The following is a 72089-nucleotide window of genomic DNA, read 5'->3' as shown; positions in this document are numbered from 1 at the left end:
TGCTTTTATAATGGGTGAAAACAATGTTTCTGGCCTTCCACTTTGGATCTTAGTTTTTCCTTTAGAAAACTGTGTATGGTCATGGGGTTTTTCCCTCAAAACTTTTCAAGGATCTTTCAGGATACCAAAATGTCACTAGTCAGTAGAAGAATTGCAGCCCAAGGTTTTCTAAAGTAGAGACTGTGCTATGTGACCATGTTTTAAATATGCTTTTGTATGCTTAGTATATCGGATTAGAAGACGCTGTTAACTGGCTTTCTGTTAGGTTCTGTGCTACCTACTCATAGACCCCCCCCCCCCAAGAAAAAAAGCCAGTCAGAGCACTGATGCCACCATATTTGGAGCCAAAGTCATCTAGCTAGAATTTATACTCTTTCTAAACCAGACAGCCGCTGCAATATAATGTTTTTTTTCTGTTACCAGGGTCCAACGCCTGCGGTTCAGTCACGCTCAGTGATGATACCTGTGCACTGCCTGTACTGAACAAGCTCTGCCTAACTACCAGCTCCCCCAGTCTGTGCAGGTTGGCCGAGAGACAAGCAGTCTCCAGTTGCTTTTGAAGCAATTAGCTCCAGGTACTTTGGTCTTCCCCCATTCCTTCTTTGTCCCAAAATTTTATTCATTTTTCTTATTCTAGACTCTGTTTCCTCTAGATTCTGCTACTTTTTCCTCCTAGGCAGCTGTGGGCAAATCTCATTTTTATAAGCCCAGAGACACAATTCTGAGATTCACCTGTCTTTTTTTCGTGTCCTTACCTTGAAGCTGCTTTCTGACAGTGGGAACCTGACATTTACTATTGTGAAAATGCCTCAGACAAAGTACCCATTAGAGAGACTCCTCATCACATTAAGCAGAAATGTCTCTATTGTCACCATCAACACCTAAAAATTTGCTTTTTCTAAGTATTTCCCAGCATTTACTTTATTTTGGCAATCATTACTGCCAAAACACAAATATCAGTCTTTCTCCTTTCAGGAGCACTGCAGTGTACCAGACAAGTCCAGTTTGGTAGATCTTGAGTCTTGTTTCCAGCCATGGTGTTTTACCCAGGATCAGATGCCCATAATACTTTCCAGCTTTCCACATTTCATAATTCTAAAGCACCCATCTCCCCTCTCCAAAAACATAACCTAACTATTTCTATTTTGTGACACTTCAGTCAGAGCACTCGCGTGGAGGTCGTTTCCACCCTTACCTCAAACATTATGCAGAAATCTGATGAAACATGGAAGAAAGAAAGGGTAAAAAAAGCCAGCCCAATTAGTGTAGCAGCCTGTGAAGGGTGTTTCAGCTGGGCCCTCTGCACCGCCTGCTGGCCAGGGTGCAGATGTGTGAGCGGTGAATGCCACGCAGAGGAGTTGGGTCCTGACTATATTCAAAGTCCTTCTCTGAGATTTTTCTGCTTCCTTTTTCTCTTTCTCCCCTTTCACCATGTGAAATGCGCGGTGGGCTGTATATGCAAACACTGACAGATGGTGACAGTCGGCTCCAGCTCAGGCAGATTAGAAAGAGAATTCAGTGTTCAAGGGACCAATTACCACTCTGTCCCCTCGGGGAAGAGCATATCAGATGTTTACTGGGGGTTAATAATAAATGAATTGAAAAAAAAATTGCTCTTCGAACACCATATTCTGTGTATTCATGTCAGCAGGTTGTAATTAGCTAATTAAATGCTTGGACTGACAGAATGGCCCCAGTGGGGGTTGCAACATTACAGGCCGCTCCTGAAATATGAGCAGGAAACATCTTGGAATATGTAGGCAGGAGAGCAGTTAACACCTCACATTTAATGGGACACTTCTTCCTGTAAAGGTTACTGGGAGAGCTGGGAGGAGGACTTGGACAAGTCGTGCGTCTGCAGAGTTCACTGCCAAAAAAATTAGGGACATGGTGTGAATGAGGGGGCATGTAAGATAAGGAAACAAGCAGCGATAGGCTCTCAGCTGGTATGCAACTACAGAGAGAAAAGGCTGAAGCTTTCGAAATGAATATACAATTCAAAACAAATATATGGCTGGCTGATAACTCCCAGCTCCTCCTTAAATGGGTAGAGAGCTTTGGGGTGGTGAGTGAGCTACCAGAAGATGCAATCTACTATAAATATGGGTGTCCAACCACATATGATTAGTTTGAATCATCAAAAACCAAAGCCACACTTAAGGAACATGAAAGGCCCACCTTTAACCTCTTGAAGCAGAGGAAATGAGAGTGCACATTCAACCTCTTGGCTGCCATTCGGATATTAGCTCATGCAGTACACCCCTGCCCTCACGGCTGGCCTCCAGTGATGAGAGCATTTTGTACCACCGGCACGTCACCGCTGCTTGTTTTCATTCCTGGCTCCTCAGTAGTGATGGGGTTGGGTTTATGAACAGCAAGGCACCTGGCACACTCTGCAAATAGGGGAGGAAAATTCGTGCCAAATTACCACAAGAATAATAATACATCTGTCTGGACGTATCGAAAGAGGCGTTTGCAGGACCGGCAGTCAAAATGACAGTGTATCGGGCTTTTTGAAGCGCTAAATTTCTTTGGTCCCACTTTCTAGACATACTGCTTTGGAGGTTGAAAAAAAAGCTCACAAGGAAGTGGCCCGGAAGTGAGCAAGCTGTCCCAGTAGGGGTCTGAGCTCATCAACGTCAGCCACTTTTTAATCACGTGAAATGACCTGTAACATTGTGCGCTTGGACCTGCAGCCCCCCAGCATGTTGTAGAGACTTAAGACAGCACTCATTCACTCCACAGTCCTGGGTGGGGTGGAGGGACTTGAGGATATCTGAGTTTTCTCCCTTCCCTTCTTCCCTTCCCAGCCTCGTCCCGCTCCCAGCGCAGTTTAGCTGGATGTGAGGAGCTACCCAAACTCTTTAAGTGAAGCATGATTTTTTGGAAATGAAAGGCAGGGCAGATGAAAGGGGTGAGAAACATTTAAAAGATCCCTTCAAAATGTAGAACATGAAATATCTGTGGAACATGAGAAATCAAAGGGAAACATGCCGCTTTGCACCTTGCATTCATTAGAGCAGTTGCTGCATAAGCAACTCCAGGGTTCACAAGGCAGCTCAGGCGAAAACCAATTTGAGACCATGTTCCAAGGCAGACTGAGGATCCAGCTCATCCAGGCCGGGTGTTCAGTGCTGCTGGTGTGCACAAGACCCAGGAAGACCACGTTCTGCCAGACCCCATGTATGCGAGGGCTGCAGATAGAGGCGTCACCAGAATCGCACAGTCAGGAATGCTCTGATGAGCTCAGGAGGTCTAACCAAACTTTTCCTCTGCTGCAGCTGTGATATTTTCCTCATGCCCCTGCTAGTACTCTGTGCTGTCTGCTGTAAACATGCCCACCCAAAGAGCCTGAGAGAGGATGGCTGTGATACATTTCTGCCAGACTGAGATGTATATTTCCCTTCCGAAAGCTTATCTTCCCTTTCTCCTCTTCCTGAACTGTAGAGCAAAATCACTGCTGTCCCACATGAGTACATCTGAAATGTTCCTCTCCCTTGCCCTCTCACTATTCCAGGACAGACTGTTCAGCCCTAGGGACAGCGCAGTAGGACAGCTGTAAGGACATCCAGTTTTATTTCTCTCCTGTCTCTGCATGTGAAGGAATAAGGTAGATTACTTTCCTTGTGACTCATTTTTAAAGCCTTTCCTTCTGATGACCCAGCTTCCCAAAACTGCACATACAACTTTTAAGGGCTTTCTAGCACTGGCTTGCTGGGCAGATTACGAAAATAGCCTTTTTCATAGTATTTTGGCCTTCTGGGCCAAATTTTTAGGCCAGCTAGCTCTTTTTTAGGCCAGCTAGCTTGTGGGTGACAGAATGGGCACAGCTTAATCAGGCAGTGGGAAAAGCCAGCAAGTCTGGTAAAATGAAGGCTGCATACGGGACGTTTCTCTTCTATGCCAAATAGAGCTTGGTTCAAAGGACAACCTTATCAGTAGTGCACAGAAGCATCTCTAGGAAGCGTGCCTTGTCTAGTCCAGATGTTGGCATGTCATAGTCTTCACAGGCTCCTTCTGCCATTACGCTAAACCAGGGGAAAAGTAGCTGCCCAGGCCCTCCTCTGAGCCTGCCCTAACCCTTGAGGGTGCTCAGCACTTCCTCCAGCTGTGCAAGCCTAGCAGGAGGCTCTGGTCTCCTGTAAACCTAACGAGCCTGGAAAAATGTGACGTCACTGCACTCCCCTTGGTGAGCATTTTACAAATTATTTGTGAGAGTGACTCACATGAGAGACTCAACTTTCAGGTTACAATTCCCTATGTATCCACAGCTGAAACTCAGATTCATGGTCAGAATAGGCCTTTGTGCTTTTAACTGTAGGACTTTCAGTTGAATTTTCAAGATTAAATCCTGTAGGATCTCTACTGCAAGGACAAATGGTGAACGGCAAATAGACAGAGACACCCTCCATCAGGCTGGAAGGAGGAGCAGCGCTCCAGCAGTTCTGGCCCTGCTGCTGCAGAGCAGGTTCTCCTGGACAGCAAAAGGGGCTGCAGTCCACTGGGATGGCCTTGGGGAACGCCCATGTTCTAGGGCATGTAACCAGTGGCCACCGTGCTGCTTCTGAGCACCCTCACTGTATCACTGCATTCAGCCCTGCTGTGATACCTTTTGGGGAGGGATGTTGTTTTTTCACTTCTTCAGATCTAGATTTCTTTTCCTGTACAATAAGTAGAACCGTTCTTATGTACCTATGGGCTGCAGGCCACAGTTTATGCACGCTTTGCAAAGCATTTCTGGACTCTCTGACCCCAGGCCTGCAAGTGCTTACGCAGTGCTTAGTTGTACACCCTTTGTAATAGGGCGGCTGATGCTTAAAGTTAAGCATGCCATTAAAAGTTTTGCTAGATCTTGACCACATAGCTCAACACTTTGCAAGAATAATTTGTAGGTGTAGCTATATGTTGGCATCGTTAAGATTACAGACAATAACATTTTTTTGGTGGAAATACGCAGCAGAGAATGTTCTGTTGATTATATGCGCTAATCTTAGCTTGCAACACATGAGAAGAGAAGAATAGTATACAGCATCATCTGCAGGAGAGGAAGGCCTAGTGAATCCTCAGATTCCTGGCTACTGCGTTGTGATTAGCTAGTAAAATCTTATTCAATAATATTCAAGAGCTGAGTCATGCAACAACATCAGTTATGCTTGTAATTGTCATATCAGATAACCACATATATTTATTATTTACCAACACATGGTTTATTGGTGTTCATTACAAGCTGTTAATGAGGTGTCTCTTTTAATGGCAGCCATGGAGCTAATAAGCAGGAAGTAGAAGGATCCTGCCTTTTGCCAACGGATTTGATTTCTTTCCTGGCTTTTCAGCAACCACATATCCCATCCGCAAACGACAAGCAGCAGGAAAGTGAGGTCTGCTTCAAACATGTCTGCTATTGTCCCACTTTCTACAGGGTGGAGGGAAAAGAAGTTGCATGGAGGACAGTAGTTGAGGAGAAGGTGAAGTGAGGAGGTATAACCCATGGACCTAGAGAATAACAATCCTTTCCTTAGCAGACAGATTTTCATCTGGCAGTTTTTAATCCTGCATGGAGTCAATTTACCCTCCTGGGAACCCATGCAATACACTGACTGTCACTCCCAGCCACGGGCCTTTGTGAGGTACCACGGAAAGCTGAAAGCGCAACCCTCCTTTGCAGGCAGTGCTCAGCTGCTTTGCATTTTGCAGAATGGTTTAAGAGAAACATGTGTCTCTCCCACCACCATCACCCCACACAGGCACACAACTGTGTGGGGCACAGGTTCTAGCTGCCAGATGATTGGGGAGGATTTGAGGAAGTTCGTCTCCCTGCCTTTGCCTTGCTGTGGAGCTGGCTGACAGAAGGGGCTAAATCCCCTGTTGTGGCCCCCCTCACAGGCCAGGACAATGCAAGGGGAGGTGTCAGCAGGGCATCTTTGGTACTTAGGGGTGTCACTAGTTGGACTCTCTTCTTCTTTTTCAGTACAAACTGGAGCTTAAGGCTTTAAGCAAACAAAAATCCCTAGGAAAAAAAGGACCTGGCCACCTGGGGCTCTGGGCAGAGAGTGCAGGGCACTCCCCAGGGCACCTGCTCCCCAAACTCTTCTCCCTCCTCTCTAGAGTCCAGCAATGCCAGATTTACCGAGCTCCTGCTCAGGCTCTTCTCCCCAGCAGGCACCTCCTGCAGCCAGTGGGGACTACTGCGCTTATGACAGACAATTTGCAGGATGAGGCCATGCGTTGTGCTCACCATTCTCCCCATTTGCCTTGTTCAATGAGGCTCCGCAGGCAGCGGGCAGCTTTACTGGGCTGGCCCCATCCCTCTTTCAGAGAGATAGCTCGACAGATGCAAGGCAGGCACGGAAAGTGGAGGCTCCCATTATTTTGGCCTTGGGCTCTTTACAAGCAGTGGCCTTCTTGAGAGTCACCCGGCGTTTGGCCAGATCCCTGATGGCTTTGCACATTCCTTTTCTTTCTCTGAATGAATGGTCTAATCTGGCTGGAGGGCATTGCAAGGCCCAATAGCCAGTCAGCTGCACCTGCTCATCAAGGCTTGAAACACCTGCCATGGTCGGAGCTTAGCATTTAAGTGCTGCTATTTGAAGACAAATCTTGTCTTTTGTCTCTGCTGTAGCCTCCTCCCAAATCTGCTCCTTCCCCCCCCCCCCCCACAAAAAAGGAAAAAAGGCTGCACTGAGTATTTTCTGGATAGAGCTTACTTTTCCTCTCATTTTCCAGAGAAACAGCCCTTGCCTTCCCTGTTAGGTGAACTGATGAGAAAGATTATTCACACAGGCAAAGGGAAGCACAAGCACTTTTGTTTTGACTGCAGTTATTTAAAAGGCCTGTGCAGATTTTAAAACACTGAAGTGTTCAATAGTTGCACTCTAAAGCACTGCAGTATCGTTCTGGTATTGGCAATCGATGTTATGCAGTAAACTGACGCTTTTAATGAGAACAGATGTTCTTCTTCCACTCAGCCTCCTACCTACATTTGACCTTTTAATTTTTCCAGGTTGTTTTTTTGTAACAATAAACAAATAATATTGAGTCAGTAGCTGCTGGGAGACTTAGTTAATAGATAATTGAAAGGGGTTGTATAATTTGTGCTAGTAAATTAGGGCGGAAGGAAAACAGATCTTTTCCAGCCAATTTGATTTCTTTTTTACATGAGTTTATATCAAGTGACAAAGGTACTTGAGTGGTGTAAGGAAGCCTTGGTTTTGCAAGATATGTTGATTAAGAAACTAGAAAGATTTAAAATGTTGTAAGTGGACTGAACAGCAATCAGCTGATACATCTCCAAAGGTAACAGAAAGCAAAAGGTGTGTTTCTAGTGGCTGTTGAAGGATGAGTTCTTGAACCAAGCTCTTTAATACTTTTATCAGCGATCTGGAAGAAAAAAAAAGAAGCATGTTGTACACAAAGATTGGCGGAGAATCAGGATTACAGGGTGCAGGGGAGGTAAATACTGAAGAGAGCGCTTCGGAGCAGAGATATTGGCAGAGAGCTGCAAACCTGCATAAAGAACTGGGAAACATGTCTCCAGTGGCGCAGTCCCTCCACAGTAACGAGAAGAGTACCTGCCTGGCCCAAGCATCTACCCCAGAAAAGGAAATCTGGGAATGCAAGAGTCTTCAGTCTACCAATATATGACAAAATCTGGGGCAAGAAGTCAAAATTAGACCAATTCAGGCTGGAAATACAGTGAAATTTTGTAACACAGGATAATGAAGCACTGAAACTTCTCATTGAGGGCTGTGATGGATCATCTGCCAGTGGGGACTTTTAAATTAGATCAGGATTTCCTCAACTCTTTTCCCCTGAAAAAAGATATGCTTTACTTGATTCAAAGGATTTTAAAACCCTGTGTTACACGGAAGTTCAGGTAGGATGATCAGAGTGGTCCTGGCTTTACCACCTGGCTTTATAATGAGTTTGAGCAGAAAATGATTTTAACATAGGACAAGCCCATAACAACCTTGAGCTTATTTATGTCTTTCCTGTGTCAAAAATATTTGTGAGATAGTTAAGAAATACGAGGGAAGAAGTAGTTCATTCCTTTTGGAGCCATTTTTTGAACTATTATAACTATTTTCTACTACCATGTTAAAGAAATGCGGAGCAAATTTATGCCCAAAATAAGAACATGCTCCTTCACAAAATGATGGTCAGCCTGTGAAATCCTCTACTTTGGGGACCAGATAATCAAGTAGCCAGTCAATTTTTTTTATAAGAGATACTAACAAAAAGAAAAAGGAAGATATGCTGTATTTGTCTGCACAATAATATGAACCAATCTCTTGCTTTAGGGCGCAGATCAATTGCTAGAAGGCTTAAGAAGAAATTTTTCCAGCACGTAGCTGAGACAGAGTGAGATGTGCTCCATAAAAGCCTTGAGAGACAAGAGAAGCCCATTTCAGTTCTCTGAGAGCTGAGTCTAAGCCTGTCTCATGAAAGACATCAGGAGTTTGTGAGGAATTTCAATGAGCTGAATCCTCATACGGTTTTATGTTGTGGTGCCCTTGATTTCATTGTGATTAAGGTATTTTTGCAGCTAGAGGATGAGGAACTGCCCACCGGGAGCAAGGTTTGGGTTGGAGTTTCTGTTGTTGTCTTTGCCTGAAGCATTTAGCGGGAGGCTGCTGCTGGAGGTAGGATGTCAGATGTGATTTGATCTGGCACAGGTTTTACTGTTACAAATCCCCTTGGCTGTTGCCTCTCCAGAGGCTATACCAGCAAAAACATAAAACAAAATGAAGATCAGAGACAATTCCTCTTACATGTCTCTAGCAGTAAAGAAGGAATATCTTAATTAATTTTTGCCTGTGAGGTTAATCATGTGGGACCATTGTCCTTTCCAGCTGCCTGTGAATTTAAAACTCTCTCATAGAATATAATTCAAAGGAAAAGGAATTTCACATAAAGAATGTGTTGCTCTATCTAACGGTGCTTGTCTCTTTGTCCTCCACACGGTGTGACTCTTTCCACTTTAGCAATAACGACACTAGGATGGGTTGTGGAGATATTCACAAACTCGCAGAATAGCCCAAAGTGCTAGATTCACACCTCACTGACACCAACACAAATTTCCAGAGTAACTCAGGTGTAAATTGCAGTTGCAATGTAGTTATTACAGTGAGAGTCTCAGACTAGGCTAATTCTCAATTAACAATTAAAAAAAAAGTCTCAGCAGAAGCTTTGAAGCAGAGGATGTTATTCATGTAATGTACCAGATAGGGTTAATGGCAACAGTGCAGTGGGTGGAAGTAAAGCCACTGCAGGTGTGTTTCTTAATGAGGTGCTAATTGGACAGGTGCACATAAATAGGGACACAGAGGCCTCTCTGTCCTTGGACAGTAAAGAGGATTTTGTGCTGTGGAGTGCATTGCTGTAGCTGAAAGGAAGGTTTATTTGTTTTTATCTGTGACATTATCTTTGTGCAATCGTGAAAACACAAGGCTGTTGGCTCTAGTAACAGGGAAAGAGGTCTGTATCCTGGAGGAGCATGTCTGGTGAGGAAGACTTTGAGAGATCACATGGGAGGGTAGGAGATGAGACTAGAGCTTACAAGCCTACTAAGGAGTTGAGTTGGATGAGTTATTTGTGGGAGCCTGAAAAAATGGGAGCCTTAGAGATGGAGCTGCTTGGGTGGTGGAAGGTGCTTTGGGGATGTGCAGTGACTGCTTTGTTAAAAGGGGTAGCTCTGAACCTGCTAAATTAGCTGTTTTTTCTTGCCTGGAATGAGAAGGTGCTGATAATAAAAGAAATACAGGGGGAAAGAGGGTGTGCTTAGGAAATGCAAGAAGAGAGAACAGAAAGGGACATGTTTTCTGAAGTTTCCAAACAACTGATATCCTCTCTTCTCCGTACCCAGAAAAGATGAGCCTCTGTAATAACCCGCTTCGGCTATGTTACTCCTTGAAGTTCCCTCAGCTGTTAGTAAAGCTTCACTTCCGAACGTAGCGTAGATGGTTAAGGGCAAAAAAAAGATAAGTGAATATACTGTTACATAGCACTTGCAGTAATGGACTATAGAATAACAACAAGTATAAATAGTGTACAGTACAGCACAAAGCTTTTTTGCTCTTAGGTATTGAAGCAGTCTTTCTGCCATCCGTTCTTTCTCACTAGCGGCTTGCTAGTAGACTGTGGATGTTTTGTTTTTAAGCATAAAGAAGTGATTTGTAATTAGCTTTCCTCTGCCGTGCGCCCTCCCTGCCAAAACAAACTTGTCAATAAAAATCTGATGATTAGATGCAAAAAATATGTATGTTTAATTAAATGTGAAGCTGGTTTGTGAGAACAGAGCATACAGAGAAGCCACTAAAGGGTGTCACACAGAGTGTAAAGAACTGGAAGCAAATGTTGGAAGAAAAGGAACAGTGAGGATATTACAATTTCAGACCACAAACATTGTAGCAGTGAAGCAAATGGTAAAGCAAGCAGTTTCTGGATGCTTAAAAAAAATCTGCTAGTCAGATCATACTCACGCCTGAGAAAAAACTTCATAAAGCTTGGGAGAAATGTGCTTGTGATATATGCGTAAAGAAGCAAAGCTTGTGCCTGAATTCTCGTGTGACTCGGTGCATGCGCGTGTTATGAAAGGATTCCATTTTCTAGTCTTTATTAGTTTTAGTCTATAAACATGCATTCTTGTTAGACATTTCTCAAGGGATGGCAGTTATTGACAAGATATCTTCCTGAAGCTTATGACAGTTATCAAATAGAAATAGCTGACAGTTTGTGCAGTTTCCATTATCCTCTAATTGCTGAAGAAGCTCTAGGATGCAAGTGGAAGCCTGGCATTGGGAGCGCTTTAGCAGTTAATGTTTTTGCAACATGTTTCTGCTCTAAATTTGTAAGTGTAGAAACTATGCTCTATCATCAGAAGTGTTGATTCAATGGCTGCTTCAGTTTGGGGCCTTCTGTTAAACAGCAATCTGGAAGAATGTACATTCTCTGGGAAAAACATGTGCATCAACAGTGATTCAGTGTCATAAAAGCTGAGGTTCTGAATCATGTTCATTTGAGCTTGTTGGGTGTTTCATGTACTTTTCATCTCATGTACTAAAGACAGATGATGCTGACTGGGAAAAAAAGATTGCTTGTTTCCCTACAATCTTCAAATGTGCAAACAACAAGAGGCTGTATTTTGATCTTTGTGTGGAGGATACTGTTGTAGTGAAAGACTTGCATGCTGTCCAAAAGTTGCTCGACATGGTGTTTTATGAAGCTGAAATCAGCGCAACATGTAAACAATAAGCAGGATTATTAAGTTGATTTTCTTAGTTTGGGAGAATCATATCAAATATTTGAAAAGTGATGAAGCTTAAAATCCTGCTCAAAAATTAGAGAAATCATAAAGCAATCAACATCAAAAATTTCGTTTTGTACTTTCTGCTTACAGAAAGACATTATTTGCCAAAAAAAAAAAAAAAAAAAAAAGTAGCCAGTAAACTCATCTGCAGGTGGAGGGCCTTAGCAAAACCACAGTCAGTGATGTTGTTGTGTGAAAATAAGTTTCCCTAACGCTGAAGCAAACTTGTTCCCTAAGGAATGCAGGGGGAAGTATTGAGACATTTTATTTTTGGTCACATTGGCTACAAATGTACAAAGCAATTATTTGGAAATGTTGAATCCCTTCTAAAATATCAGAAATTGAAAACTGCTGAGTCTTACAAAATAGTGCAAGTATTTCAACAGCAAAAGTAGAGTTTAAGTTCTGCCTGGCAAAATCATATGGGGGAGGAGAAAAGGCACTAACATGGGAAAGAGAGGAACAACCTTTTCCTGAACACAGTAACTTTGTATTCCCTGTGCCTTCGTCTGTGAGTACTGAGCACATTTCAGGGACAGTAGAAGGACGGAGACCTCCCAAAAGCACTTTGGATGTTTGAGGGTGTTTCTCTTTAGCAAAGGCGTCACTGGCACCTGAAAAAATAGCCCAAAACTGATATTTTGGTGGTCACAGAGGTGCTGTTAAATTTAATCCTTCTGTTTCTCAAAGATTGCTTGAGTTGCAAACAGCATTTTTTTTTCTGAAAACATTTAGTTAACTTACTATTTTTTTTGAAATCAATCATCTAAGCTGATATAAAGATATGGGAAGATTTTCTTTTTATTTATTTTTAGGCTGAAAATCAGAGCTGAAGATCAGCAGCCTTCAAAATGCCTCTTGCTCAGTACAAACAATTACAGGAAGATACACAAAATAACCTCTGTATATGCATGAAAGTAGTTTTATTTAATAAATGATGATATACGTATAGTATATCAGAGATCGCTATCTCAACACCATTTTCCATTGCAGTAAAAAATTGTAATTTTTTTCTTTTCTAAAATAAAGTATTGATGAAAGATGAAAATAATGCAAATATCTCAATTTTAGCTGTCAGTTTTCACTAAAATTTCATTAAGAATTGCCACAATCCAAACTGGCGCTTTCTTAATCAGTAGCAAAATAAGCAACCTGTTAACAGAAAACAATCAAACTTCCTATTTCTTTCTTAGTCTATCATGCATAAAATCATGGACATAGGTGTCTGGAAGGACTCCCAAAAGGTCCCATAGTCCAGCTCCTGATAAGGGACAGGCTACGCTGAGATCATGTTTTTGCCCAACACTGCACTTGAACACTATCAAGGAGGATTTCAGTCTTATAAGCTCACCTACTCTGGTGACATAACCAATGATTGTTACTGAAGTGAATAGTCTGTAATACCTTTCTAAGTTTTCCTTCTGCATTACTTATATCACCTTTTTAACTACATAAAGTGGTTAATCTTGTCATAGCCTCAGAGGAGATGAGGAATAGCTGATCACATTCCTCATTAAAACATCCTTGTCTATGTTGGAAGATTCTCTATAGGCTATTTTAGTCTTCCTTCTGTCTAACGAAGTAGACCCAGCTCCACCAGTCTCTCCTTGTAAATTTTCATGACTTCTGAACTTTCAGTTTTTGGGCTATCTTCCAGTGTTTGTCTTTAGAGTCCAAAGCCAAGCTCCCTATCTCAGCTGAGACCTCAGAGGCACAGGCGCTTGAAATAAATACTTTCATTGCCTCTCACAGGAGAAGTAAGTTGGCCAGTCTAGGGTATGTTTTTGCATTTTCTGAAAAAAAATTATGGAAAGTAACACTGCAGTACTTACTCAGTTTGAGATGTGCTATAACCACTATGTATTTTTGGCAACACTACTGCTTACTTAGTCTGTGCACTGGAATTCTGTTCTTTTCTGCTGGACGTTTAGCTTTTGGCACTCCTCACTAATAAATACCACCCTTATTTCCATGCAAGATCTCCCTTAAAAGTAGTAAGCCAGCTTACCAATGGGTATAAATCAGCATAATATAACCAACTGATCCATTTGGATGAGGGCAGGCAAGACATTAAAGTAAGTTGCTTTTTCTGGAGCGCTCTGTGATTAGCATGCAGGTAGCTTTTTGCGAATCTCAGCTTTCTAAAGATGTGTAGAGATTCTGGCATCATTTTTAGGTAAATTTTTCTCAGTTCCAACACCAATTTTTAACAGACAGAACTGAGTTTTTAAACCGGGGATTAATATTGGATAAGTGCAAAAGGCATGTGCTTATTAAAGTCTGTTTCAGTCAATAGTGGTAGCACATTAAAAGTAGGTCTCTGGATAAACTCTGACCATTTGGAAAGATGTAGGTTCTCCTTTTCTAGAAAAAGAGAGCGTGGATCATTTTTTTGAAGCAGGCTTTTAAGAGTCAAAGGATTTATTATGAATTCAGGAAAAAAGATTCCATAATTGTGTTCAGGCGTAAACAGCCTGTGGCACGTCCTTCTCTCTGTCCTTTACAAGACCCGTTTTTCTCTTCATCTCTCAGCATTACAAAGAAAGGTGACCATCAGAAAAAATGACAAGAAAGACCATCATGGGGGATCTACTTTTTGATTATCTGCATCCAAACAAGAACAGGTTCTCACCTCCTCTTGCTCTCTGCAGTCAGGCATTTTTCATCCCGCTTTGTGTTGCCATCAGTAGTAATGACGCATCGGGACTTACCAAGAAATAAGAGCTGCCCTGCAGGAGGATGTGTATTGAGTCCTCGGCCTTTGGTGATAGTTCACGCTGCTTGTTAACGCCCAGTATTGCAGAGGCCATAAGCTGAGGAAAGCCTCTGCTGCCCCATAGTATTGGAGCGGGGTGCAAGCCCACCTGCTCCTCCTGGATCCCTGCTGATGTCCTGGAGCAAGAGCTGTCTGCACGGGAGGCATCACGCAGTGCTTTCCCAATAACCCGCAGCCTTCTTGCCAGTCCTTGCAGCATTGCTCTATGCTGCTTCACCCCCTTCAAAGCAAGCCCTACGCCAAAGCTAGCATAACCTGCCTGTTTTCATGCTGCTAACAATATCTCCTAATGCCGAGAAGCCACTTTTCTCTCTCCTACTGCACCACAGACATGGTATACTGTGGTAAAAGGCAAATTTAACTACAACAGCTTTTTTTCCTCCTGTGGGCCAGAGATTAAACCATGGCTGCCAGTGGTTTTACTGCATGTACTGCATTTGCCAGGCAAGAGAATATGCTGGGAGGCTGGGCCTGTGCTCCTCCTTCCTCTTCTCAAGCTTCCTGGATATCTATTTTCAGAATCGCATAAGGTGTGGCTTGCTCACTATTCCTGTGCATCCTTGTGCCACCTCTGTAATTCCTGTGGGAGTTTCTGTGGCTGCCTGGTCAAGTCCAGGCTTTCTTGCGGCAGTGATGGCACAGTATTTTGGGGTCAGGGAAGAAACACTGGTTGCAGTTTCAGCCTGTTTAGAAATCCCAGAGGCACCTCCTCAGGGCCACGAGCGCTCCGGTAGGGAAGAGTAGGAGACAGATCTTTGTGCGTTGGTATGAGCTAGGAGACTTGCACTGAGGTTGGATAATCAGATCTCCCTGGGACAAGCAAGCCTGATTTTATAGCAGTGCTGCTCTACATGAAAGCAAGAAGCCTGGCTTGTTGAGAAGGGAGAGCTGTCCTTGCTCATAGAAAGACAAGAGAGGGGAGGGGAATAATTTCACTGGTAAAGGATAAGCCTGGAAACTATGAGAAATGGAGTTTTCTCCTGGACTTTGATGCAGATTCCATGTCTGCAATAACACATGGTGTGGACAAACCGGTACCCGTCTGTGGGGTGAAGCAGCTGCTGCTGAGGATCTGACCTCTACAGTACATGTATTTTGCGGTTTTACTTCACTCTAGCCCTCGTCCAACCCCATTGACTGAATGTCCACCAATGGTCAGAGCAAATTAGGTTGTGCGCCTGCAACATGTCTTCTGGCTTAGTTTTGTACAAAAGGAAGCCAATTTGTGATCTCTGTGACCGCTCTAACGCACACTGACGCATGGTTAAGTAGGGAGTGGAGCCACTGATTCACATTAGCTTAAAAACATTCATGATTTTATGTTCCTAATATTTAGGAAACCCTGAGACAATCCCTGAGAGCTTTGTGAAAGTAACTTTCAGAGACTGGTAAAGACAATTAACATCATCTTAAGATATGAAACCAACAAAATCAAGATAGTTCTGCCCTGCTTCATTTCTTACTCATTTTTTCCCCTAAAGCCAAGTGTGCAGCCAAAGCAGGAATCTAATTTTGAGGGAAAGTTTTGAAAGCTGTCCTGCTACAAAGTGGTGAAAAGAGGCGCTTTTCTCTTTGCATTGTAAATTTTACATTTCAGACTCAGTGAACTGCACAACCCAAAACTTAGAAATGGATTCCAGTTTTTCTTTTAAAATACCAATCTCAGAAGAGCTTGACTGCTCTAGTAATTCTAGACTGGGGTCCTTACTTTTCCTGTCTGTGAAACAATTTTTGTAGTAAGTGCCTACTATGTCATCCTCTTGTTAACCATGCGCTGTCACAACAGTGCCTGCCCACTAAAGGAGACCTGAACTGCAAGGGAATGACGTAAGCAAGAAACAAAGGCTTTAAAGTCATTTCCAGTGGCAAGGACATGTAGATAACAATGCGTAAGTTGACAAGTAGTCAGATCAAAGGCTAAATGACATTGATTACCCATCAGGCGTCTTTCAAATTTCCTCACTCTGCTGTTCCCCTTTTCAGCTGTTCGTAAGGGCCCAGAGACCTTTCAGAGTAAGGCAGCCTTTGCCACTGCTGGGAAACCATCCTTGGTGAGGACCGAGCAGCCCATCAGCCCAATGGCTGCCCCCAAAACTTTGAGTTTCAGACATTGGAGCCAATATGATTTGCACCGTCAACGATAGGGGGTTCGTGCACAAACCAGGCCCCATTCAGGCTCTCTCCACCTCACTGTGCATGCCTTCCTCATCTGAGGAAAAGGGAGTGCAAATATTCAGGGTGATAACCATAAACTTCAGAGGCATTTCAGACGTTCGGGGCAGAAAATGAAAAATTAATGGAGGAAGGGAAGAATGCAAAGGCTCAGGCCAATGCATATTTATCATATTGCCTAAAGGATGAAGTGGCCTTTCACTAGGTCTTCAATACCCACCCATTGGCAAACGCCCTTTAAGAAAGCCTAAGAGTGACCAGCTACACAACATTCAGCAGTAAGTAAGTATAGGAATTTTGGACTCGGTCAGTGGAAAAACAGTGTGTCACACCTGGGAGAGAGGTAGACATGGGTGAGCCAAAATGAAATGCCAGTCTCTGGCAGCTTCAGTCAGAAAGTGGTTCAAAAACATCATTGAACTGGAAAAAGCAAATGGTAAAATCATGTGTTTTCTCAAGTTTCTTGTTTTTCAGCACTGCCAGCCTCTTCTTGCAAAATGAATCCTAAAATACAAACGTGGCTTGTAGTGTCCTCAAACACCAGTTTGAGGAACAGCAGTTCACCTGCTTCCTTCAGAAAGAGAGGTCAGCAGCCTCTTTTCTCTCAAGAAATTATTACTTATTTCCAGAAATAATGTAAATATTTCCTATGCTTATCCTCAAGAGTAAGGAAGAATATAGGCTCTGAATATATGTTACTGGTGAAGAGCTTCTGACAAACTCAATTCCTTGGGGAAAGACAACGGGTAGTATAAGATGTGGTGTTCATCTTCTCAAGAGATCAACTTGCACCCAAGTCAAATCAACGTTTAGCCAAACCAACGTTTAGGCAAATGTTGCCTAAAAGTGGAAAAGTTTTTACATGTGAAGTTATAAATAAATAATTTCAAAAGAGAATGCGCTTTGTTGCCTATCAAATTAAAGGAGTTTGGACTTTTTCACACTGTTAATTACTTGGCACAAGTGCGCTACAGTAGACTTCACAGATGTTGCAATAGAAACAGAGAAATCTTTCTTTGCTTTCTGCACAACTATAGTATAATATTGTATTTCTAATTTTAAACACTGTGTCCCACCAGCTTCAGACACAAACTAAGGCACTAGGATTCCTGCCTTCTTCATTCCTTCTTCATTCCTGCCTAAATCAGCATCAGACATCCTGTTCGGCTTAACGCGAACCATGGCATCACCACCAGCCCCCAGCCCAGTGCACCTTCAGGAGACTTTGGCAGCAAAGGCCTGATGGTATCCAAGGTGGGATGCTAAGAGAACAGCCAGGCTTTCTGTTCACCTATTGCTTTTTGGCTTAGGTGGTGCCAAACCCCTCACTGGGACCAGCTGCCCCAGCGCAAATCCTGCAGCACTGGGCAGCTAGAAAATGCTGACACTTGTCAAATTAGGGACCTCATCCTTTTCATAAATACTGCACAGTCACAGCTTTGTTATCACAGGTCTGTCAGGTATTAGCATAAAAGGGGAAATAGAATCTTTTCCCACTATCCTCTCGGGAAAGACTGGAAGCTGAATGTGCCAAGGGAGCAGGTAGGGACATGTCTATACTGTCATGTTTGACTACTCCCGGTTTGCCCCTTGAAATCCAGTCTGCAGGTCTCCGCATTACTCCCATGCTGATACACATCCGGTGTGCACCCACAGAGAAAATCCAGCCTGTAGCACAGGCCAGTGGCCCTAGACAGCATTTGGATGTAGCTGGTCCCACAACCATAGCAACTACAATGCCCAAGTATGAGGCAGGGCAGGGGCAGTGGTCATGGGGTGATGGGGGTGTACCAACACATGACAAAAAGGTCATACTTGCCCCAGAAACTCAAAGCCTAGGATGTAGCAGCTTCCAGAGGTAGATAGACAAGAGTCAAAGGTGGGCCAGGTTCCCCTCTGTCCCTCCCCACATCTGCCTCTGCCTAAGGTGGCTGAATAATGTTACAGCAAGAGGTTAGGGACCAGAGAAGGAACAGCTCCTCAGGGTCTTCAGCAGATCTCTACACAGCAATTTTTATAAAGAAATGTTTTAATGCTAAAAAGTAAACAAATAAGTCAGAAATATAGCTCATTTCCAGTGTTTCATAAGCTTAAATATTGTGAGTACGAGATTTACCAAACACATGTCTCAGCTTGGGTAGTGTTTTTCCTGATCTGCAAAGTGAAATATCTGGAATTTGGTACTATTCTAGTAAAAGCTAATTTTAAAAGATTATTTAAAACTAATTTCAAATCCTTTTGTTCCATTTAAACACACACATTTTTATATAGCGCTACTTTAAACAGAATATTGAGCAAAGCATCAGCAGGAGTTTTAGCCTGATTGCTATGTGTGTTTAAAAGAAAAATACACTTAAGTGCTGTGACATTCAGTTTTTTAGAAACCCAGTTTAATTATATTTTCCCTAATTAAGGATTTCATTATAGGAGATCACATGATTTAATTATATCAATACCCCAAAGACCTGATTGTGAACATAAAGTGTGGATTAAAAGGATGCTTCATCACTTAATTACCTGCTAGATTGGAACAGATCCATGTTGTAGGTCAAAAGGGACGTGAAATGCAGGCTTCTGCCTCCTTCTTTGTTGTATGCAAAGGGCTCTGTGCATGGGGAGAGGGAGGGAGGAAGTGCTCTCGTGTCTGCAATGGGAGTGTTAATTACCTGTGAGCAGTTTTTTAAGTCTATATTGAGTCTTTATTTGAAAATTTTGCAAAGTCTGAGGTGGCATTGAGATGCATATTGCAATCTGCAGCATAGTAAATGCCCTGCATATTTCTTGATCCCAATATACAATCTCTTGTCTTTCCAAGAAAAAATGTCAAGTAGCAGGAAAACTTAGGCTGTGTCTGGCTACGGGTTTAGCTCCCATCATGTGAGCAGATGGGTACCCAGCATTGCTGTGTGTGGCAGTAACTGGAGCTGTCTCGCTCTGTGTCCCTTCAGCACAAAGCCCAGGGGTAGCAACATTTCTGAAGTTTCCCTGTCTCTAAATATCTTGGGCTGCAGTGCAAAGCTGACTGCAGCACCAAATTCTAATCTGCTCACACCCCTGCTTAACACACGCCTCTGTTTCTCACCCTATAACCATCTCTCAGCCTCTATTCCCAGGAGGGAGCTCATGAAGCTTTGTTTGGCAGGGATCACTAAACACACGGAAGTGGATATTCTGCATTGTTTTCTATGGTCTACTTTTTTTATGCCATTGGAAATTCCTTCCCTCTCCACCTCCTTCCATGTCCTTTAGAAGCTCCCATGCTGTAAGCTAGAAATAGAAGTTTCATACTTGATGCTCCCAAATTACAGAGCATGTTTTCTCGATGCGAAATGGTCCTGTTGCTGAGGCTAAATGCAGTTTACGTTGCCTGTCACATATTACAGCACCCGACCTGGCAGCAGTGCTTGTGGCAGCATTGCTTGCAGTGGACTGAGCCTCTTGGAAAATCGCTAGAACATAGCTCCTCATAGCTTCTGCAGGGGTATCCGAGGGGTTGAAGGACACCTGCCTCAGATTAGGTTTTTCTCTTCCTACGTGCTGTAAAAAGGAAAGTTTCTCTAACATACGTATGTTAGAGAAATGGCAGCGCTGATGCAAAAAACATGGTAAGATGATCAGGCTAATATGTTACTGCCTGAGATTCTGGCTTCTTTCTTAAGTTCTTGGGTCTGCAGGGTGTGGAAATGAAGCACAGGGCAGGAATTAGACTTCAGCATGTAAGAAAAGCTATGTTTTGGGGAAAGGTAAGGTGAAATCATCTCAGGCAGGGTCTGGTTACCATTTCACATGGTATCTGTGAAATGAGGCTGTCTGGGGAAGAAGCCATGTTACTGGACAGTGGGTACCCCAGTCTCTTAGTCCTCGTATTTGAAGAGTAGGCAGGAATCACTAAGGCCCACAAAACTAACCAGGCATCTTTTCACCCTCTAGTTTCTTCAGAAGGTGGCTTGCTCCATGCAAGCAGTTACACTGTTCCCCTTCACAGCAGCAAAATTCAGACCCGAGTGGAAGCTGGAAGCTTTTGCTCCATACACTGCACACAGTGATTTTGAAAGAAACTGTCCCATAAGTTGCTGTTTGTCTTCTTATTTCATAGCATATGAAATCTCCTTATGCTGTACCTAAGAAACCTACAGTCTACCTTGGACAGAATGCCCATCTGGTGCTCTGGCCATTGGGTGAGCCACTTTTGAGCTGTTTCTTTTTCAACCTGGAAGGCAAGTCAATGAAGGAGCCGTGCAAGACAGAGCCAGTCCAAAGATCACTGCAGAATGGGCAAAACTTGCTGTCCCCAAGGGTGACAAACCAAGGCTGGGCCAGGCCTTGGCAGTCTTGGCCATACCTCCCAGGAGAGGGGAGAGCATGATCCCGGACTGGGGAGGGCTCCGAAGAGGCATGCCCACTGCTGGCAAGGTGAGCATGGAAAAGACAAAACAGAAGTAAGGTCAAGCAAGCCTCTTCTTCCCTAGCGGCAGCTGCGACAGCCAGCATCCTGTTTTTCTCAGTGTCAGGAAGGCCAGCAGGGCTTCCCAGGGGCAAGTTAGACTAAGGTCCGTGGCCACTGTGCTACTCCTAACACTACCTTGTCCAAAGAGCCAGCTTTGCCTGTACCTTGACCCTGCCCTGATGTAGAAAATAATTCCCAAAGGAAATACTGCACAGCCACCAGGAGTGCTGGACTGGAAAGGGAGGGCAAGGTGCTCAGTTTTCTAGGGAAAATGCCCCTGGGTACATAGGGGTGGATGTTCCCTTGAGCAAGAGGATAGTCACTTTGCTCTCTGGACGCTACCCAGTGGTTTAAGCATCCTGCATCCTCAGGCATCATCCTGCAAATCATTCTGCAATAGCGGAGTCCCTCTCTATCATAAGCCTAAGAAAGCAAATCCTGAGCCCAGTTTGGGTAGCAGGGCTAGGTAAGAATAAGGCTTCCTGGCTGCAAGGCAGATCTGTAGAAACCATTGCTAAAAGCTGAGCCTGATGCCTCCTAGGTCCTTTCTTCTGCTTTTCTAAAAGAACCAGGGAAGATGTAGAACTGGAAGGTGCAGGTGCCTCAGAGTCCCCTAGGACTCCTCTCAGTCAAGCCACCCCGGCACCTCCTCATGGGACTGAGCAAGGTCTGCACCCCACAGCAGAGGCTAGAGCCTCCCCAGGAGCGCGGCCACCCCGTCCCTCCTCCCCCCAGGAGTATGGCCACCCTGTGCCTCCTGCTCTGGCACAGTGCAGGCTGCGGAGGAGGCTCTGTGCATATGCACACTGGGGCAGCGTGCCTGAGTGATGTGAAGCAAGGGAACACAGTTGACTGTTAAATTAACATCTGCAAGTGGCACAGCGCTATGGGATGAAGATCCATTTCTTCTACTTTGATTTGATCTTATTTTTCTAAGCAGGGAAATGCCCCAGTGACAGAATCGCTGCAGATGGCATCACAAAGCCCCGGCTGGCACCAGCTGAGCTGGCACAGTAAGATTATCGTGTTCGAATTTGTGTCTGTCTTTTCTTTTTACCCTTCTTTACTGTGCTAATAGCATTTCTGTTACCATATAAGCTTCAGTCAGCTCTCTCGAAAAGAGCGAGGGGAACATAAAAAGTAAATTTCCTTATCACTGGCAAAGAATGGGTCACAGAGAAAGCCAAATGATGCTAGCCTTTTTTTTTTATGTTGTTCTTTCTTTTTCCTCCCTCTCTCTCTTCCAGTTTAAAGACAGCCTAGAATTGAAGTCCCAGGGTCTCCAGGGCAGTACTGCAGAGTAGTGCTGCTTAATGGGGCAGCTGGTGGAGAAAGCTGAGCACATGTTTCCTTTGCAGTTTTCATCTTCATACTTCACAGGGCCCAGAGACTGATTGATGGAATTCTTTTTCTTTTTCCTTTTTTTTTTTTTTAACATAGCTTTCTCGAGGCCTAGAGCCTGCCTCTCTCAGCCACATTGAACATATGTCCACATATTCCCTTGGGCAGTATTTAAATGTGTGCATCCATGTGGCTGTATTTGTTTAGTGTGTGCTCCCACTGATCTAATGGGACCTTTCCCATGACCCATTGCTTCCCTAAGTTTGCCACTTGCTGCTGTCAGGCGAGAGAGGCTTTAACTTAGATGGCTGTATCTGTAAATGAATGGGATTTTTTTCCCTTTCAGTCCTTTCGGCTGAAACCTCTTGCTGATGGATCATCTAATGCAGTTTAGCTGAGAACCCTTCCTCACTGCTGTTAAAAAACGCCAAACCTAAACAGACCCCATCTGTTACAATCCTATGTCAATTTATGTGAATGTAAAATTCATAGGGCTGCTCTCCACTTGTTAATAAACCGTCCTCTGAGAACAGCATTCATTCCTCTAAAATGCCCAGTAAGATGCACATTGCTTGCTACACTGGATCTCTAATCCAGGAACTTTAGCTCTAATGCTAAAGTTTTCCAAGAAGAGGAAAAAGCAGTGGATGCACAAAATGCTAACTTTCCTTCAGGGAGGCTCTATGAGATTCTGCGTGGTATTTAGCTTTCCCAAGGCAGGCAGCTCAGTGACACCAGAACCAGAATAAAACTGTCTCTAAAGACATATTTCTAGCACGATCCTCTTGAACAATACCAATACTGCTCAGAGGGTGGAATTAGAAGGAGATTATTTACACTTCCCATTACTGGAGCTTCATGCACAGGCCTGTTCACAACATACCCTTGTTCTGCCTGTCTTTTCCAGCTAAGGGCTTGAAGAATCCCACGTGATGCAGGTAAAGAAGTTCAGACGGGTGCAGAAACTGTGGCTGGCTTGATAGAGCTGACCAAGTCAAAAATGAATAAATCTTCTGCAGCCAGTATTTGCACATGCTTAAGACTATGACAGGAAATACTGCAATGTATACAACAAGTATATCCAGTGTAAATTAAAAAAACATAAAAATAGAGTTCCATTGTCCATTATCTCCTAGAGTTCTTGTCCAAGAGTGGAGATCCCCTATACTGCGCTGACGCGGTGAGATGGTCCCCACCCTAAAAAGCTTGAGTGAGACAGGGGAGGGACAGAGGGGGAAAGAGGTGAGACAAACTGCCTGCAGATGACCCATCCAGCTGCGCACAATGCCTATCCTCTGCTCTTCTGGCAAATGCCTGCAGCGTCACACCACACCGTCTCCCTCTAACCTTATACCACGCCAAACCCTGCTCACAGTGAGGTTTATGGCAAACCTTCCACTTTGTGTCATGGGCAAAGGGTTGGATTCGCTCTTCAAACACTCTCCACACGGGTCATGCTAGCAGCCAAGAACAACATATGGGAATCCGCTCTGGGAATCCAAATGTCAGCTGTGGACCTAGACTCAGCTATCTGTTTTAACTTGACATAGACCCAGGATGAAATCAGCTGAATAACAGAATGAATATACAAAATACAGAGTGTTTGTTAAACTTTACATTTTCTATCGAGTAAAGAACAGCTATGCTAGCAATATCAATAGGAGATGTGTCATGGACTGCAGACACAAAAGAACTCAGTCATCTTAAGACTGAACTGACTTTTTTGTGAGAGAATTATTAACTAAACAGGAGGACTGCAGCTCATATTCCCACACAAGGGACTGCTTTTCCAGGGCTGCCTTATAGCACTTCCCTCCTTCAATCTCTTCTCTTATCTCTCCATGCAACTTCATACAATGACAGCCTGACTTAAAAATGACATGGAATCATAACCGTAGCCTGTGATCTAGTAACATACTTCACACTGGATTACTGGATTACACTAAAAATCAATGTGAGTAGGACCTTTGTCAGAAGGCCATTGAAATTAATGGAAGTTCTTCACTGAAGCAGGTATGAAGTCTCTCGGCTTTTTACTGTGCGTTTGTTACTTGTCTTCTTTGGGTTTGCTGTTCTAGTTTTATACCACTGTCCAGCATCATGGAACAATTTGTCATAAAGTCTGCTCTGCTCTTCCCTCTCATCCTCATTTCTCCAGACTACCCACAATATACACCAACTCCCTACTCTTTTTCTAGTCTTCACTGTCTTTCTCTCTTGCTAGCATTTTATCTAACTTACTGCCTGCTCCCATAGCCCTTATGGGAAGGGCTGACAGGACTATGCCTAGAGTCAATACATGCTTCAAGACCAATGCAGGCTTCCTTGCAAGCTGTACATTACTGCACATGCTGAATGCTATGGAAGTAACAACAGTAAGTAAATTAGGATTTGGGATTTGTTGGCTACGTCTATACAAGTAAAATAAACAGCTCTGGGTGCGGGTCCACCAGAGCACAGCCATACATACTGTTGAATATTGGCAAGGTTTTGGCCCAGGCCAGCTAACAGTGACAGACAACTCCTGGGCACAGCTCAGGACTTAGCCAGAAATCATTCCCAATAGGCAGCTCAGACGCACCTGCGGCTTTTGGCAACTAGAGTGTTTAACCACATGGATTCTGCTACACCATCCTAGCTGGCCTCAGGGCCAGAGGATAGTCCCTAGCACTGCTTAGATTACTAACATAGCTCAGCTGTCATGGTTCATTGTGTATTGTGGCTCCTGGAGTCATAAAGCTTGTGCATTAACACTGTGCATTTTTCAGGCTTGGCATAGTTTGAAAAAAAAATGGTAACACATCGGTACACATTTCACAGAGGTTTTTCCCTGAAGTACAGTCACTCACTTCTTACCAGCCCAGTCATGTTGCCTCCTGCAGGAAGGTTTTAAAAAGTTTTACAGAGGAAGCCACTGTTGAGCAAATGCTTAGCACAGCCACTATATACAAACTGCTTTTAATAATTCGGATGATGAGCAGGAACTTAAAGATAACAATTCTAACATACTTCTATAATTTTAATTTCCCATTCTGATTTCTTTCTCTCTTTAGTAATGGCAAAAATTCAGAAGAAGCATATTCATTGCCAAAAGCATGAGTAACAAAAAGCCTTCAGGTTCCCTCAGGGGCTGACAAATGACAACATGTTATTATGCATATGGTAAATCCTACTGTCGAGATGTTGTCGCGTGATCTTATGCTAGGATATTAATCACTAGTGTTTTTGTCATTCTCAAAAGGAAGCTTAAGGTGATGGTTTAGCTTATTTGCAACCCTCTTCCAAGGAAATATTTCTATTCAAGTTGATTTTTTGCCTTACTTTCTTTTAATCTACTCAGTTGTGCATTTGCTGGAAAATATACTCTAGGAATTGAGTGGGTAATGCAGCATCCTGATTGTACTAGAGTTTGGGGTTTTGTTTTGTTCTTTAATTCTTCGTTCCTATGGTGCTTGCCCCAGGAATATAGCAGGCGCTCTTGTATGCCCTGGGTAACCACCACCACCCTACTGCATCACTTTCTTCAAGCATTTGAGAATGGCTGGACGTGCCAATAGGCTTGCCCACTTTTGAGCCTCTTTGTCGGAAACTTCAGAAGCATGTTTTAAATACAGCTATATTGTTCATGTCCCTGTGAGGCAGGAAGAAAAGTTCTAGCATCTACCCCCCAGGTGAGTTAATGAAAACTATATCTGAGCCAAAGAAACAAAGCAGGGTCTTTCACAGATTGTAAACCACCCCTTCAGAATGTGATGAGTGGGCAAAATATAAAAGAAAACATACTTAAACCCCTCAGTATGTGCCATTTTGACTCTTAAATCAAAGTGCCATGATAAAATGAGGAAAATAAATTACAAGTTTCATCAACGTTTTCACCATTGTTGGTTAAATCTGTACTGTTGTCTAAAAGATTTCTAGTTAGTTATCTAAACTTCAATATCTAAACGTTATCTAGCTAGGAAAAAACTATCAGCCCATTTTAATTGCATTAATTACAGCAATGCGGTTTCAGCTCTTTGTTGCATCTTGCACAGGTCATACCATTATCTTGCACTGGGTTATCCAGATTAGATTTTTAATACTGGTGAAGCATGAAGATTTTTCCCAGTCATCTTGTGTCTCCTATATATCAGGATTTGTTTTACAAAAATCAACATTAGTGATGCAAAGGGATCTTGTGCCATTTCTTTGATAACTCTTGAACCCATCCGTGCTTCTAACTGGAGTAGCCACTGCTGAACATTCTTAATCATGGTTGCAGCAGAAAGTGATTGTGCTTTATAACTCCATGTAAGCATGACATCTGGCTTTTTACGAAAATAATTTTCTCATTAGTGGCATAAGATGATGAAAAAATGATGCAATTAAAGTTCTGAATTTTCATAAGGAGCATTCTCAATTGCCTGGATTACAAAGGAGAAAATACTGTTTCAGTACTTACAGAAACAACTATCTTTTGCGGTTCAAGTAACCTTGACTTGGTCATCCTTGCATCAAAGTAGTTTAGTGCCTTTTAGTTTGCTCGAAAAATACCACTGTTAAAACCAAATGCCGCCAGACAGATACAGGACTCAACAGAGTCAAGTCTGCTGAGTAAGCTGTTTCTGAGATGAGGAATTGGCCTGACTGTGGGCCCTGCACACCTCAGACCTTGAGCTGCCAGTTGGTACCCACCAGGCATATTCCTGGTCTTCTAGCCACACCATTAGCCTTGTCTTTCATGCAGAGCCTACTTCAACATTTTTTTTGGTATCACATGCCAGTCATCTATTTTCACTCATCTTTATTGATCCATTAAAAATGTATTGCCGAACATAAGGCAAGCAAAATAATTCCCCTGTACTTGAAGGTCTCAGCTGGAGTGCTGCATCCAGCTTGGGGCACCACACTTGAGAGACGTGTGGACCAACTGGAAACTGTCCAGGGAAAAGTGATGAGAGAGCTCAAAAACACAGCCTAGGGGGCAAGGCTGAAAGAGCTTAAAGTGTTTAGAATAAAGACAGGACTGAGAGGAGACACAGTTACATAAATTCAGCTATGTAAGTGGTTGCTGCAAAGAGGAAGGAAATAAACTCTTCTCTATATCAACCATGGCTGGGACAAGAATAATGGGCTGCAGCAAAGGACTGCAGATGGATGCCTTCTGGGTTTCCGGTTAGCTGGAGCGGTGGGCCAAATCTGTGGGAGATAATCCGAGCAGTGGGGAAAGGGGGCAAATCTGCTTCTCGAATTGTCCCTCACCAATGCAGTCCATACCTGTAAAAGTAATGCGTTCAACCACGAGCACAGAAGGAGACTGAGGCTGGAAGGAATGATGACAATCAGGCCAGCTGTGGGGAGAAACAAAATGTTTGTTTGGACAATTTGCATCTGTTGCATTTCTTAACCGGATAAGAGAGTACACTATGTAATATACACACACCAGCCTCACTTACCAACAGAGACTTAAAATATTTATATCACGGACAAACAATGCCAAGGAACTCCCCTACAAATGCAGTGATTTAATAAACACAGCACTGCAATGTAGCATTTATCTTTATTATATATAATCAGCTGTTGCTTTTGCTTGGGTAGAAATAATGTCAAACTGAGCCAAGGTAGGACTGAGGGCTGGAAGTTTCCCATTTTCCCAGTCCCAAACATACACACCTTTTTTGCTTGTGCAAGTCCTTATGGGGTTTAAGACTGTGTAAGGCACGGCTCAGCACTTCTTGCTCCAGTACCAATAGGGCTACTAAGGTCTCTGGATCTGACAGACCTAGTGTGGTCCTGCCTAACAGATACCTCCTTTCCTACGCCTTCAGCAATTAGTAAGGATAAACATCTTCCATAGTGCCATTTAATAAACATGCATGCTTATGTCTAGGAAAAAGATGCACAAAGCAAAGTTAACTATGATATCTTGCTGAAAACACAGGTTACATCTATGTGAAAATCTTTATCCTGGACAACTTATGCTGGGGCTCAGACAAACCCTGTGCTAACAGTTCAACTCTACAACCTTAAAGAAAATCATGAGGGTATTGTACTGTGGCTTGTTAATTACTAATAATATGCTAATATTATATAAATCTTTTAGAGGATGATTGACAGAATGAACTATCTCAGATGCTTTTTCTCCTTGAACGAAATGCTGCTAGTACACGTGTACACAAAAAGAAATATGAAAGCTAAATTGATGGGTATTTGACAAAGGTATTCACATCCTCTAAAAATGTAGGCAATTTTTATAAGCTCATGAATGTGATCCACTCTGAAGCTTTATCTTTTTTCTGTAACAATAGTTCTGTGGTCTTCTACCTTCATGTGAAATAGGAAACTGCCCCAAAGAGCACTTCCTCAACAAACCACAGTTTTTAAATGAAGCTTTGCTTCTGAAGAAAGATCTTCATAAATTGTTCCAAGACCAGAGTAAAAATTGGTCCATTCTGTGCGGACTTGTAAAAACATGATTCCAGCAGGCTCTGAGAGTGGTACAAACAGTTTTTGTACAATTTGAAGACGAAAATAGATATAAATACAGAAACATTATGAATAAGGAAAGCTCATTCCCTGGGCAGTGTGATGCCAGAACTGTGATCTTTAGCAGATTGTATTCCATGTGACTTTATCCTAACTCACAGTAACCACAGTAGGCCCTCTCCACCAGGTCTCGGTCACCTCCATAGCCACCCCAGAGCATCACCAGCGGAGCCCAACTCAATATATCCAAACCACAGTGGTCCATATGCCCCTTACTGCTTTCTGAGACAGTTTTTTTTTCTCTTCTGGTTGAATTTTCACCTAGGCAGCAGTTTTGTTTCATGTCAAAGCAGGGATAAAGTTTCCCAAGATGAACATCACTGGGAAAGGCATCTGCTAAATAATGTTGAATGCTTCATAAGTATAGACGCCAGCATAATCTGATCACAAATTAACTTAATGGAAAGCAGAATAGCCTCCTCCTGAAGAGATGTTTACTTCACTTGCTCTTACCTGGTTTGTTGGGAAAGTACCTGGCTGCGTTGCCTCTCCAACCCAGGACGATGAGATCCCTGGAGTGAAGGAAGGGATACTTTGAACTGTACGTGGATAGCCTGGAGTTACAAAACAGTCAGATGGAGGTGAGCTTCTTGAGGAGACCACTGACAGGTGCTGTTATTCGTTGCTGAATGACAGTATCTGTTACAAGGCTCTTGTCTGGCAGTGATGGGACAAGGGGAGAAAGGTCATGAGTGGTCTTTCCATCCATTTCTGATATTTTTCGATAAGAGTGACTATATGTCTGTGAGATTTTGACATATTGAACATCCATCAAACATGACATGCCACCTGGGTCTGGAAATCATGTGCCCTAGAGGTATGAAATACACTCTAAGTAATGCCTTTGGACAAGTGCTGGGGTGGCTAACCCAGGCTGTGCTGGCACTGCGAGGGCAATATGCTTCTTGGTGCACAGCATAGGACTGATCCGCCAGTCGCCAGACAAGAAGGATTGTGCACCCAGATTTACCTCTGGACTAAATGACGACTTTTATGGGGCAGGAACCATACCATGCTGCACCCTGAGGCAAGAACTGCAGAGCCCACCTGTACTGCTCTGTAGACATGGGTAAGGTCTACGGTTCAGGCTGCATTTTTATTGCTCTTCAGTGATGTCACTTACATCAATGTGAAAGAGTTATCAGAAAGATAACCACTGGCAAAACTAGAGCATCAAACCTCCTGTGAAAATCCAGGTGCTTTTCAGCACTGCAGGAGGTGTAGGAGGCCCTGGATACCTCTGAAGTCCCTCCTAACTCCTGGCTGGGGGTCAGGGAGGGCATTCAGACGTACCCTGACATGTGGCAACAGGGAAGACAGAAAGGGATCCCTTTCTCTACAGAGCTTAAGACACGTCTAGCGTTGCTGGCTCCAGCACCTCCTTTGAGGAGGAAGCATGTGAACCCACAGCTGAGCCCCTCATCCAAGCCACTGCACCAATGAAGCGAGCAGGGCCACCTAAATGGAGGAGGCTCTCCCTGGGCCTGCTGGAGGGATGGCTGAGGAGCGCCCCCCACCTCCTTCTGTCCTCTGTACCAGGAAGGACAGATGGAGTTAGTGAGGAAGTTCTGGGGATATATTCCCACTGGACAGAAGAAAGCAGGGCCCTTAGTCCCCACTAGCAAGAAATACCTGTTTCCACCATAGCCTAGCAGTTGGACATAGTTGCCTGACAAGCACACTTGTGCCACTGGCATGAACGTGTGGTAGGAAGAGGCATGGCCATGCTTAATGGAGTAATTGCTCTGAAAAGGGAGTGATTTCAAGGCCCAGACGCTGTACACCCGCAGCAGGTACTTCTCGGTGCTGGGGAATTCCTGAAGACTAGCAAGCAAGTCATCTCTTTTTCTGTTTTGTTCCTACAGGTATTGAAGTGATAATATAGCAGTAGAGCTTCCTCTACTTACGCTAATATTTTGATTATAGATGTCAAAGATACCCAGCCTAAGACATGGAGAAGGGATTGAAGAAGGGTGAGGGACGGAGAGGAAGGGCATGGGGGCAACCTGGGAGGGGTGCAGCCAAAGTAAAACAGCTGGCCAAAAGCTTGGTGCCCCCAAGACACATTCATACCACAGCGGAATAGAAGCTGGCAATTATCCCCAGAAAAACTTTCATCTACTCCGTAGTGTTTTTACTAGAAGTCCATTGTCATGTCTCAGCAAAACGTGGGCTGTGCCCCATCAAGGCAGAAATGTGTTTCTTCCTTCTTTCCTATTTTGATATATTTCACTTCCATATAATCTCCAAAGGGATCATTTAGCCTGTTCAAATACCTTATTAAGGAAGGACCGCATTGTTCTGTGAGCCTTTGTGCAGTATCGGAATGTGTTTCTTCCTGAGCACCGCCGTGCATGGCGAGGCCTTGATAAAACACAGCACTGCTTTTCTCTCATTGTTTTACGTTGCCTTCTCCTTTCTTTTCCTAGCTACATTTGTCTGAATACTAATTTGTGTTTATAACAAGAAGTGGTTCCCCCACCTCCCCTTTGTCATTTAATCAAAGGGAAACTGAGCAACAGGTGGATCTCAGGAAATATCATTAGTCTCTTTTGATTGTTTTTGGCACTTCTTTGAAAGAAAAGTTCAGCTCAATGCAACTGGCTATTCGCTGTTTCCAGGCTAATTACTATAGGACCCAAATGAAGAGCATATTTGAACTTGCCCAGTTTAAAGGTAGTGAGTTGTTCTTCTGGCTTCAGTAGGATTATTTACAAGCTTAGATTTACACGTGTACTTGGATACTTTGATGAAGCTGAGCTATATAACCAAATCCATAAAGGACCATGAATCTCTTGAGCACCGTACAGCACAGAAATACGGTTTGTGCACAGAAACTCAGCCAGCTTCAAAACAGCATGTTCATGTTTATGTAAGGGCTTCCTTTTAGCCTATTCTTTTGTTCCTAGAGAATATAAACATGATGGAAGGACAAAAGTATTTTTGTATGTTTGATTTTGAAAGGTGCTAGTTAAGGAAGCCTGCAACTGGAAGAGAAAAGCTAACTAGGGAGATTTCTACATCGGCTTCTAGGCTAACAAATCTGAAAAGTCAAAGAGAAGGGGAAAAGATGCTAAAGAAAACGAGCAGCATGAAACTTCAGCATGTGGTTTTATCCTACTAATTCCCAGTAGGATAAAAGAGCCAAAAGCTCACAGTGTGCTCCTTCTACCACTTTGTAGACAAAGCTCTGATTTCTGCTATTTTTAAAACCAGAACCCTGGGGGAATATTTCACCATTGAAAATCAGCCAAATGCATTAACGAAGCACTCCACCTGTTACAAGAATGCAAGCAAAGGGCTGGATCATAGCGGCTCCTGCTTGATGGCCAGCAATCAGGGTATTCCTTACATGTGATATACAGCAATTATTGACCAGCTGAAAATCCGATCTTGGGGTGTACTTTGCAGTGCAAGGCTTGAACAGCTAGACAAGCCAGAGGAAAAGAGGAGAGGTGAGAGTATCCTCTTTAATCTTGGGGTAGGGTGGCAGGTACACAAAACCTAAGAATACAGAAGGTCCTTTAAATTTTCTGGGCTAGCTTAGTGATACTGAACAGTCACCCTTGTCATCTTAAATTTAGAATCTTTTTGATCCTCTCCACTGAGAAACCAGGAAGCTCAACATAACAATCTTCTAGGAACTAACTAACTAGGAAGACCTAGTTATAGACCTTCAGAAAAATCTTCTGACATGCAATGTGTCATATGCTGTTTGGAGTAGCAGTAATCACAGGGTGTTGACAACAGCAGGGCAAGAGGTGGTACAGCAAAAACAGATACGCACACTCAACTACAAAAGCCAGGATAGTCAAGGCTAGTGAAATCATGATTAAGGAAGCATTTCTTGCCCTGACACAGGAACAGGGATAGAAGTAGAAAATCCCTTACTTTTCAGAGATGTCTTTATGGGTTTATAATTATAAATGCCCCCCTTTTTAAAGGATTTATTTAAGAAGCAAAACTGTTCCCTTTTCATGAATGATCTATTTTGCAGAGCTTTAAAATATGTCAAGGTTTGCTGCAGTAAATCCTCCTCATGCTGTAACTGAGTAATGTAAGCAACTTGGGTTGCCTTTTAAACAATTCCCAGTGTGTGGCATGGCCAGTGCAGTTTGAAATGCCTCTGTCTATCTAAACAGAAACAGATGTTTGAACAGCAGAGCTGTGCAGAAGTCATTCTTCAAACAGTAGATTAAAACATCTGTCAGGACCATTGGATGGGACCAGACGAGCAGCAACAATATCAGCTGGGCCTGCCAGTCACGTCTACCTCACGCTGGAGACAGAAGAAAAAGGATGGGGGGATTTCTTTTGGTCCTAGCGTGTTGCACACTCTTTTTTTTTTTTTTTTTTTTTTTTGCCATGTTTCTTCAGTCATTCAAAAAATTACAAACCTGGCTGTGCAGGATAACTCAAAAGCTCATTCAGCATTGCCTCCGCTTTTTCCTAGATTTTCACTTCTCCTGTTAATGCCTTTCTTATGCCCTTGCTGACAGTCAGTATGAAAGCCGTGAAGTGTTGGTGGCATGCCAGGTTACAGCATTTTACAGTTAATTTCCATGTGGTCTTCATGTCTCAGCATTTGACCAGTTTAGTGGCATTGCAACCAAATTCTTCGGGCCTCACTGGGTCAAAAGTATGACAGTTTACTAATCTTCTGCAACTTGTCTGCAGGAACTGTGCCACAGGCAGGATATTTATTTTGAGCTAAGCAAGAATCTAAACCAGACTCTTGGATTAGCACCTCTTTCACACTCACTCCCACCCCACAATCAAAGCCAAGAAACTGATACAGAGTTGAGAAACAATTCCAATCTTTTTAGTGAATCAAGTTAAAGCTCTGGATTCAAATAACCCCCACAATACATAATTTTATGGTTTGGATCTGAAATCCAAGTCTTGCATCCATCCTCTGTTTTCAGCCTGGGTTCATTCTCACTTCTTATTTTAGTATCCAGTAGAATAAACAGGGAGAGCCCTGCACTGAAGACTGATTACTTGGGGTGGAGCCACCACGACTGCATTCCCAGCCCTTTACTCTTTCCAGCCTGCTCATGCCCCGTGTACCCGAATTAAGGTCAGGGCCAGGTCTGCAGCGCCGACTCCTCAGGCTGTCCCCGGGGAGCTCGTCCACGTGGTGTAGGCACCGGCTGCTGCTCTCGCCAGCTCTGGGGGCAGCATGCAGCCCCCCCTTCCCCTCCACGCGCACCAGAGAGCCTTCCCTGCAAACCTGGGGGAGCTTTTCTTTTTATATACCCGGATTGTTCTCTTATCTTGTTTGTCCCCGAGAAGCCATTAATTGTGTGCTGTAGCAGCAGCAGATTACCTCACGACAGCCTGGCAGATGTGCTTTCGCTGAATAAATAAACTCATTTATATGGCTGTAATGACTGTTGCTTCTGTGCTCTCATCATGAAACCTCCAGCCTATCTACAGCAGTTTATAAACAAAGCTGCTTTGCCTTTATGGAAAAGCAATTTGTGGCTGAGGAGCCTCAGCGGCAGCTCATGCCAAATAGAGCTCAGGCCATTTCTCAGGGAACAGGTGTCCACATCATTAAAGCCACTACCCCAGTTGGCATTAATTGGCATCCCTGTTGGCACACTAAGAAAAGAGACCAGGGTTTGTCTGGGCCTTGGAAACTTGCTTCCCCTCTCCCTCCTCAAGGTAGCCCCTCTGTGTTAAATTTGGTCTCATTGCCAAGGCACGGTGAAAGCCCGGCTTCGCCCTCCCTCGAGTAGTATGTATTGTAGGGCCTTTGCTCCCCAGGCCGGCTAGGCAACGGGCACTAAGAAAACGTCCCTAGCAATGGCTTGCTAACTAATGCCATTCACAGGGGGAATAGAAGGAAACTGTTTATTAGATGGAGCGAGTTCATTAACTTCCCCCTTCCCCTCCTTATTTACTTCAACTGTCCCCTTACGTCCTTCTCTTCTCCTTTGTTTTGTCCCTTCTTCCTTCTGTTCTATGTTATTACTGTAAAAAGAAAAAAAAAAAAAACTTCACCCTGCATTTTGTTAGCCTCCTTGCAGCTTTACACCAATAAACTACAATCGAAAACACATCGTGCCCCAAACAGCAGGAAAGCACAGGCACAAAATCTGCGGAAGCAGAGGGCTGCAGAGCAAAACTCACAGAGAGACAGGCTTCTTTCTCATCCATCAACCACCCCGAACAGTTTGGTGTGAAACTGTCTCTCCCCTCCTCTCTCCCTGCTGAGGGACTTTGCTCCATCCACCTCTGCGGCCCAAGAAGCCGTATAAGCCAGCTGTGCGTTACCCCTAGCATAAAGATAAGTGAGAAGTTAAAAATTAATGGCACATCTTCACTGCAGACAGTGCTGGTGGTTAGCACCGCACTCATAAGCCTACCCTGGGGAGAGCAGTCATGCCACAAAGCCACGGTGTGGTTGCAGCGACTCCATTGAGCTAATTAGGGTAAGTCAGAAAAGTATTGGTAGCATTTAAGGGGTTTAGGTTATGTCCACACTACAAAGTAAACAGGCTGCAAGTGATGTTTTAATTTATAACCACAGATGGAATGACTGGCTTAGTTAAATGCATTGGTAACCTTGGGATGGGGACTTCTGGCGTGGATGGGAGCTGGGTTAAAGTAAGCTAGGGTTCATCCCAAAACACAGACCTCCTCCGAGAGGAGCTTCCTGGGGCCAGAGTGCCTGCTGGAGCACAGCAGCAAGGCATTATCTCTGAGCAGGGTTATTCTTAAATCCACGTTACACCAGAGAAACGAACTTTTTCACAAGCAAGCAGGACGTGGCTGCTCTGAGCAGCTCGCTCATTAGCTTGAGGCCTGGGCAAAATGACTACAAAGACATAAGAGCGACAAGAAGCTTTTCCAAGTCTGGGATAAGGAAAGCCATCCTAGGCAGCCATGGATGATCCATCCATCATGTCCACACAACCCCTGCCAGGCCCATTAGCAGAACTTTGTTTTTTATCAGCCTGTCTTTATATATTTAAACGTGAAAATTCATTTCTTGGTCAGCCTCAGTCAGCTCGCCAAGGAGGAGCTGCAGGCACAGGGGCTGAGCAGGCTCCATGGGAGCCCACCCAGGGACACGCGGCCGACGGCCCTGAGGTGGCCGGCCGAAAAAGCAACACTGCCCATGCCGGCCCTGCCTGCATGCGCTGGCGCTGTGCACGAGCCGGCCACCGCCTCCAGCCTGCCCTCACAGTCACAGGGCCGAGGCTGCATGCCTGCCGCCCCGCTGACGAATATTTGTGCAGCTGTCTAAACCATCAGGAATAATTGCTTCCCTTTCCCCGTGGCTCCTTTTTAGTGCTGGGTAGCAACCGGGGAGTGAGCACTACCTTTGGCTAGCAGCAAGCCCAGCAGCAAAAGTGTTAAATGTGCAACTACGCAGAGAGGAGCTCTCCCCAGGCCCCGCTTGCCAACTCGTCAAGATTGTTACGAGGCACAGAGGAAAAAAGTTAGGGACAGACACAGCTTTTCGGGACAAACCCAGCAAGTGGCATTTTGCCTCCCATTAACTCTGCTGTTTTTACTCTCTGCAGAGTTAATTACAAATCAGTTTAATTGTTCTCTCGCTCGATAACTTTCTAATCTCTCAGAGACTTGCTGCACAGCAGGCTGTAAGGTTGTATTTTATCACTTCTCTTTCCATTAACCCCACTGTGTTAGTCTGTGGTCTGCTTCCTCCCTCTCTCCTCCAAACGTTAACAATTAAAATGATTAAAACTGACTTTGGTAATGGCTCCATTCAGAACCTTCCCTCTGCTCCTCACTAGCCACAAAGGCTGCAACACTCTTGGGTCACAAGCGGTAACTTCTCTGCCCCCCTGCACCTTCCCTTCCCATCAGACCACGAAACAAGGCAGAAAAATTGTGCAGTGACGCATGAATGTGCAGGGAAATGAGGGAGAGGAACAAAAAAATCACTCTGAGGAATGTGCATATTGCACAAAACAAAACAAAAAAGTAAAAAAAAAAATCCTGGCAACCTGCAAGAAAATTACAAGAACATCTAAAGTCTGCCAGGAATTCAACCTTGGATGCCTTCCTACAGCTACCACTGCCTGGGCATTTCCCCATTGCGTCTCCCTTTCTGATCAGACCATTCTATGTAGTATTAATAGTAGCAGCCTCTTTTGCTGCTGTTACAGCCCTGCTGGATACAGCACAGAGGTTGGAGGGAAGTGCTTAGAGCCCTCTCTTCTGCTTCCTGGGTTAGATTCAGGTTAAACAGCATACCGAGTACACTTGCAGGATACGGACTGCAACAATGACCTGGAAGTCCCGCAAACATGTGGTGAGAGCGTTCGTTCTACTTCCAACAGCAAATGCTATTGGTTGGATTTAAGGAGAGACTAATGTATCTTTGTGAAAACGAATAATGCGAGGTTCCCTCGTGACGTCCTCAAACACAACGCTGAATCACTGCTCTTTGTTCTGGACCATCCCAGTGGGTGACTGAATGTGCTCGATACTTGTATGTATTTGCATACTCTGAACTGAGTTTTCAACTCCACAAAAAAATCCATACCGTTGAAACTTAATCCACAGCAGCACTCCTTCCTGGGAAGATCTGATTGATTCATTAGATCATTGGTCCCATGGTAAGGGAGAAATCAGATATACTTAAAGTCGAATGCTTAGGGAATGTTTTTGCTTCAGCATTTTGAACAGAGTCCTTTTCTGTCTTTTGCCTCTGTCTCTGAAAAATTTGTCCTACGTTTGCTGGATCTACTTAGTTTTCTTAGTTTTACTGAGCATATACACCTCTTAATGAAGGTCTTTTGCTTTTGCAGGCAGGGACATCCTGGACTTATGAGACTATCGCAGAAAAAGACTCCAAACGGTTTGTGGTTTATATATGTAGTTTAACCCTTGACTGGGGTAAAGGTCAGCAGAAACCCTGCCCTTGCAGTGAGTTCTGGACAACGCCTTAAAGAAAAGGCAAAGGAGGGTAGACTTTTCCTATCTCGTTTGTTTGGTCCCCGTCTAGGCATTTCCAGGTAAGAGTAATGGCCAAGAAACTCCCAGATCCAGACACAGTCAGTAAGGAAGAAATACAGCACTGACCAGTTGGCCTTGCTACTTACAGGAGACCAAACTACCACCAACCTGCCTATTATCAACCAGCCATAACTAGGTCAGCTCAATTGTTACAAAAATGGGAAATGTTATAAGTGACCTAATTGGAGCTATTTTATTGAATGAGATCAGTTGCACGAGCCATTAACATTTGATAATGTTAATTAATACTGTACATGTATTTGTTCGTATTTGTTCGCACCATAAATAAGTGTCTGATCGCAGGACGAGACTCCCATGTGGTGTAAACGCAGCACAGAGAGGCAATCTCTGCCATACGAGGAGTGGAAGGTATGTTTAGGCAGGGCACAGCAGAAAGTCCTAAGGGCTTTGTTCAAGGGGTCCCCGCTTTGGACCTCATTCCCATGATGACATGTTGCCATCAGAAAATGCCTGTGCAGCAGATGCCATGAGTCTAATGCACAAATTAATGAGTGAGAACTTTTCACTCTGGAGAACTCTGTAAAATTTCAAACTAAATGAGCATAATGAACCCTTTGAGTCTTCTTGTCTGTGACTCTAAGAACGTTTTGCTGATTGGTGGTGAGTCCACATGTACATAGTCTGCAGTGGCTTGCTCGTATCTTTTTCTTTAAAAGCTTGTATGTTATTTTAATACAAGTTTCTCATTTAAGTAAGTAATTTAAACGTGCACATGGCCTTAGGACACACCAGATCAAAACTGTCCCAGACTTTTGGAAAATCTGGAACCAGATCCCAGCTTCATAGGTCATCATGATAATTGTAACAGATGAGAACCAGAACACTGACTGAATCACTCTTGAAATTTATAGCTGTGTTCGGATCTGAACTCTGACTGAGAGTTCAGCAGCCACTAGGGTTTAGAGGTGTCCCAGGAGTGGTGCTTTATATGGCTTGTTTTTCAGAGAGCCATTTCCCAGCATTTTGGAAAATCAGGCCTCACATCACACACTGATTTGACACACAGACAAATGCACCCCGAACCACACATACTTTTTGAAAATCTTTATTTCCACTTAACTCTCAAACACCAGAGGAGAGGCATTTGACAAGATCCTTAGAAACAGGACACTTTGTAATAGCAATGATTATTTTTTTTTAATGCCAGTTGGTTTTTTCAGAGTGATACTTTGCTTTTTCTAGGATTTCAAACTGTTAGAGAAAATTCCTGTGTGAGTTAGTAAACTGTCAGAACCTTCAAAGTCTGTGGAAGCAACTGAATTAGTTTGAAAACCTTTTATTCTGTCAGAAATTAATGCAGTGTGATTGGTTCCCCATCAACTTGTACCTAACTTTTAAAACATACCAAAAGTAGCTATATCCATTATGCCCTGCACTACATCTGTGTTTCCACAACCGGGAGCCAGTTCCCCAGCCTCGGTGCAGCTCCAAGCCCACCTAATGACTCTTCTCAAGATGAGACTGGGCACTAGCTACTCTCCTCAGGCAGGTTTCCTTTGCCTCTGTGCCCTCTGCAGAGCCACAGGTGGCCAAGACCACAGGGCATGTCCTAGTGCACCTTGAACAGCAGATGGGATCATGAGGTTTAATACAATGCTCACTGGAAACAACCCATATGTCTAGTCTATCCTGGAGAATTACATTTCACGAATTTGTTCATACGGTGTTTTCTGGGGATCTTTTGACATCAGCGCAATTTTGATTGGGTCTCTGGTGTCAGATTCAGACACTATGAAGGTATGAAAATGATCAACGTGCAGTTCTTACTGTTTGAGACCTGGCCGTGTCATATATCAATATCAGCACAGTTACTTAAAAAGTTTCCTCTGGAAGTAATGTGAATCATTTTCTACCTCAATGAACTGAGCACTACAGGTAGACACACCCAGAACTGCTTAGAAAAAATCCACTATGAAGGGTCTGAAGTGACCTTTAGCTTAAGAGTGTCTGTGAATGCAAGATGAAAATGTAGCAACACATTTATCGGCTGAAAACTGAATCTACTCTGTTTATTTCACATTTGAAACTGATTTATATCCAAACGTAGAGCCCAATTCTTATGCCTCTGCTCTGACTGCATAGGACTGCATTAATCATTAGAATAATCTTGCTTGTATTAAAAGGATGGTAATGGGTGAAAAAACAAAACCCAGGGGAACTGCTAGAGTTATGGACATAGACCTGATGTGAAGAGTGTCTGGAAAGGAAAGGTGAGGAAGACAGTTGCAGATATCTAGGAACTTGACTTTTTTTCATTCAGTTTGGACTAAGTGATAATTATGGTTGCTCTGCATTCCAGAGGAGTATATTAATCTGTTACATGTCATAGAGCACAGCTGAAACTACCATCTAACATACTTAACTCCCAGCTGTTGAAGTTTTCTACACAGCCTTCATGCCAGCACGTAACTAACGAGAGAGATTTCAGCACGGCATTAGCAACCATAGCAGCCACCTTAAGGGAAAGAATCTGAAAAGAAATGTGTCTGTAAATGTACCTTTATGGAACTGTTTTTGGGAAAACCAATCTATTTTGGGCTGACTGGGCAACTTAAATGTCAAGTGGTAAATAGTCTCCTTGTGGTGAATATCTAGCCAAGAGCATTTTTGTCCCTTCAATTTTTTTTTCAGGGGCTGTATTTATTTTTTCTGGCCACTTCTATTAACAAGTGATGGTATAAGTACAGAGTAACTCCACCAGTGTCTACTGAGCTACACAGATTTAAAACTTACGTAGCAAAATTGGCATTGCACCGAGAGAGCTAAGCACAGTGGGACTGCATGGCCACCTCCAGCCTCTGGGGAGGAAGGACTTCCTTTACACTAACCCAATCTACAGTGTGTGCAGTCAGCCCTGGATCCTGACTTCACCATCTATCTCACATCATACTCTGAAAAAATAGTTATGTTATTACAACTCTAGTCTTCACATCCTGGCTTGGCCAGTCCTAGGGAGTTTAACTCCCATCTCTCTAGGGTTCGGCCCCGTTCCCGGAGGCTCCCCATTGGAGGCTCCCGTGCTGCACTTCACAGTGCCACGCTGCGGCGCGTTTGTCCCAGAGGTATTCCTGTTTTAGCGGCTGCTGAAACAATCCCTGTCTATGTTTTCTAGTCTACACGTGATTCTGAGGGCAGGGATTTAATGTTAGCAAGGAAAAAGGAGAAGCTCACCTAGTGCCTATTTATTTTCATAGTTTGTGAATATGGAGAGAGCGGAGGAGGCAGAAAAGGGTTCTCTTCCTTAGTCATTTATCACATTAACTTTTACTTGTCTTCAAGGATTAGGAGCTGAGAGTTGCCTCCTCTCTTTGTGTTTCACATGTGGCTGCTTTTACACTGGTTCAATTTTGACTTGATTCCTTTGTAAGTATTTTATGACGCACAAAAGCCAAAAGGGGAAAGAAAAAAACCCCACCCACTCCAAAAGTGTCTATTGAACTTTGTTTTTCAATTACCTAACAAATTGCTGACTAAGGACAGGATAGGGCGGTGGAAATATAAGACCTAAATGCACTGTACATTCCTCATCTGTAATGACCAGAAAAAGTGGGTGTTTGTTGGTGGTTTTAGCCAATTTGCAATTTATCTTGGTTTTAACCCAAGCAGGCTTGAAACCAAGACAAACATTCTTTGATGTAATCTAATTGTGACTAAGACCGTTTGCATAAAGGTTTCTGAGCTAGGATAGGAAGAGGAAAAAGACCTTGAAAGCATTCCAGTGGAAAAGTCATGTGCATTATACTTTTGGTTGAACCAATAGAGTCCAACAGCCCATTGTTTTAGCTGTGGCTTGAATTAATACCTGACAGCAAAGGAATTAAAGCTTTGCTGAAATCATGTATTCACTTATTCTTTTTTTTTTCCAATCATGTTTGTACAATGATAGCCTCAGGTGAAGAACTAATAGGAAAAATGCCCTTCCCCTACTTCCATTCCCACTCCCTTCCAAAAATATATTTAATAATCTGACTTGAAAACTGTTCCCAGAGGCATTAGCCAGACCAGGCTAGCTTCACAATTTAATGAAACTTCATATTGTTGGCTAGGCTGACTAGAGAGTCTGGAGAGTCCTGTAGTAAAGTGAAGAGGTCCTAAAGATGTGCAATACAGGTACAAGCACTGTCCAATTTCTCTCCTTAGCCAGAGCTGTGAGTCTTGCTCTCCTGAGGTTATTCCAAAAGCAGAGTCAATGATCCTCAAATGGACAGAGCAGCAAGATGGCTATTTTAAAGCTGGCTGAGGTGCCTCTTCACCAGTTGCTCTTGGGCCTGCACTGTGGAGAGGCCAGGCAGATGAGTCAGTGTGCTGAAATGGGGAAAAGCAAATCTAAGAGACATTCTAGTCTGCACAACACTGAAGATATAGCGAAGGTGCACCTGCATGTATGTGATTTATATCCTGCTTCCGTATATGTCCATATATGCAGCAGGAAAGTCAGGTTTGAATTCTGATTCTCCTTTCCCACACAACCCATCACCTCTAAATTATACCAGCATAACTCACCTAAAAAATCAGACCAAAGGATTTTTTTTTTTGTGCCACTGGATCAGGAATGTGCACCAGAGCCCACATTCTGCTAGTTGGTGTAACGTATTTGCTGCTAATAGTCCATTATGGTTTATTTCCCAGTCTTGCCAGCACAGACTCCCATAAATTCCCACTAGACACTGGATAGTATGGTACAAGCACTTTTTTGTACCAGGTACAGTAATACAGATTTCAGATTGGCCTGAAAATTTACTAGCCCAGGCACAAAATCTGCTCATTAGACCGTTATGCTTAATGACAATGAAAATATCCAGTGATATTTTATCCTCCTGCCAAAATACCCTCTCCTCTGGGCCTGTGCTTGAGTCATAATTTGCAAGACAGCAACTGTAATCTCCCTAGGAAAGCATTTCATATGTACCTATTACTACATTACGCTTGCAAAATCAAAGACTTGAAAAATCAAAATATTAACAGTTTAAAACTCATCCATGCTATTTAGAGGTAGGTAACCCTGATGTAATGAACACATGGTATTCTGTCTCCACGACAGAAATACTTGTTAATTAGGCTGCTAAATTTTACATTTCCATGTACAGCAAGAGATTTGAATTTTGGAGGGTATGTATGACTCTCCTTCTCTTTTCTAATTTCTCTTCTATCCTCAATAATGATCTTTTTTGAATTTTATTTAAAAGAAATCATTCTCTCTGGCTTGTTCATGAATATCTATAGATAGATGAATTACTTTCCCTCGTAGTAGCTTGTTAATCAGATGGCAACATACGGAGGGCGTGTAAAAGGTTATTGAGATCTCCACATTCTCAGTTCTTATTTTCCTGTGAAAGAAGCCCATAACTGGCTAAGTGGTTCAGGAGGATTTCTCTGGAGATCACTAGATGGCTAATATATACTTTGCATGCTCTAGGTCAACTGAAGTGGAGACTGAGAGACAATATCTTATCCGTACAGAACATTACAACACAGAAAAAATACAACACTAATTAAATCAAAGGTATTTTCTAGGTATTACTGTTCTTGTAACGTTCTCAGCAAATTCTGAGAACTTGCTAGTTTTCAGAATAATGCCTTTATCGATTAATGCTGCTGATTAATAAGAGCTGTTATTTATGGTGGAAATCACACAACTGCTGGGTCTAAAGGCTTCTTTGGGGCTGAAAGCTTTCTGCACAGCAAGTTGTTGTTGGGAAACAAGGGGCTGGTGTGTTACTGTAAAGGATAGGTTGTAAAAGGGATGCTTAAAAGGGGCCCAATATGGTTTGGATTGCAGCCAGGGTCTTGCATAACAGGACGCCTCATAAAAGAAGGGCTTAGAGCTGTATGGTTAAAAGACAGACGTTTCTTTTGAGCAGAGATGTGCCAATAGGAGGATCACTGACAAATCTTTGTTCACTATTATGTGTGCATATAATTGAAAAATGTTGGTATTCGCAGCCTTTCATACACGATGTTAACTGGTTTAGAGTATCACACTTTAAGGAAGAAAAATAGAATAAGACACACTAAATGCAGTTCAGCCAAGGATATTTTCTACAGGCTAAACAAGCAGAGGATACTGTCCTTCAAGGAGTAGAAGTAGGAATGTTCCCAAACCTTGTGATCAGGAGCACAGAGGCCAAAGCTAGACTGTGAATCTGGGGTGACTGCCTTGCAAAGGCAAATAGCATCATGATATTCCTTTCCAGGTAGTCTGACAGGAGTTCAAAGAGCCACTTGCATTTAAGAGGCAAGCCAGGAAACTTCTAGGCTTGTATCAGAAACTTCACTGAAAAGTAGCTTTCTAATAACAGTGGAAGGGAAATTTTAACTCCAGCCTAATTGTCGGGCAAGTGTTTTCATTTGTCTGTTTTACATTTAGCAGGAACCATTTGTATTTTAGAGTAAGGTGTGCAAGAACTCCATTTCTGGCTCCTTTCCATTTTTAGAGGCTAAACTTGATGTCGGTCTCCAGAAACCACCAAAAGCTAGTGTAACAGGCTGACTCCTAGCATCGCAGCTCAGGAAATGAAAGAAAACTGCCTCAGTGGAAATGTCAAGCACAGTCTCTTTATAATTCCCTCCAATCAATATTATAATATTTTGTCTTGAAGGCTGTCGATGGTTTTATTACAATATACTCAGGCTTCCCCCAGCACCGCAGGCAAAAAGTCTTTTGCCAAAGCCCTCTCGGGCAACCTTCAGTAACTCCAGAACCAGGATCGACCCATTAGTCCTACACAAGAGCCATGAAGCAAGGCTATCGCTCCTCAGCAGCTAAGGTGCAAGTGCCTCCCAGGTACCCCAAACCATTCAGTCAATATGTGCCTTGGTACACCCAGTTGGAAAATCACTGCCTTTGGCAAAGCTATTTCTCTGGGGCAGGTTGGGTCACCTGCACCCCCTGCTCTCCGGTGGTAAGGGTAAGCCCCTACAGCCCATCCCAGCAATTAATATAGAGAGCACTGGCAACCTTGTTGCTAGGTTTCCCTAATAATAAAATGCTGGGTATAAAAAATGCCGTCAGCCACTGCCCTCTGTAAAGCTTCATGTTCCCTGTGTTTGAGAAACAGACTGAAAGGCTGAGGGTCCTGGGATTTTTACTCAGATCACAAACACAAGCCTCTGCAGCACCTGCTATTAAAAAGATGATGGCTTAAAAGAAGATAAAAAATATGCAGTGTGACACATCCAGTACACTTTCTCCAAAGAAAGCCTAGGAGTTGCCTAAAAAGAGCCAGGAGAGAATACAGTTTGCCAAACCTTTCTCAGTATCTAGGACATAAGCCACAGGCTCCATGGTTAAGCTCTTCAGTGATCAAGAATAAATATAGGCATGAGTATATATAGCCTAGACATGGCTTCCTCACTCTGTCAAAGAAACAATGCCGAATACCGAGGGGCCTCTGCTACTTCCTCTGCCATAGACAAAGTAGCTTAGGAGACAAAACTGTCTCACTTCTATCTTTCAAACTAGAGGAGCCTGGTGTGCAAAATAGGCAATACAGTTGCTATATTCCATCACAGTTCCTGCTGAATGTGGAAGGTGGGATGAATGACTGGATAGTGTGACTCCAGGCAGCGCCTTTCCTCATTTACTAGCCAGGTCAGAGCTTTGAGAAATCCTCATTTAACCAGCTGGGGAAGCACAGATGTTCTCCAGAAGAGCAACATCAACAACAGATGCATCTATGGTCAGCTCCTGGGCAGTGCCTCCTATAGCTGTTTGCCTGCACAGCTGCTCGAATTATCCACCCCCAGTAATCTGCTGTCCTCCTACACTACTGACCATGGTTTGATATGTCTCTTAAAGGAATAGGTTAAAAACCAAGCAACAGTCATGTTTCCTTCCTCCCTCCAAGGAGAAATCAGCTGTCAGCCTAGGAATTAAGAAAAAATTGTAGTACACAGTCAAGGTTCATACTTGGAATGGCTGTTCTGCATGTCAGTGTAAAACCCAGACAGAAGATGATCAGGGACAAAGTAGATTCCAAAGTAGATCTTCTCCTTTCAGCACGCTGTTCCATGTTTACACCATCAAGAATGAGAGAATAAGGTTGTCAAAGCCAAAGACACTTCCTCATTTCCCAATGTGTCGTCACGTAATAAAAAATTTGGTGTAATAGCCATTTTGCAACAGCTCACTTCCTGTTAAAGTGTGACACTGGGATGCATCAGAGGAGAAGAAAAGATAGGGCCACAGCTTTAGACTGAGGAGATGAGACGCTTGCTAAGGTCTTGCAAAGAATTGGGGAGAATCAGGCAGGTTATTGCCCTCTGGTGCCCATTTGATGCTGCCGTTCTGGTTCTGGAAGCAGAAAAGGTTCCTCTGAGCTGCAGAAAGCAGTAGCAGCCCTTTGGTAGGTTAAATCAATACTTAGCAAGTCAACAAAAGCCCATGTGCTGGGCTTCCAAGAATAACGTGAACCCACTGTTTTAAGCGCTCTTCTATTTAATAACAACCTTTTGTTTAACTGTGGAAATGATTGTATCTAAGCAGTTACACCACGGAGTGCCGAACACATTTTCTTTATGCAGCGTTTCCCAAACGATATGCTGCCATGCTATAACTTGCTTTTGTTACTGAAGAGCCAAGCCTGTGATACATTGCTTGATGGAATAACAACATGTGAGGCACAGAAAGGTTTATTTGGCCGGTGCAGTGGGAATAAGGAAGTACACTGGCTGAGTAGTCAGAGCTGACAGAGAGATCAGGAGTGAGATAGCCTCCAAAAATATTTTCAGACCTAGCTATGAGTCCTCTTCAGTTAAACACCTGGACACAGATCTAAACTAGATCTGAGTCTACTCACTTCAATTACCCCACCGTTCACACATCTGGGCCTGATGATGATCTTACTGATGTCTCACTTAATTGATTTCAATAGGTTCAAACTCCAGATAAAAACAAAAAGGAAACTGGAACACATAATGAATAACAAGAGGCGAAGGAGGGCCACACTAGAGTTTATGTTAGTGGAATCAGAGACTACAATGTTATCATTCAACATATCTGCCAACATTTTGATGTAGATATGATATTGTATAATACTGATTTAATTCTACCAGAGGCATTAAAAAAATAAAATAAAATCAAGCTCTGCTCTGATACAAAATGTAACTAAAATTCTGGCATCACCATATACTTTTTTTGCTTTGTATGTATACGTTTGTGCATAGTTTGGAAAGTAACCATAGCATATTCTAACAGAAGTCAGACAGGTCAATCTCTGTGAATTCAAGATAAAGCTACAAGCCTTGAAAAAAAAGCTAGATCTGGAGACCCAGCTTGAGATAAACAGCAATCTGCAAGATAATAGATTTGCCTGACATTGTTGTGTCCGGTAAATCATAACACAACTTCAGAATACTGGAGAGGGGCCAGGAATTGGTGACTTACATTATTGTTTTATTATCACATTTTGGAAATGTAAAACTAATAGCTCTGTTTACTTTAATTAATATTAACTAATTCTTAACTCATAGCTGCCCAAAGTTATTCTGCTTCAACCCAAAACATCCCCGCTTTTCAGCTATGTTAAGTGTCCTGCTATGTCAGAGGAATAGAGAACTAGGAAGAAGGGAAACAGCACTCTGGAGAGGAATATGTACCTGCTCAGTCCATGCTTTAAACTCACTGCTCACTGTCTTCTTCCTGTAACGGAGCAATATCTGTAGAAACATTTTGCCTTGTTAAAGGTAAACAAAAATGACACTGCAAGGAAAACCAAGAAGGCAACTATTTCCACGGACAGATTTCAGACCTCTTTTTATTGTAGAGCTACACTTACCAAAGGCCTTTACGCAACATGCATGTGATGAATACATGCAAAATCTGCGGTGGAAAATGTCAAGAGATGAGTGTGTGCACAGGAGTAAAGTACAGGCTGTGATAGACAGTGCTCGTTTCTGGGACAGAGACAGTCAGAGCTTGTTGCCTCCAATTGGTCTGCTTGGTTTCTTTGCAGATATCTAGCAGTCTGGAAAGCAGGCAGCGTTGGGTATTTGGCGCATGCTCAGGCAACATTAAAAATGGAGCCTTGGGCTGAGCTGGTGTTTGTGCGGAAGGCCTCCGACTGATCTCTGCTGCTGTCAAACTGCCCTCGCCATTTCATCAGCTTCAAGAAGTAATGCCATAAAAAGGGAGCTGAGGCATCTCACCGAGGTTTGTGGATGTGCCCACCACAGTCAGTCACCTATTGTGAAGGAAATAGGCTGTTTGCATGATGGCTGCCTTGGATGCTCGTGAGCTGGGCTCTCCTTGCTGGGACCTATGCGTCTCTGACTAAGTCACGCTCATGGTTAAATATACCTTCCATGGAGCAAACGTTGGAGACAAAAACTCTTCTCTTGGATCCTGTTGCATAATGGGAAAAGGAAGAGTGACTAATTCTCGAGTACTGATATTAGTATGTTGGGGTTTGTATCTAAATTCCTAGTGAGCAGACTGTAAATATTTGCTTAGAGTTTCTTCTCTTGCAGGGCTAGACAAAACTCTCTGCAAACCACTTCTTTTTTACCATACTCGTGTTCTGATGTCTTGTTTTAAAACATTGTCATCAAAGAGATAGTAAAAGAGTTTCAAGGATCCCACTATGTTAATCCACAGGGACAAATTCAGAGGTGAACTGTGAGTTAACTCAGAGTGCACAGATCTTGTCAGAACTGTGAACAGCTGCTATCTTGGCACAGAGCAAGGCTATGCCTACAGGATCTTTGCAAATCCTATCTGCCATCCTTGCTGGTAGGATATGAAGTGAATTGTCAGATTTCACTTTTTACTCCAAAGGGTTCTCCTTGTGCTTTTATCAGGAGTCAAGCCTGGACCGCTCGTACAACACCCAGTCATTTGAGTTTCCAAATGAGATGTTCCTCACAATAGATAAAGCAATTATTTACAAGGAGATTGTGTATGCTCTGTGGCTGTTTCCATGAGCTGAAAGGAAATCTTGCTCAATGTGCTCATGAGGTCTCCTTTAGATTTTCTTCCTTTCTTGACTTGGCAATGATGGAAATAAAGAGCAAGTGATTTCCAGGAAGCTGTGTATCAGGCTACTTACATTTCTAGCAGCACACTGGTGGCAGGGATTACCTGCGAGAGAAGGTCAGAACATTTTCCTGGTCATTCAGACCCTTTATGCTCCAAACACTTCAGGCCTGTTTGGCTACTGTCAGGACGCCATGCTGACAAATGCAATGTCAGGCACACGTAAGATGAATCTTCTCTGGAGTATCCACCCTTAGGGGTGATGTTTAAAGCAAAATGCAGAAGAATTTTAAAATATTGCACAAGTACTAGCCATTCCTTACAATGTATTTGTGTGTATGTGTGCGTGAATGTTGTGTGCATATTCACCTGCATAAATGTCTTACTTCTTTTATATGATGTCATCTGACCTCATGAGGCAATCTGGCTTTCTTCAGATTTCTGTCCCCAAATAACTAAGAATGGCTATCTTTTGAGATGTCACTTATAGATGAACATTAAACTAGAAAAGGACTACAAAGATTAAACGTTCAAGGTCCAGACATTTCAGCTGTATACTTACAGACAGAGATTGTAAATGTGTAACCTGATGAAATTCAAAGTTTAGGGATATAGATTCCAGATTTATTCCTGAGTCCTTCACAACATATTGCTAAGGATCGTTGAAATTCTGTAACTGTTTATTACATACAGAAATGATCATTTCAGTAATGGTGTGGCAGAATGAGTTTCCATTAACTGTGATAAAGTGATACAGCATTGGCTCAAAATGACCTTCCAAGCATAACACTGAAAATGCAATAGTTCAGGAAACATCAAACAGAAAAATGGGCACTACCCGGCTTCCTCTATCTTCTTTAACTTCTGAGATCTCTTCTGCATGCTTGGCTGACCACAAGATAAACTTTTCCACCTTCATTCTCCAAATCTGTACTTCATGCAAATGATTTAAAATGAAATTTTTCCTGTGAACTGCTGAGAGTGATTCAGACTAATCTCCCTTACTGTGATGGAAAATTAGGAAATCAAGAATGACTGTTACTTCATTTAGAAAATCAGCTACTTTAACCTGCTAATGCAGTATCCTTTGTTGGATAAAAATAACAGGGGTGAATGTATAATAGACCAAGGCTGTAGCTACAGCTTTTCCATGTTGGATACACCTAGTGATGTGGGAGAAGCAGTTGGTATTTGCAAGATCAATGCGATAGGGGTTAAAGCATGGTTAGGTGATCTCTAACATCATTGTTTGGAAATGACATGCACTATAACTTATCATCTCCCACAGATCAGGCGCTCCCCCACCTGTTGGATCATACCCTATGGCTAGATATCTTCCTCAGGAGGAGACTCTTGCACATTGGAAAACCGACACATTAGAGTCAAGATCTTCCTTGCAGAACTAGGAGGAGGTTTTTGTTCCAAGGGACCTGTCCTCAAATGTGGGACTTGATGAAAGAAACAGGTAAGTCTCTAGTTAGAGGTTGAAAGAGCGGCACCCACTTACCACCAATACAGAGCTTGGCCACCTTAGTCAAAAATGAAAAAGCAATACAAAACAACTTGACCTCCTCCGACCTCTTCCATGCAAATTCAATCATTAAATGCATTAGAGGGCAAATATAAAGCAACAGCCAGAGAGAAAAGAGCCCTTTTCTGATGAAGTTTAGAGTAGGTTGAGAAGTCAGAGTAGTCATGCAAAGGATACAAGGTATGCCCCAGTGCTAGGTTTCACTATCAGGTGACTGGTTGTGTCAAGAGACATGAGAGGGCAGACTGAGCAGGAAGACAGGATGTCTGCATAGCCTCCAATATCAGATCATAAGAATGCTCACGCAGAATAAGGCCAGAAGTCCATCTCCCCAGCCTCTTGTGATCTACGCTTTAGAAATTTCCAGATCTAGAGCTGCTATTTTTGTGTTCAAGCTCCCAGCTATGAATATAGTCCCAAAAGAACAAGAGAGGGGTCTTTCAAAAATGCCTGACAGTTTGGTGAAACTTGACAAGTCCTGTGCTCCTATACTGCCTGATCATGTTAAAAATACACAACTGTCTCCTCCGTGCAGAATTAGAACTAGGTTTGTACGCCCTCTGTACCTTGCCTTTCCAGGGCGTGTGAGGGTCCATTGAGCGGGGTAAGTTAACAATTGACTCAGCTCCAAATTCCTGGTGTGTGTGTTTTTTTTTTTTTTTGGATATAAGTCATTCTGACACAGTTTTTGCTCTGAGAGTGATTACTGGAGACAGAGCGCTCCCATGCCAGGCATTTTTATTAGTGTCTGAGCAATGCTGGACTTGAGAATCAATTAGTCAATGAATCTGCCCTGAATTACAATTATATTCAGTGACTAATTGTGTGTGCTGTGGTCATCCTTCCCCTCCTCTAATGTGTTCCTGCTAATTAAGGATCCCGAGAAGCTCTCTTTCGGCCTATTATGTAGATGCAGGTGGGAAGGAAGACACTCGTGGAGAGGTGAAGGGAGCGGGAGTTAAGGGAGTTTGCAGTACAGCTAATTTTTACCATTTGTTTAATCTATTACTAAGGGTCATTTGTCAAACTGCGGCTGCTGCTCCTGCCCCTCCTCCTCTTGTACACAGTAATGAACAGCCTGGGAAAAAATTATTCCCTTTCCAAAGGATCTGCAAAGAGGAAGAGTTGATGATAATGGCCATGAGAAGTAAGGGAGTTGTGCATGGATCACTTCCCAGGACACAAAGGCTGTCTGTACACATTGCACCCAGGAAATTAGGCTAATCAACACCTGCTTACAAGGACAGCGAAAAGCGTCTCCTCTTGAGACTGGTGAGACTGTGGTCTTTGCTTCTTGTTTCCTGAGGCAAGTTGCTGAGCAGAATATCCAAGCAATGTGGTGACTGTTTCCACTAGACTGTCTGAAGCCATGGGGAGTTGCTCCTCAAAGGAATGAGGACTTGAGCCTTGCATTGTTCATTATAAAACCAACTTGTCATTCGGCCAAAAGACAAAGGCAGGGACAAAGCGACAACATCACATAAAAGTTGCAGAGAACATTTTCATGGTAGAAACTTCAACTGCTGTGGAATGTACTCCATGGGGGCAAGTACCCACTGTGCTCTGCCGACTGATGATAAGTGGTTTGTGGGACCTCTTGGTGAGAAAATGAATGAACTTTTCAGCTAGAAGTTTGATGGTAAAGTAAATGGTGGTGCATGAAATATCTGAGGTTTGGTAGTCGGTCAGGTTTGTGACAGTTTTGGAAAAAGCTAGAAAATAGCTTTGTAAATTCAGTTTGGTCATTTCACTTTAGATCTAATTATTTTATCAGCCAAAGCAAGCTGGTCCATCAGTTTGGAAAGGAATAAAGTGACATTGCCTGCAGCCAAATGAGTGATGTGTCACATTAAATCTCAATAGTCGAACTCTACTTTTCAGAAGAGCTTTTATTTTTATCTAGTGTCATTTCAGCGGAGACAGTAGAAGTTGTCTCTGTGTTCTTTATATATAACAAACAAGTGTATGTGATTAAAGAGCTTTTACAGAGCAGATTAGCCAGGTGGCAACTCTAAAAGGGAGTACTTTTCAAAGAGAAAAAATTGTGTTAGTGTGCCAGTCAAATGATCAGAGTTCTCCTGTGGTCTTACAGGCTTTTGGAAGGATTACATTTAAGGTGTTCAGTTTAATAATTAATAATAGTTTAATTAACTGAAGATTAGCTATTTAGCTGTTGGAGTGATTGCCTCTTTCTCAGCGCGGCTGGCTTTGTGAGACACCAAAGTGAACTTGGGATGGCTTGCCTTTTTCATGTATATGAAATGTGATGTCTTCTTCTTTAAAAATGGGGCAGTTTTAACTAATAAAAACATAAGAGGAGACTTTCTGGGCAGTTTACTCCCGACCTCTGGTATCTCAAGCTGGACCCATGTCCAGCTGGACGTAGGTCCGCTCTGTAGGTCCGCTCTGCAGCACTGACTATACTCTTGGCTCCCTGAATTTCTGGGAAAGAGACCTGACTGAGACATGCTGTCTCAGTCTAGGCTGTCTCACTGTGCTATGCTTCTTGCTTTGCCTTCTACCCACAGTCTTAGACGCTTTCTCCATGTAAAACAGGATGCAAGGAGGCAGGAGAAAGATGGCACTCACCCAGGTTTCATCCTGACATGGAAGTGAGCCCAGGCCCCGCAGCCTAGACACAGCAGCAGGCAATCTTCTTACCTATTCTCTTTCAGGCACTGGTTAAACTCCACCTAAAAAGCACTTTCACATTCTGCTGGCAGTACTTCTATTAGAAGGGTCTTCCAGCACCTTCATTGTCTGGATCATTGGCAACCTACTTCTACTTTTGCTAATTTTATTCATGGCTGGTTAGTGTTTGTTTGTTCATGTGCCGAGGTTATTTTTTAGCTTAAATGGCTCTTCTCACCTCACTGCAGTCAGCAGTCACATCCCCTCTCAGCCTTTGTTTGGTTAGCAAAAATAGCTGATTTCTACTAATCCCTTGTAAAATGAATTCTTCATAAGGACACCAAGTTACAGAATAACGGGCATAGATAACTGCTTGTGCTTGCAGTCAGCACTTACTACAGAATCTTCCTATGCTACAAAAGGAATTATAACACACTTCAGCTCATAATCCGAGGCCAACATTTTCAAATACAGAGGCCAAAGTCCTTAATCAGTGATGAGGCATATAAGTAAAAGCTCTCCTATACCGATGGGATGAGCACTTTAATTGCCTATTGACCTCAAAGTCTAAATAAATTTCTTATTAACGAAGATCTTGAAGTGCTAATCATCAGCACCAATGCTGGACAATGTTGTCCTAGTTGTTGGTCTTTTCTACTGTATTTCATCATATCCACACTGTTTTTTCATGGGCACCTATCTTGCTAGTTATTATGACTCCTGACACCTGTCTGGAGTACATAAATCTTATTTCCCCCTCCACATGTGCCAGCCTGTCGCAATCAAAGAGGAGACATGCATTCCCCAAGGTCAGAGAAAGTCAGAAGTAGGCAAAAGAAATGACTAGTCAGGGATTCAAATCCTGAGACGCCTCCAGTGATCTTGCTCTATCCCAAAGGAAATCAGAACAGGAAGAAGACAAGAAAAGTAGTCAAAATGTTTTGGGAGGTGATTGCTGATTAAGAGGTGTGGTGATGAGGTTGTATTTAAGATTTTTTTCCTCTTTTGTTCAACTATCTAGATCCAGATAAGAATCAGTCAACATTCTGGACATGATTTGGAAGGTACAGTTTAGATTTTCTTTGATTTTGTCAGGCTGTACAGTGAAGGGACAGGAAATGTCCATTTTTCTTGCCCCATTAATCATTTCGGTTTTCAGCATTTTCAGTAGTTGGCATTGGTCTGTCAGTTTGCTGGGAAAGAAATGGCCTTTGTGCAGTTTTGTCCGTAGATGGCCAACTGCAGTCCCTGTTCGTGTTTCATAAGTGCTTCCCCTCTATAAATAATATGAGGGTGCGATGCCCCAGCTCTTTGCTCTTGGCATCTTGATTTCCTTCCAGTCAGTATCTTTCTTTAATTCTTTCTTCCGTTTTACTTATCTTTAAGTACTTATCTTTAATCTTACTTATCTTGATCAGTAAGAACAGGATGGACCTATCCGTTGTTTATTGAAATATTCTCGCTACAGCTTCTTCAATCTGCTTTTATATTTTGGATTAATTCATCATGGCAATGGGAACTCATGGAAATGACCCATATTTATTTACTAATTTAGATTTACTGTGAATGCCTCTGCATTCAGAGCTATGAGCACTGGCCTTAGTCCATCAATCCTAGCTTCTCCAGTTACACAGGCAAAAATGTAAGAAATTCCTTAATTTATTACAGAGTTTTTAGGTTTTCTTTTAAGTGGTTTCTTCTCAAGTTTCAGGGAATGCAACAAAAACCTGAGGCATTTCAATAGACGATTTCAAATGATGGCAAGCCATTGAAATTGCATTAAAAAATAGGTGACATAATTTATTTGGTGTGACTGTTCAATTTTGCAAATGTCTGTCTTTTTTATTTACCTTGGCTGCTACATTACGAGATTTAAAACACCTCTTCATGGCACAGACTTCCCCTTATCCAAAGCTTTTTCTGACAAAATCCTTTTTCTCTCTCCACTGGCTCCCTTTTCCCTCCTCACAGCCCTGCCCGCTAAGGAAATAACTGCCTTCTTCATACTTGACCATTGTTTCCAGTTCCTTGCTGCCTGGAGTTGAATGTTGGCTTGCAAGAGAATTTAATGATAGAGAAATACAACCTAGGGACACTTTTCCTGAACTCATTGGTTACAGTTTACTAAAGACAGAGCTCCAGCTTCTCAGCTGGGGTAACTCACTTCATTTCCACTGACTTTCAAGAAGCTCTGAAGTCTAAGCTAAGCCGGACTGTGTTACCTTTATGCCGGAGAGTGTCTCATCCATTAGAAATGCAGCTGAAGTTGGACTTGGAAGGTGAAATACTGTTTGGAGTTAGATGGCCACAAGCTAATCTTTGGTACTCAAGGGAGTGGACGGAGGCAAGTGCCATGGCCCTGTGTGGCCTGACTTACACCCTGGCAGGGCCGCCTGATGATACCGAAGCACTGTCTTTCCCTGTGGACCTGTTGCTCTGCCCTGGTCCTACTCTCACTTCTGTTCTCCCTGTCGCCATATCCTTGTCCTCACCAGAAGGCCAGCATGTTCTGGGGGCACCGACACTAGGCTAGACCCTGACCCAGGAGAGTCTGTGCCTTCAGGGTCAGGTCTGTCCATGCTTAATCCCCTGACAAGGCCAGCATCAAATTCTGCCACTTGGGCTTCCTTGTTTAGTGCAAACCCTTCCAGTATAGCAGACACATTTTCACAGCAATGTGAGATCTGGTCAAAACAGGGCTTGTAAGAGCTGGGAACTGAAGCTAGAGTCCTAAAAGAAATTCGAGGAAGTAGTGGAGCAAGCCTGAGAACTCATCTGCTTTGGTGAAACATCATGGCAAGATGATGTGAACTCACAGTGGTAATGTACTGTTCTGTTACTGTTCTGGGTCCCCCTTGGGTCATTAGACATCTTTTGGGTGATGTACTGTCATTTGGTATAGTAATTCAGTCCCCTGAACCTATAGGGTAATTTTATGAACAGCAGCAGTTTGCAGACATCATGCATCTACTTAAATCTCAGCCAAAGCACAAGAAACTCTTCTATTTTTCACTCTGGGGATATGGGCTTTCTCTCCAGTGCTCTGGCAAAAGCAGCAGACATCAGACAACCGGGCTGAGGTACTTTAAGTGTACTGAGGGAGGCAAAATGTTGAACTTTTATCTTCCTCTGGTCCAGTCACTTAGTGCCTATTTATTCTACCCCTTCTTCTGCCTGCTGGGGGTTCATCTTAAGTAAATACTTATCTGTGCCATCCATAAGACCTTATGGCCCAAATAACCCCTGCAGAGAACAGTCCCAAAGATGAAAAGGTTAAAGTAAGAATGTCACCGAAGCATATCCTGGCCCTTTTAAAGCTTTTTCCCCACATGGAAAACACAAGATATTGTTGTTATTCACTGGACTTTTTCTGTAGTAGGGAAATTGGTCCCCCTTTGTGTGTACCTGTACACACCAGAGTCATGAGGTAAAGGCCAGTGAGCTTCCCTGGAGCCTCAGAGCATCCTGAGCTACATGAGGAGGGACAGAGGAGATTAAAGAGAGGAAATAAAAACAGCAAAGGAGCAATAATATTTTACAGAGTCGGGTGCAAATCTAATGGTTATGGTTACGCCCTGGGGCAGTATCCCAGGGGCCAAAATGCAGCCCTTGCAGAGCCCTGGGAGGCTCACTCACCTAAAAATACAGCCATTAGTGCACAACACAGTCTCTGCTTCTCCCACAGGCCAACTTAAATAATACATATTTAATGTGATGACAGATTCTGGGGGGATGGGCACCCAAAGAGAAAAAGAAGAAAGGCCCAGAGCACTATGCGAGCTGGGGAGACACTCAGATTTGATTTCAGACATTAGCAACACTTGGAGTGACTGGCATGTGATGAAAGAGAAAATTTAACCCTGCCTTGCATGGTGGATTATTGCAGCACTGATGGGAAAAACGCCCCATTTTCACAGCTTTAAGCACTAGCAGCAAAAGACCTTTCTGCTCACTGCTCGAAATGCCTGAGTGATCTCTCACCCAAACGGCCTGCTTGGAGCTGAATAATTTGTATAGTTCTTCTTCAAACTTTGCCTCAAGAAGGTGTGTATGTGTGTATCCAGCTCTACCCTCCTCTTCTCTCACAGCTACAAACGCTTACACTCCTCCTGGTCACCTAATATCACATCCTCATTTATATCCTGACTCCAGTCACTTGTGCTCAGCTACAGAGAACAAACAATTGGGGCAAAACAAACCCATGTGAACCACTTCTTAGCACTTTATCTAGGTAGGTGAAGACTCTGTTGTATCTGGTGGGGTCGGATAAGCAAAAGACCTTGTGAGAGACTAGGACTATTCTATCTCTGATAGCGGGAAATAGGTATGGGTATGGCAGCGGGAGAGATGAAATATTTCTCTGCAGACTGATGGTTTCACTAGATGAAACACAAGCTGTCATTAGACTTGTGCTAAATAGGTGTAGGAAATATTTCTAATTCTTTTATATCTATATCTGTAAAGGAAATGAATATTTAAAATGCCAGCACAGCAGTAAGATAGGGGATATTGAAGTGTTTACGAAGGGACGCTCTGTAGTTGAATTTCGTATACTGACATTCTTAGTTGAACCTTGATCCAGCAAAGGACTTAACCATGTGCAATTTTAAACCTATTTATGATCGCCCTGGTACTACCTATATGCTCTTAAAGTAGCAAAGAAGCAGAAGTGCTTTGGTGTCTCAGAGAATGGTCCAGCACATTTTGAATCATGGTCATGGGGCTCAGTTTCTATGTAATTCTATCAACTTTATTATCTAGTGTTGGCTTGTCAGCTTAAAAATTAAACCTTAGGCTACCTTTCACAATTAGGGCAGGTTTAATTTTGCCAGGATCAGATAACAGTCCAAACAGTAAGCTTGGTACAGGTTTAATCACATGTTTCAGAAGTTTATGAACCCAGTTGATCTGAGGTGAAAACACATGCCAAGCAAAACTCCACCCCTGTAGGTAAGTTTTGCCCAATTTGCTGTGATAAATTCAGATTTAATTGCTGGTAGAGGAAGAAATTTCAGCAAAGAGTTTTTAGAAGTCTATGTGAAAGGCTTCTAAATACAAAACAAATTTTGCTCTGCTATAATTTTACAAATATACTCCACTTTGTAGGCAATTATATGCAGAGGAATTTAGATTTCATTTACTTGACAAAATCTAAGAGGAAAGATTGTATTCCCAAGGTGAAAGTTAGAGCCACGTGTAAGAGGCATTGGAATGAGATAGCAAGATATCCAAAAACAGTCCCAAAGACACACAGTAGGTTTGGGAGTGCTCTTTCAGAGAGATATTCTTTCTCAGGCCAGCAACTCCAGAAACTACAGTTGGGTTGGTGCTTTATGTAAGTTCTAGACTGGGGTACGTAAAACTGAATGCTCACTCAGACATTTTAACCTAGTTATTTTAGACAATATCTTTGCTGGGACTTAATATATAAGAAATTTCATTAGAGAAAAGAAAGCAGGTGTCCCTGAAATGGCCATGGAGCCCCAGCTTGACAGAGTTTTTCAATTTGTTTAGAAATAATTTTGCTGTTCATTTAAAATTTAATACGCCCAGCTTGAATTCCTTCCCCAGCTTCCCTAATTTTTGGAAACTCAGGAGTGTTTTCTCATACAGAAGAGGGGGCAGATGCACTACTCTACACAGTTTTAAATCAGATTTTCGTGTTTCAAGTGTCACTCTAAAGTCTACTTTTAAAACTATTTTGTCCCCATTTGTTTGCCCTTTGACTCATGGAAAAGTTTGACTCATGAATTCTTGCTCCCTACAGTGCATTTCCTGGCAAAGTAAATGGACTAGCAGGTCTTACAAGCCCAGCACTGCTCTACTCAAACAAAACAAAAATCCAGCCATGAGACTCTCAGAAGGCAGGTTGAACCTTTAATCTTACCAGTGAGCAGGGGGGCTGAGCAGAGCACACAGAAGTCATTAAATCTTCAATTTTCTGCCTCTCCTTGAGGCTTCCCATCATTCCCTGTGGGATTGCCAGGGAAATCAGATTCACTTCAAATGCTTTTTATATTTTGGGTAGAAAAACTGCTGCAGAGAAAGGAACAGCGCCATGGGATAAAGCCTCCCATCACATAGCCAGGCATGAATCTCATTGCAAATAGACTAGTCATGGCAGAAGGTGAAAGCTGGCTTCCAAGTGCCACAAGAAAAAGCAAGGAAAAACTTCATCCATGCTGGTGTCACAACAGTGGTGTCCCTACCTGCAGTGCCTGCCGCAGCAGACACAACTTCTCCCCAGGGGTGTCTGCCCACCAGTTAATCGGTGAGAGCAGTTTGCAGAGACATTTCCCAGCTCACTTTAAGCCAGCGGACTCGAGCACTGCTAGCAGTATAACCTCATGAGTAGGCGGCTCAGTGTGGTTTAACTTCCTTAGTATTTTCTCTTGCTTTGCAGCCTACACAGAGAGCTCTTCAACCTACTGAATTAGTTTGTGCATATAGACTAGAAAATAGCCATGGCAGGAGAGCAATTTACTTGTAGTACAATCTTTGAGACCCTTTGATGCTCTATCCTGAACTTCCAGGCCAAGCTTCTTTTTACCCTCAGCCAGTCTCTGCAACTACTAGTTAGCGGTCTGACCACTATCCAGACTGAACCCCTTGGTCCAAGGAGCATACACATGGTGAGAGGAGGCTGTGTTGGTTTCTACCAGACTGCTCTGTCATCATGCAGAAGCTCTGGCTGGAAGAAATCCCTTTTTGACCACTCATCTCTGTATTTCATTTGAGGGCATAACAGTTTCTCTTCCTGGGTTCTTTCAGCTCCTTGGGATCTCCTCTTTCTCTTGATGTTTCTTGGTAGGCACCATCATTGCTTCTGCTTTTGAGGTCATTGCCAACTTGGCATTTGGTTGTCTTTTTTTTACCTCTGCCTTTCATACCGAGGTGGCTTCAGTCACCCCTTAAACTTCAAAAACCCTGTGTTGATCAACTTTCCTCTTTATCTTGGCTTCTCCTTTTCTCTTCTGCTTGACATTTCTGACTGTCACTTCACCCTCCCATCTGGCTATGCAGAGCCAGAACAGCATGCACTGAACGCTTTCCCATGCAATACTCCCCCTTGCCTCTCTCACAGACAGAAACTTCACTATCATCTACATCTGCATCCCCACTGCTAGATTTGATTCCTCTCCCCTCCTTCTTCATCACTCTGACTTGTTAGTGAAATCTGTATTTTTTTCCTTTCCAACACTATCCTTGTTTTTCTTCCCGTGCTTATGATGATGTGCCTTGCCCAGACACTGATTAACTCTTGCTTTGATCTTTGCCACTTTCTCCTGTCTACTCTCTGCAGCTCTCTGTTCACAGCCCTGCCGGAAAGACTTCACACAGACCACCTCTACAAGCATCACCTTTCCCTTCTCAGACACACAACTTCCCATGCAAACTGCTTCAAAGATTCTCATTGGCATCCCAGGGTAAAGTCGAGTCTCTTTTGTATTTCTCTTTGAAGCTCCATCCAGCTCCCCTCCAGCTGACTTCCTTCCTTCTGTGTTGCCTCATTCCTGGTCCCATTTGAATAGCTCAGGGCTGGTCTCTCATGGCTCTCCTCATGCACAGTATGCTCTTCTACATCTAATATACTTAAGGAGCCCTCAAGATTCATGTATTCAAGTTCTTTTCAGTCTTGAGGCTCAGAAACATACCTCTAAAAAGAAATCTGGTATTCTTACTTGCTAAAATTGCTTCAGGAGATGGACCTTTAGGGAAAGATGCACTTTTAAGAAAAATACTGAATGCCATGAGACTTAAGATGATATTGTAAATGTTTGACAATCTTGTGGTTTTAAAGACCCACACCATTTTGTTTTTGCCTCAGACCCTAGGTATGAGCACATGGCTAAAACTCCACCTCACACCCTCTTTGTGCTGCTAATTATTCACAAGAGAAAGGTTGCTTTCCTTCTCATCCTTTTACCGCAGATGCTAAGACAGCCATCTCCATTGTACTCCCAGGGAAAGTGGGCCCCACTTTTCTACAGCTAACGATGTTTTTTTCTTAATGGCAAATATCATTCAGCCAAACCAAAAGCCTGAGGAAAAGCAATTTTAGGTTCACTTCTTAGATAAGAAAGAAAATTCCTTCCTGTTACTGATTCCATAAAGGAGAATGAACTAACCTGCAGAGGCTGATAAAGTCAGCCCTGTATTTCAGCTCTGGCTGTGGGCTATGTTAGCACAGAAGACAGACAGCTCACAAGGGATTAATGCAAGAAATATAGAGGAAAGAAAATCATTTGGTTCTCCCACTCCCCTGAGGGAAACTCTCTTTGTTTTCCAGCACTGAGACTGCAATGATACTGTTGATGATCTTCCTACAGTAATTCATAACTTTCTGAGTAAGTCACTTGAGGGCAAACGCTTCTAAGTTTTCAGATTTTTCTGATAAGCCCCAAGGACTCTTTTGTCACTCGCCAGTATTCCCAGAGCAGTAGGCATTTGCTCGGAGAAGGAACTAGGAGACACCCGTTCATCACTTCATTGGCGCAGTGTAGTGCTCCCCCTCATAGGGTATGACAGTCAGGATGGCTCCCTTTGCTTTATCTGCCCAGCTATGCCAGTATGCACAGCTTCTAGGTTTGGGTCTATGCATAGTTCAAAGATTAATACTGAAGATTTTGAAGAGTTAATTTTGAACACAATACTAACTCATGCCTATACTGGCAAGGTCATGGATGCAAATGTTATTCTCTGAGCACTCTCCAGCATCTCCTCACGTCATAAATGTTTTTGGCAGCAATGGATTCCGCTCTGTTTCTGGCACTGATGCTTGTGTCAGTGTTTGTTTTACTTTGCTTTGAGCTTAATAATTGGCAAGTCCCAGAGTGGCAGCTGGACCAGCTCACCACGTGCCCAGGGAGCAAGAGGATGCTGTTGAACAGCAGTGCACTGCTGTCAGGGTGACGGCTTGCTTGAAAGGTGATGACAAGTGGTACAAGAGTAGGAAATGTGTTTTCCAAACACACAGCTTTAACCACTTTCCCTCCTTTCTCTTTCAGCTTTTCTTTTCATCTGCCTCATAGGTACAGATACGTACATCAGCACATACACGCACATACACACACACAAATACAACAAGCATTTTTGTTTGCCTACCTTTGCATGGACAAACCCTCAGGCTGGCTTTTCTAAAAGACAAAAGGAAAAACGTTCCCACATATGGATTTTGCAGGAAACGGGAAGTAGGTGACAGCGACCGGGGCTGTGACCTGGCAGACCTCTCTGTCTAATGTAATGCGATCTTGTGGTGGTTGGGAGAAAAAAGAGAAGACAAGTCTGGCCCTGGGACTGCAAATCACAGACTGTGATGACAAGAGGGGGACCTAGTAAAACTCAGCACCCTTCACTTTTAAATGAAATGAGTGGGGAGGGGGAGTGGGGACAGGATAATTTATTGCCTAAAGATATCCTGGGGTATCTCTTTCCTAGAAATGCCTTTCACTGGCCTATTGAGCTTCAGTGATTGAAAATGTGACTACAGCTTGGAGTAGCTAAGATCTTTATTTGAATTAATTGTAATAGCTATAACAGCAAGGTTTAAGCAGTGAAGGATGGTGATGAGAAGGTCTTGCATTGCCCTGATCCTGTCTTGTCACCTCGTCCCCTGAGTCCCACCTTCCTGAAGGACAGTAACGCTGCCAGAAAGAAAAAACTGGGATATCCGGGTGACTCAGGATGACGAGGGTTGCATAGGTGTAGACTGATGAGAAAACACGTGATCACTCTAGCTTTCCTCTGACCGTTGATTTCTGCCTTCGTATTGAGGAAGCCACAGGAGCAAGTGAATTTATCTGAACAGTGCTGCTATTTGTTGGTAGGCTGTTCAGTTTTTGGAATGACTGTGATCAAAATAAATTGGCTTTAAGATATGTTCCTGCAGGGATGGGGATTCACCAGATCAACTCATTTGACTGGAATGGGTATAGAGTCACATGCCAGGATGTACCAGGGCTCAGAGGGGCTTCTCGTTCCCAGAGGCATGGGGGAGGCATTTGTTCAGTTCTGTTTTCTTCATTTCATTTTGTTGCTTTTGTTTGTTTTTTTTCTGTAATTTCCAAACAAAATCAAACCTACAGTAACAGACAGACTTCAGGATCTTCAGAAATTCTGCTGATTTGCAACACTGAAATACTGAAATACTGACATCTCTTTCTAACTTTGAAAATAGACTGAAAGTCACAAAAGCATAGTCTCTGTTATAAGATTCTGTGCAAACGTCTTCTGAGTTGAGCTGGAAATGGATGTCTTTCCCAAAGGATTTTGACAGCTCTGCTTTTCTTTGTCTTTTTTTTTTTTTTTTAATTAAATTGAATAGAAGGGGGAAAGGAAGGGAAAATTAATTAAGAGTTTTTTGTTTGTTTGATCTTACTAGACAGTTAAGCTCAATTTTTATTGAATCTTTAGGCAGAGATTCTGGTTTATTTATTCTATCTGTCTGATTATTATTATATTTCTGGTAGGGTGAACACCAAAGAATAAATGAAAGATAATGAGATAAACAGAGCCAAATGTGGCTGTGCCCTAGAGCGGGCCTATCTCAATATACAAGTGTGTGTTTCATCTCTCCAAAGCAAAGATTTCAAGACTCAGCTGGCATCAGTAAAGAAGTATCACGCTGGGAGAGAGAGCTGTCACCCTGATGCACGGCAATCTGCCCGCAGCTTCCTCTGGATAGGGACGAGGTAGGAGAGCTGCACCTGCAACATTTAGCTCCTGGATGTACTCTGTATAAGCCAGCTTACCGAGTCCCGCACAGCTGAAGTTGCAGAGCTTTCTATAGGCCTCTGAGAAAAGCTGGTGGGTTCCAGGACTGTCCTGGAGGCTGTTTGGTACGGCCAGCTGGGCCAGCTGTTAAAAGCACAACCGATTCCCAAATCACCTGTTAAAAACTGTCCCCAGCAAGCTTGCCCCGCCACTGCTGATTCCCCTCCTGCACACTTGTCTGAGCAGTCAGCACCTCTCCTCCTCTGCCCCCTCCAGGGGTCCCTGGAGTCGCACCCCCCTCCTCCCTGTCCACCCCGGACCCTGCCTCCAAGTAAGCGTGTGAAGCACCACCTCGAGGAGGTTTGCATGGTAGAAGATAGCTATATATATTTCCTGTGGGCCCACTGGTTGCTGCACTGATCTTGTTGTGACGAATCTAACACACGGTCGAGCTGCTCTTGTTTTCCTTTGCTGACAGCCTCCGCTCCTGGGAAAGCCCAGGGAAAGTGAAAGCAGAGGTGTCTGACCCTATGAGACTCACCTCTCCCTGCCGGAGGTTTCTCATTGCAGCCTACAGTATTCACAAAAAAGGTGCCTCTGCTTCACATCCGTGGGGTTATTCAAAGCACACGCTACCTTTGCACCATGCCCAAACCGATCCCAATCTCCAGCATCCCTTTTTTTTTGCCCAAATTAGTCAAGGCAAAGCACGAAGGATCTTTCCTTCAAACTCGTGGAGGGGGAAGTGGGGGATGAGGCTTTCAGACACAGTTCAGCTCAGACTGAGCCCAAGTTTTCAGAATGATATCTTTGTGGATTTTCTTCTCCACTCTGAATCTGTATCTTCTGACTTTTTGTGCCTCTGCAGTCTGAGAACAATATATATCTGCTTTCAATTCTGTGCACATTAATTTTTAATAAATCTTTTATTCACAGAATTCCTGGGAAGCAGCAGATAAATGTGTTACATCCATTTTTACGCAGAGAAGCCCAACACTAGCTACTTCCAGACAGAGTTGGTCCAGTGCTGCGGTTATCATGTTAACTTTCCCAGCCTCCATATAACTTAGAGGTATGTAAAGAAAAATCCTACACCATTTCTCCACAGATGAAAAATAAATTAATTGTAGCCCAAGGCAATTCTAACATCTTTTCTTCCTGATACTAGCAAAAAAGAACGGAGAGAGAGTTCAATCAGCTGTCGTAGGGGTATCTGGGGTTAGGAGAATCATACACGCATCTAGACAGACAGACAGTCTGGAAGACTTCCCATGAAAAGGCAGAGTTTTCTCCAGTGAATACAGCCCTTGTAGCAATAGATATGTTAAGAAAAAGCATATCAGTGTAACAGTCAGTGAGGGGTGAATAGAGAGAGGTTCATATTCTCAGGGGATAAGTGCCAAAGTGTGGTGTGCCTATCAGGACTTTATCGAATTATTTAAACATCTCTTAAATCTGTGAAATTGCACGGGAAATCACATGGAGATCCTGCTTCTGCCTGGGACTTAAAAAATACCTGGAGACCAGCCTCTCACACTAGCAGAGCTGAGGCCTGTGGCTTTTCAGTTTCCACTCCTGGCTATAATCCAAAAGAGTAGATGCCAGTTACATTTGAACATTAAAGCAAAACAGACCAAGGCAAAAGTCCTTGTCAGACTGGGTTGGTATTGAGCACTTCTAACCTATTGGTGAACAGGATATTATTTTAACAACAGGATATGTTTACATTGCATGCTGTATTAATATGAAACTTCTTTAAAAATAAGCAGGATTATTTTGTCAGGTATACTGTTAGCATTAATATTTACTGTTGAGCTGCTCTTTGGAAGTGGTATTATTCTTTTTTTCCCTAAGTGCTAAATCCTGCACACTGTATAGGAGAGTATATTCCCCCCCTCCATCTCCTCTGGGATATTCATGCTCTAAACTGGAAAATCCAGAGCTAGTCAGAAATGTAGTACACCTGCAGATCAGCTCAAGGGGTTATATCCAAGTGCTGCCAGGGTGGAGCTGACATCTGGTTAAATGTTAACACAGGGCTTGGTTCCATCATTTTACAATGTGTAACCTGCTGTGAGTAAATGATAAACTGTTCTAGGTGCAGCCCTGGTTGCCAGATACTAAACTTATGTCTCACTTTGTTGCTATTCATAGAAAATGAAAAAAAGCTGTTTGAAAACCGGAAAGCAGAAAAGATGCTGCATATTGTTTTTTACTCTCCTAAAAAAGGTAAGGAGATAAACATGACACTGGAAACTATGTTGCCTAGATCAGTATTTTCTATATGTTTTCAAGGCAACAACAGAAGGTGCCAAACTGAAAACAGGAAAACTAAATGTCACAGTAGGACAGAGGCCATCAGTAATGGCTTCTCTTTCCTTAAATGATGCCGATGTTTCTCTCTCCCTTTTTCTTCTGTTTGTGCCTTAACTCCCAGGGCAAAGTGTTAAAACTTCAGCACAGAGTGCAGAGCGTCCCGCAGCTCCCGCAGGCCGACACGACATGCCACGCTCACAAAGTGCTCATTGCATCCCTCCTGCACGCGCGGCAGTGCCGGCACACCGGCGCAGCTGGGCCACGTCCCAGCACTGTGCCGGGGCGGGCTCTGCTTGTGCTTGGGCTTGATGCCATGATTCATCAAATGTGTGATGATAAAACGTGCTCTGGTAACACTGAAATACTACATCCTTGCTGATCCTCTGACTTAGTGACTGAGTCAGGGGGCAGAGAGAGCTCTACTTCTGTTTGTCCTCTGGAGATAAAAAGTGTGACATGATCCAGAAAAAGGTTAAATATTCGTACAAAGAGGAAAGGCATTTGTGGTCATGTTAACCAGGACAGATATTGCAAGAGCTGCCAGTCTTCATGTTCCAGGCTGTAAGCTCATCATGGGCTGAAGTCCCTGCCTGCCATCCCCGAGGCTTGTGCAACTGGCTGCGTTCATCCTGTGAGGTGAGAGGGGAGGGCGTCACCTTCCTCCGCAGCGTCCGCTAGGAACTCCGGTCAGCGGCAGGATGCTGGGTGAGACGGCCACGGCCGTGCTCCAGTACGGCAGTACTCACACACCCTCCACGTAGTGGAAACAGAGCCAATGCAGGGAAGTGTCACCTCTAATCGTGCTTGTCCCTTGCGCTTGCACAAGTGCAACACTTACCAACACCTTGCAGCTCCCCTAGCCCTTGAGGAACAGTCCAATCTTTAATTTTTTTCCAACCTGAGGGCCCAGTCCTACCTTCTTGCAGACATCAATATGAATTTGCTGCCACCACCTCCCATGGGCAAAGGTTTCTGACCCTCAGTGCTGAGAGACTTTGAGATGTGAACTCAGGCAAGGGGATGCTGTGGCTGCAAATCTGCAAAAAATAATGCACAACTTACCAATGCTGACAGATGCTGGCTTTCTTGCCTTGTTTGAAATGATAGCATCAGTCTTTAACCTGCAGAATTTTATGCAATTATTTATTACTTGTTCCTATTTTTTTTTTTTTGGCACATTCAGCTGTCCTCACCCACCCCCCTTTCTCCCTCTACCTCACATCAATGTACACTGCAGACTTCCTGTGGCACTTCTGTAAGCTGCCAGAAGGGAAGTGACCTGGTTACAAGTCCAGCTCTGCAAGCTGCCTCAGCAATGCTTTTCCTCCTTCTGCAGTAATGCTGTGCTAGCACAATGTCCTCAGCCTTTCAGTGCATTTGAAGCAGAGACATTATGGTCTGCACCACAGTGCGCAGCAGTGACAACTACAGTCATTGACTCATGACAGCTCTGTTATGAAGCTTGTAGCCAGAGACTTCAGATAGACACTCCAGAATAAGATTATAACTGTATATTGCTATTACTTTAATCAGTGCGAACTGCTCACAGCAAATGCCTCTCTGAGAATAACTCATTAATCACAGGAGTTGCCCATGGGAGGAGCTGCTAGAGCCCTGATCCGGCAGCACTCACGCAGCAGGATGCCAGTGTTATCAGTGAGGAAATCCACACACTCCACTCCGCATACACAAGTGTCCTCACTAGTTCCTGAAGGCAGCAAAAAGGGAAAGTACTACCCAGCCTAGCTCAGTGCTCTTAATAATGTTTAATGTAACAAGGTATTCCTGTTTGTGTCTGCCCTTCTAAATAATGAGGGAGTCAATTCACCCTAATCGAGACTCAAACTCTGGCCCTCCAGCAATCTTCCAGAAAACTTTATTTCCCCCCTCTGCTTTGCCCCCTTTCTTTGGTGTCTCTTTTTAAAAACGTCTTGGGTGTATAAATTCCCTGTATTCAACTGTCCCTCCATCCCTCGGGTTCTATGTGAAACCCAAGACTGTAATATAATGGATAAGATTTTAGGAGATTTCTTGTCACCACCCAGGTTTACTTTAACGTCATAAATGCTAAAAAGAAGAGCTGGTCATCCAGTTTGTTCCTTTGACTGATGCGCAGCTACATTTTTTTGTCTAGTCTAGATCTAACCACCTGCAGGTTAATAAGGGTATGACTTAGGAAGACTACCTGATACAGTAAAAAAATTTTTTTTTTTTTCTGAAATTGTATCTCAGTCCCCCATATCTAAGTTATTCCCCCCTCAGATAAGCCTTATGCAAGAACTTAGTGATGAAAAACAGAGAAAGCAGAAGCTTTAGGATTATCCTATTTTATTTCTTTTTATGAAGTTCCTTGTTCGGTGTTAGAAGAAAGCCACTTTCCGAATATTTCCTATTGTTGTACGAGATGTTCTCAGAAGTGGACTCCCTTTCAACCACTAGAAATAGCAAAAAATGTTCCAAACATTGCCATTACAGAAGGCTTCTGGGACTGGGACTGGATCCCAACAGGTAGTGATCAGCACTGTGCTACCAACAAGAGCAGATCGTCCTTTTCATTGGAGATTCACATGGAGCTCAATACAGATGGCAAAGTGAAAAGCAACCTCATTTGCTTAGGCGAAGGGAAAAGCAAAAATGAAAATTATCTGCCTGCAGGGAGGAACAAGAAAGGACTATTTTCTAGAAGTGTAATAAACATTTCACTCTCAAGTGAAGTGTAGTAATATAAACAGGCAAATTTTTATGAAATGGAGCATGGAGGTTTCTATTCAGGACCTATAGATCTAATCCAAACCTGGATGCAGTCAATAGGGGTCTTTCTGGGATAACCAGCTCTGTAGGCCATTGCCGGGGAGAGGCTGCTGGAGCACCTCCATCTCCACATCCCTGGCGTGGTTCCTTGTGACCCACTGACAATTATCAGTGACCACAAAGAGGTGCCCATGCATCCAGGCAGAACACAGGGGAGCCATGCCAGGGCTGTGCTGAGAGAAAATCCTGCCTTTTTACTGCCAGGCATGAGGTCTAGACTGAAAAATGAAAATAAACCTGTCTGGTGAAAGCAGCTGAAGAACTATGTCACATATGGTGAAAGCAGCTGGAGAACTATTTCATTTACAGTTTATTTTCCCCCAGAACTCAAGGTTATTATATTCCACGTGCCAGTCTTGCCAAACATTTGAATTATGTTTTTTTAATGCATTCAATTTTTGTTTCTCTCCCACCTGTAATAAAATGTTGTTCTTTTCTGCCCGTATTTATCAGCTTTCTAAATCTTTATTATATGTCTGTTCTCATCAGGCTTTTTTTCTATCTTCCAGCTAGCCGTCTTCTACACATTTCGTTAACACATCATTAATTATTTCCGTGGGTCATTAACAGAGAAGCTGAATAAGGATCCAAAGTTCACTCTAGCCAAGGAAAAGTGTCTCATTTATTTTTGTGTTTTGGATCAAACCTCAAAACTTCTCCTCAGACAAATCTGTGTAGTTGCAGTCTCCTGACAGATAATTCCCTATAGCATAATATACTGGGACTGCACCATTCAGTTATGCTTTGCTTAATGCCACTTGGCAATATGTAGTTCTCATGTCTGTGTCCATGGAAAGCCAATCCGAACTCATTTTTAAGTGCTATACCGCTTCATGAAACACTGATGTCAAAGGATTTAGTAAATTCAAACCTACAGCATATCCTGTATTCCCTGTTCCCCATGCCTTTGCTGTCCTAACCAAAACAAAAGGCTCTAAATAGTCTCTGGAAGTATTCAATCTTTGGAAAAGTATTTCTCACAATCCTTTCTTGATAGTCTCATGCTGGAGGTTTATCCATGTTAGCAACTCCATGCCCTATTAAATGCATTGTTCCTTACACAATCTCTGAGCATTTTTGTTTGTCATTGTAAAAATGCGCTTTCGTCTGTTTACTTCTTTCAAGCCAGTCAAGGTGAGGGGACCAAAGGTGCTTCAGTGAAAGAGTTATCTGATGATAGTCTCTCAAGTTTCTTTTCTTCTTCAGGTGTCAGAGGAGACCCAGCTGCACAACATCTCACTATTTAGTCCACCAGCTTTGAAAAGCCAGATACTCTGCATGAAGCATCGCTAATGCTTTCCCACCCTTTCCTCCTCCAATCTCTTAAGCAAGAATCACTTTGGGTCCAGAACCCACTTAGGAAGGGTATAAACATTCCCGGGCCTAATACCCAAACACATCAGCCCCATTCCCATGTGGCCCATTCACTTCTGTCCAAGGCAGGCGTTCATTTCCATACAGACAAACCCTTGGAATTAACTTCCCTGCCTCCCATCTCCCTGCCCTCTCTGCTAATTTACCTTTTCAAAAGAGTGAGACCTGTGGGAATTATAACTGGCTAGCCAGTAGGTCATACCAAAGGGCTTCAACGGGTCTTCATTTACTTACAAAGCACTCTTCACCTCAGTTACAGTGTGCACCCTCTCTAATGAGAATAATTCTCAACTAATATAAAATATTTATGAAGCGGAGTTTCTGCAATAATTCTGTCTCAAAACTCACTGCAGAAATGTCCATTTGTAGCAGGAATGGCTGCGCGAGCTCTGCTGTCTGAAACGCTAGATGGTCATTTTCTTCCTGTACTGCAGTGCTTCCAGGAAGATGCCTATATGTGGTCATCTCTACCTGCCCGAGCTCAGTCTCTTAGTGAGGAGAACCCTGGGCAGTGTCTCAGGTGTGCTTTGAATATTCACTGAGCTACCTGGCCAACCACTCTGCAATAATGAGGGACTTCCCCAAAATTGGCATCTCCTGATTTAGATCCCAAAACAGCCATGCACCCAATTGTAGCCCATGGAAACAGAGAGCCATCAGCTAGACATCCTCTCTCTTTCATCCTCTCTTTTCAAGCAGAGCAGGTTTGTACAGTAGAGTAGTATCTCTTCACTCTGGCCCTGCTGTCAGTGTCTCATGTGGCCACAGGGAGTGGGCCAGCTGCTTACATCCAAGGAGTGACAGCGGTGACCATGCTGGGGGCTCAGCTGAGTCACTTGCAGGCTTATTCTTGGCTTCCTTCTTCTAATACATTTTGCCTATCTGGTGCCCAAAAATATGTTCCAAAGTAGTAAAATACATTGTGCAGTCTTGAGTATATTTCTGACTTCACATTTTCACCCTTCTTTTAGTAGGCCTAGGACTCTTAGGGGCTAGTAGCCACAGAATAACTCAAAGGAGGAGAAACTGGTAGAGTGTGCGTTACTACTCTTTCATTGCAGAGATATGGATGAAGAGGCTTATACTGGTGCCAGGGATCTCCGTGTAAAAAGCACTTAATCACCCTTATGAACTGTTATTTCAGTGTTCCCATCCCTGCTGACTGCTGCGCACCTGTTTTCATGTCCTCACACAAAACTGAGTACAGATGTACTTTTGTCATCTGCAAAGTAAAGCCAGTCCTTCGTCAGTTATGATTGCCCTCAATGGCCCACTTGGGAACAAAATCGTCAATAGATCTCCTGTAGATCAGAGTGGTGCAAAATGAGATACCTGGTTTCACAGTCCATGGTTTGCAGAACGTGCTGGTGCTCAGGAGCAAATGCCTGTCTCTGTGTGACTGTGGGGATGGGAGGGGAGAGAAGCTGTTAGCAAGGAGGAAAGGTCTTTCCCAGCTGTGATAGTATATTGGGAAGCAGATAAACATTGCAAACTCTGGAGGGGGTTGTTATTCATTCTCTTTTAAGAACTGAGGCTGTCTCCACACATTTTCCTGGAGTGACGTGCCCTTTTGACCACGGGTTTATAGGGTGACTTTGAAAAGTGTAAGTGCTTTTGCTTTTCCTAGCGGGAGTGAAGGATGGTACTGTACACCTGCTTCTCCGCTGTTACTAGGTTTTGATTTAAAAGAAGAAGAAGAAAAGACACAATTAGGCTGGGGCGCTGCTGATGGAAATGCCCCTTTCTGGCTGCTCGGCATTGTTCCCGGGGCCGGGCCTTTGTGCGGAGCGGCAGTCACCATGGACAGCAGCCTTTCCCAGCCGCCGCTCGGCCCGGCCGCCGCAAGGGCCTGCAAAAGGACACAATGAGGCACAATTTGATTTCCTTTGATACCACCTTTACCTATTCTACATCTGACTTATTTACAATCCTTGAGCACAAAGGCTTTGTCCCGCAGTCTGAAATAAAGCGAGGTTTATTGTTCTTTCTCAATTCTGCTTTACTATTTTCTCTGACCCCTTGGCAGCCATACTTGATTCCCTAGAGGTCTTCACACATTAAATAGGAAGTTTACAAGCAAGCATAACTTTTTGTGGGTTTTTTGGTTCGTTTGTTTTAACCAAGGTCAATGGGGGTTACTGACTACAGGCATTG

At 43.3% G+C, this 72089-nt stretch overlaps 1 long non-coding RNA gene across 1 annotated transcript; it reads left to right on the top strand.

Moving 5' to 3' along the window:
• The first annotated feature begins 34813 nt into the window (after nucleotides 1-34813).
• Nucleotides 34814-69623, top strand: LOC138066797 (uncharacterized). Its single transcript, XR_011140310.1, has 6 exons — nucleotides 34814-35006; nucleotides 49848-50024; nucleotides 63302-63412; nucleotides 64371-64506; nucleotides 65589-65663; nucleotides 65872-69623. It is a non-coding gene; the product is annotated as an uncharacterized lncRNA (long non-coding RNA).
• Nucleotides 69624-72089: the final 2466 nt, after the last annotated feature.

This window comes from Struthio camelus, chromosome 3 (assembly GCF_040807025.1).
Source record: "Struthio camelus isolate bStrCam1 chromosome 3, bStrCam1.hap1, whole genome shotgun sequence".
Classification (NCBI taxonomy): Eukaryota; Metazoa; Chordata; class Aves; order Struthioniformes; family Struthionidae; genus Struthio; species Struthio camelus.
This window is presented reverse-complemented; position numbering and strand designations above follow the sequence as displayed.